We start from the raw sequence: 69589 nt of genomic DNA on the forward strand, positions 1-69589 counted from the left end.
ACGCCGATCTTGCAGTATCTGGATCAAGGACAATTGCCCGAGGATAAGAGAGAAGCTCGGAAGATCACGTGCCGAGCACTTCGGTACGAACTTCATGAAGGAGTCCTCTTTAGAAAGTCTTACCTCCAGCCGTTATTGCGGTGCGTAGGACCAGAAGAGACGGACTACATCCTCAGAGAAGTTCATGAAGGATCGTGCGGTAGCCACATCGGAGCCAGAGCTTTAGCTAAAAAAGTTCTGAGATGGGGATATTATTGGCCAACCATGGTACAAGAAGCAGTGCAGCTCGTCAAGACATGCCCGAAGTGCCAAATCCATGCAAATATCCCTAGGATGCCGCAGACCGATCTATACACTATGCAAAGCCCTTGGCCTTTCATGCAATGGGGCATAGACATAGTGGGACCACTTCCTCAAGCTCCTCGGCAAATGAAATTCCTTATCGTTGCCGTGGACTACTTCACGAAGTGGGTGGAGGCTGAACCATTATCTACGATAACGAGCTCAAAGGCATTGGACTTCGTCTGGAAGAACATAGTGTGCCGATTTGGCATACCCCACATCCTCATCTCGGATAATGGGACTCAGTTCACCGACAAGACGTTCAAGAATTGGTGCCAAGAGCTGAACATTCAACAGCGGTTCACTTCGGTCTCCCATCCCCAAGCAAACGGACAAACGGAAGTAACGAACCGGATTCTGGTGAAAGGGTTAAAGCTCGGTTAGAACAAGCCAAAGGACAATGGGTAGAAAATCTCCCTCAAGTCCTATGGTCCTACCGAACTACACCCAAAACCTCCAACGGTGAAACTCCGTATAGTCTGGTGTACGGCACTGAAGCCGTAATTCCGGTGGAGATCGGCGTACCCAGTCCCCGAACTCTAAATTTCTCCTCAGAAATGAATGACGACAGACTGAGAGCAGAACTAGATCTCGCCGAAGAAAGAAGAGAATTGGCGTGCATAAAAGCAGCCAAGTATAAGGAGCAAGTAGCCCGGTATTATAACCAAAGGGTGAAAAAGCTTCAATTTCAAGTGGGAGATCTCGTCTTGAGAAACAACGAAGTAAGCCGAGCAGAAAAGCTGGGCAAACTCGAACCCACATGGGAGGGTCCATATCGGGTGTCAGAAGTCCTCGGCAAAGGGTCTTATAAATTGACTCACATGTCAGGAGAACAAGTACCCCGAACATGGCACGTCTCCAACCTCAAGAAGTTCCACTTGTAAGAGACAAAAGTCCGGTCAGTCCGTCTCGTGTTTAGTTCGGTCATAGGGGTATATGTTTTTATTTGTTTGTTTCTTACTTGTACCTTTTACTTGTCGTTTTTAAAAAAAAAAAAAAGTTTAAAGTTTTTTTTTCTTTCATCTTTTTCATTTTTTCTCCATGTGTTTTGTCTCTATGTGCTTGTCTCTTACAAATGGTACCAAGGTATATCGTTCTTTAAAGACTGATCCCCTTTTTAGATCGATTATTAAAGACTATTGTGAGTCCAAGCTTCTAAGGAGGATATAAGACCACAATTCAGCTTAACAAGCAGTCCGTCTGAAACGAACTGCAATAAGCCAACGATTGTGAGTCCAAGCTTCCAAGGAGGATACAAGACCACAATTCAGCTTAACAAGCACTTCGTCTGAAACGAACTGCAATAAGGGAAAGTCCGATCCACGCGATAAACCTCGCCGAATTAGGACGACCAAGTTCGGTCAAAGAAGTTTACCTCATAAGACCGATGACGACCATGTCTAGTCAAAGAGGTTTACTGCATAAGACCACTTCGGTTAACTGGGAAAGTCCGATCCACGCGATAAAACTCGCCGAATTAGGACAAGGGAAAGTTCGATCCCGGCGACAAAAATCGCCAAATTAGAACACAAAGACGAGTCCGGTCAAAGATGTTTATTTCATCAGACCAAAGACGAGTCCGGTCAAAGATGTTTATTTCATCAGACCAAAGACGAGTCCGGTCAAAGATGTTTATTTCATCAGACCAAAGACGAGTCCGGTCAAAGATGTTTATTTCATCAGACCAAAGACGAGTCCGGTCAAAGATGTTTATTTCATCAGACCAAGGACCAAGTCCGGTCAAAGGAGTTTACTTCATAAGACCAAGGACCAAGTCCGGTCAAAGAAGTTTACTTCATAAGACCTAGGACAAGTACGATGAAATTTTTTCGCTAAGCTGTAAATACACAGTGTTAGAAGCGAAAACAAAATTTCATTTTTTCAAATCTTGTTCGGCATACAACTCCGCTACCCTACAAAATGGCGTTACGCTATTACAAAGGACTATTCTACTGTCCGGGGTTGCTAAAGTTGAGCCACCTATTCACAAAATCCTCTGGAAGCCGAGTTCGGTTGTTCCGAGCAGATGAATAATAAGCAGGTCGACGAGATGCTATCCTCGACCCAACACCTCTTCCGCGAGCCCCAGAAGCTCTAACCCCTCGGCGATGAAGAGTCTCTGCAATAAGCATCTGCTGATCTTGCTCGCTCATAGTCACAACTCCTCGGCGAATTTCAGTCCGTCCCTGTCTTGACGATTCCGGTTGCTCCTGAGCCCGTTCTCGTCTTGACGTTTCCGGCTGATCCGGAGTTCGTTGTTGACTTGGAGTAGGATTTTGAACAAGGGAACCAGAGGCTTGATCTGGAGTGCGAGCATCTGTTGGCGGGAAATGCCTAAGGAATCTCTCGATTGCGGGACGCCGGGAAAGAATGATGTCGTACCGAGAAGCCCAGCGCCGTAATGATTTCACAACTTGTTGGCAAGCCGAGCTCTCCAGCGCATTGTTCCTCCGGAGTACATGATATTCCTCCCACAGTTCGTCAACTCGACTCTGAACATCTGATATGGTCACTCCCCCGCGCACACGGATGTAATCCTCGTACGCAGTCCTCTCAGCAATGGTCGTATTCAGCTCGGCCTCCAGATCCTTCTTATCGGACTCTAGGTCCTTATTATCGGCATCCAGCTTCACTAAACGAGCCAGAAGCTCGTCATTCTTCGTCTGATCGGCTATAGCTCTTTTCTCAGCTTCGTCTAAAGCCGAAGAGTACAGCCGTTTCCAGTGAAGTATCTCCATCTCCTTGAGTACAAAGCAGCTATATTAGTTCGGCAGCTGTACCGAGCAGATAGTAAAATACAACAGGAATAAAGGCGAGTACGAAAAGCTATACGAAGACAAGTGTAGAGAATTTTTCATTCACAAGGAAAATTTTTTACACTAGGAGGGCTTCAAGGCCATTTTACAAGGAAGAAACTAGACTAAGAGAAGGGAGACGAAATCATACTCCGCCAGCTTCGTCTCCGGCTCCTTGGTCTGGTTCAGCTTCTTTCTCCTGAGCTACCTCAGCCTCGGCCTCGCATCCTGCCGGCCTCGCCTCCGCCTCCTGATCGGCTTCCTTCTCCGGATGCCCGGCCCGCTCGACTTCGGCCTCCAGCTCCAGCGGCTCGGCCTCACCCTCTCCGTTGTAAGTCGAAGCGGGTGATGAAACGGGTCCCACGGAGGCAAAGATAGCCTCCAGGTTCTCGTCCCGATCAGCTCGACAACTCCGGACTCGGTCTGCAGAAAGCAGGACCGAGGATGAAGCGAGCTCCTCAAGGAGCGGCAGATTCTGAAGCCGAGCCGCTATCTCTCGGCTATACAGAGGCAGCACGACGTCGGCCCCCTGCTCGCCCTTATCGGTAATTAGCCTTACCAGACTACCGACAAAGGCCGAGAACTGGCTGCTCAAAAAGAGTTTCTCCGTGTAAACACGGAGAGCCTCCCCTTGGGCAACCACGGCAGCAGCATCCCTCCGTTTCGTCTGCTCTCGCTGGATGACGAGCTGGTTTTTGGCAAACTGAGCTTCATCCTGGGCCGAAATCCTAGCAGCTCTGGCCTTCTCAAAGTTAGCCTCAGCCTGTTCGGCCCGATGACAAGCAGCCGCCAACTTCCTCTGCATCTCAGCATAGTCATTGGACGCTTTGGAGAGTTCGACGGCGACGAGCTTGGAGAGCATATCGTTCCTCTGAAAATGAATAAAGAAAAAAGTCAACAAAGGGGCCACAAAAAATACAGGAAAAAAGCAAGGCCAGAAAATCAAGAAGAGAATTCACCTCGGCGAAGTCCGTGGGCCATAAAAACGGCTCACAGATATGTTCCGAAGGAGGCGCCAAGACCACGTCTTTCTCTGGCGCTCTCGGGGGCTTCTGGGCCTTCCCCTTCCCCTTTGCCGAAGTCGACTCCGGCTTCTTCGGATCCGAAGAGGTTTTTTGCCTTTTCGGAGTCCTCTCGGCATCAGACGCCGAGCTGGTGGTTTTCGGCCTCTCCGGCTCCTTGGACTCCGAAGATTTGCGGCTAGCCTTGTTCAGCATGTACACTGCCAAAAAGCAAGAAAGCAAGGTTAGTTTTCTTCGTTAAAGCAGTAGAGCATAAAGATAAAGAGAAATCCTCACCCTCGGCCTCTTCGTCCGAAGACGAGATGTCGAACACGACGTCGCCCTTGACGAGCTCAGACTCCGTGTATTGTTTCCTAACTATGGGAATCTTGTTGAGCTCGCCATCGAGCTCGTCCAACGGTTCAGGCCGAGGATGACGGATAACGGACTTCGGCCCTCTCCAGGGAAAACTAGGAGCCGCGGTCCTATCATAGTAGAAGAAGCGGTTTTGCCACTTCGGCCACTTCGTTTTACAAAAGGCCCTAAAAGGCTGTAAGGGGATCAAGTAAAACCAAGATCCCTTCCTTTTAAATTGGAAAAAATTAAGGATTGCCCGTAGAGACAGATCCTTATCTAGCCTACGGAGTTCGGCAGCAAAAGCCGACAAGTGCCTCCAAGAATTCGGAGTCACCTGACCTAAAGGGAGTTGAAAAAAATCAAGAAGCTCTACAAAAGGTGGGGGAAGAGGGAAACGAAGCCCGCATTCTAAGCAGGCTTCGTAAACGGTGGCATAACCCTCCGGCGGGTCGTTAGCCCTATGATCATCGTCGGGAACCACCGCCTTCCCCCCGGGAAGAAGATATTCTTCGTGTAGAGATATCACGGTGTCCTTACTCAAGACACTGTGAAAGTATTCTACAGTCTTCTCTCCGGACTCTTTCCGGCTAGAAGACCCCTTGCCCCCTTTCCTACCGCTACCTAACTCGGAAGAAGAAGAAGAAGACATGGTTCTTACTCTTTGCAAAATCTGAAGAAATTCTTGAAAGCGGAAGGAAATTTTTACGCAAAGGAGATAGAGTGCAGAAGAAGCAGTCGCAAAAGTGCTTCAATGATGAAGAAAGGAGGTATTTATCAGATTCGGCGAAGACTTCAAAATCGTCGCACCGTTTCGAATCCCACCTTTTCAGGATTCAACGGCCGGATTTTACTGTCGCATTTAATGCAGTCACGTGCAAGGCACGTCCCCTGACATCAGCCTCCCCCTTGCCTTTATCCAGAATGCCGAAGTGACTCACTTCGCCGAAGTGATTCACTTCGCCCTTCGGGGGGGGTAGTGATGGGGTGCGTACTAAACAAGCCCAACAGCAATGACGGCCCATCAGCCCAAAGCCCAAGGAAGAGTATGAGTTCGGCATTACCAAAGAGTTCGGCCTCAGCCTACAGCTCGGTAAAAGCCAACCAATCAAGCTCTGCTCTCAGGTCGGCATCAAGCTCTACTCTCAGATCGGCAACCAAAGCAGTTCGGTCTCAGTAAGAGTTCGGCCTCAGCCTACAGCTCGGTAAAAGCCAACCAATCAAGCTCTGCTCTCAGGTCGGCATCAAGCTCTACTCTCAGATCGGCAACTAAAGCAGTTCGGTCTCAGTATTCGACCGAACAAGGAGTTAATGGACCCATACAGGATTTCCACAACTTCCAACACACCCACTACCACGTGGTGTCAACTCAGGCCACGATCGTAGGCCATGACCTACGCTACATGCAGGACCTCCATGACCTCCACGACATCCACAACCATCATTAGTGGTGATGCAAGCCACGATCTTAGTTCAAGGTATAAATAGAACTTAGATCTGGTAGAAAAAGGTTAAGCTCTCTAGAGATACAATATCATATAGCAAGTCTGTGTTGTAAGCTGTAATCCCAGATCAAGCAATACAATCTTGCCCTCCCTTCTTCCCGTGGACGTAGATTTACTTCAGTAAATCGAACCACGTAAATTCTGTGTGTCTTTATTCTCTACCAGCATTCTTCACCATCAGAAATTCGCGGATTCATCACTTATTAAGGGAAACACCCTTAACAGGTTAGTACAGATAACTCAACCAGAGGTGCAAAAGATAAATACAAAAAAAATGTATTGAAAAACTCATGAATTATACAAAAAACTCCATTTTAAAATAGAAAGCAACGGAGGCAACATAGTGTTTTTAAACTTCTCCAAAAAAAAAGTGTGGCATTTTGAAACAATATTGTATTTGCCATTGACAGATGACGGTAAAGACCTAAAGAATGAGGGGTCCATGCTTTTGACTTTGCATTGGAAATTTGGAACACAATAGTATTTAGTTTACTATTTAGAAATCATACTTCATCATTGTAGGTCTTATTTGAATTGAAGTCAACACGAAGATATATAGCCTATGGAGAAGTTAATAAGGATCTTTCTTTTATTATAAATAACAAATTTAAGTTATTTTCTGAAAAGGTTGAATGCAAGTACCGAGCTAGTTTGATTGTTGCAATTAACAAAGTTTCCTAGAATATCTTAATGTGGAAATATTATAAATTGTGGTCCATGATTTGCCCCTTGTAGAAATGGTGAAACATGGAACATACATAAACTGTGGGATATGACGGAAGCATGAAATATTTACTCGTCACAAAATATTTTGAGCACTCAGCCACGACTAATAGCAATTACACTTAGTTTAATATAAATATGAGACAAACAAACACAAAATTAATGGATTTAAATAAATCTTATAGAGTTCGTATCTATCTTTATTGGGTTGAACGATTAGAAATATGATAATTCACTTAACTAGAGATGATGTAGTAATTTGTTAGAAAAACCGGCATGGAGATTGTGTTCATGTCCGGTGCATTTGCCCTACTAGATGAGTACTTATTACTCCTTCCGTCCATTAAATTTTGTCACATTTTTTTATTTCCATCTATCCCATAAAATTTGTCACGTTTCACTTTTTACCATTTTTGATAGAGAACCTCATATTCCACTAACTCATTCCAATTCACATTTTATTATAAAATTAATATATAAAAATAAGACTTATTCTCCACTAACTTTTTCAATTCACTTTTCATTACATTTCTTAAAATCTATGCTCAGTTAAAATGTGATAAAATTTAAGGGACGAGAGAGTACTGTATTTATTAATTATAACGTGAAACAATTAATTCACATTTATATAGTTTTGCATGTAATTAAATGGGTGAAGTAATAAAATAGAAATGTATTCATCCACGCACCATTTGACACGTAGGCGTGTTTAAGCAAATTCAAATTACAACCACTCTTCATCATATACTCCCTCCGTCCCAGTTTAAAGTAATATTTTGTTATGACAAATGTTTTAAGAAATTGGTGGAGTGTGTAATAAATGAAGTAAGATATTGGTTGTTAGAGTGTGTAATAATTGAAGTGAAGTAGTGGAAAGTGAGACCCTTTTGACTTTTTGTATGTTTAGAATTTTATTTTATTTTATTTTTATGAAAATAATGGCATTTGAGTGTAAATTTGATAAATAATGAGGTTAAATTTTATGTCTAAATATGGTAAATTCTAAATGTGACTCTTAAATTGGGACGGACTTAAATTGCAAAATGTGACTCTTAGACTGAGACGGGGGAAATATGATTTTTTTATCATGATATATTGGATCATCAAAACTAAATGATTCACGCATGAAGAACAATAAAACGAATTAATCTTCTAGAAGAAAAAAAAGTCAATTTCATTTACTATTTATATAGTATAATTTATATTTGTATAAAGTCTATTTTTCTTAGCATTTTCTTTTCATCCCTTTGTTCGGCTCACATTCTTTGTTAAGTTTGTGTTCACTTTGGAAGCTTTCATTTCTTTGTTACGAAGTTATTCTCAAATTTTTTATTGTTATCTAATATTCTTGATCTAACTTTGATTCGGAGGATGATCTTCAAAATCTCGATTTCATGATAAATTATTTATATTGCACGAAGAAGAATAGCAAAAACAACAAAAGAAACATAAAGTGGTGGTCAAATTATCCTTTTATGCGTGTATATTTACTAATTATTAGTATTATTATTATTATTATTATTAATTATAGCACAGTCATATATGCAGGTTAACGGCCCTTTTCGTAATCAACAGAAGCAAAGCAAGTTATTCCATGAAGTTGGTTGGTGAAGTTGTTGATATTTGAAATCGTGAAAGGAATAGTTGTCGATCGTAATTCTATTTTTGGGTAATTTAAAATTTTAGTTATTCGTTCACCAAATATTTGTCATGTATGTATAATTGTATATGTGTTAGTGAGCGACTGAGCGGTATAACTCTAACATCCAATAAATCACTAATAGTTATGTTATATTATATGAATTTAGTATATTGATACAGTGTGGTAGATATCGAGCCAGACCATATATAATTTAACAATTTATGTATGTTGTATGATTTGTTGATTTTTACAACAATTGCTCACTCAATCATATAATTAAGGGTGGGGTGTGGATACTTTTTGAAAGAAATAAGTACTGCTACTACTACTACTATATTATAAGTAGTAGATAAAAAAAACAGAGAATATGTTAGATGATATGATGAAGGATGGGAGAAGGGTGAAAGGAAAGAATGAGAAAGAATAGGTTTCAAGTTTCAACAATGAATTGATGAGGTTCGCCACTTACATTATTGCAATTTGCAAACATCTTTATTACAACTAACACATAAATGGGGTTAAAATATGTATGGGACAAAGATTATTATGTGCCTGCCATATATCTACTTAGTAATTTTTTTTTTCCTATTTCATTTTTTTTCTCGTGGGTGGGGATGTTCCATTCCTAGGAATTTTACTATTAAATATATGTAATTAATCAATTCATAATAATAGTAGTAGTACTCCTACCTAGAGTAGAATTTAATTTGCCACCTCATTTCTGATTTTTCTTTATCGCAAATATTTGAAAAAAAAATCATATGTCATGTATTTACATTCAAAGATAAAGTTTTGGATAAAAATCGGAAAGTGCTGAAAGTATCATGTATTCACCGAAAAAAATCCTATACAATTTAAAATAGATAGATTTAACATAATTTTATACAAAAATTTAGGCATAAAAGGTTTTTTTAACACATATTATAATAAATGAAATCAATAAATGTATATTAAATTACTAAAATATATTTGAAATTTAAATAATTCAAGAGAATGTAATGGGTATATCAAAAGTTAGAAGAATATAACACATTTAATGTGTATTGTGCCTAGCTATTCCGAGTTCTATACACCCCACATACAAATACAACAAGCCTCATCCGTTATAAAATAACATATCATATGTTAATAATTTAACTATATTCCACCTAATATCCTAGTTAGAAAATATGAACATAACTTAAATATAAAAAAAGATAAAAATAAAAACAAAAAAAACTAAAGGATTTCAAATCGGTAAAAGAAATTTGTTGTTTGATTATTTGAAGTTTGAATATTAAGAGAGAGACTTCTCTACATTATTCTTTCTCGTACTTTACTTTCTCTTCATTTTAACTATTTATTATTATTCTCTCTCGTACTTTACTTTCTCTTCACTTTAACTATTTATTATTATTTTTTTAAAATGAGTGCAGAAAATGAAAGTGCCATATTTTTCGTAGACGGAGGGAGTATAATAGTGTATATTTTGTACTTGTAAATTTGTTTTAAAAACAATGGACGGTCATGCTCATGCATGAATTCATTTGGTCATGAACGATACCAACTTAGGAGTACTATTTTTTAAAAATTGTTGCTTTCAGATTTATGTGACGTTCTTTAATGTGATATCTCATTTGAAAATTGCAAACTTCCCTAGCTGTTCAGTCACAATTTTCAAATCATCATAAGCTGTATAATAACTGACATCCATAATAAATTTAACATTTAAATATTACACAACCAATTAGTAAGCCACGTAATTGTAACTGAAATTAATACTATAAAACATTAAATGCGATAGGCCAACGTCTCTAATTTTACCAAATCCGTTTTTCGGAGTTATCCCTTTTTATTTTTTATTTGGAATACCTCCAATTTTACTGACGAATAAATTGGAATTTAAATTGCAGCTGATGTAAAACGTCGGCTGAAACACCGTCACGCTGTATGTCCTATTTCTGCTTTATTTCGTCCAATTTTGACTACAGTTTGATAGTATTTCACATCTATACATATTATATTTGAATAATATTTTATAATTGATAGAAAGATTATTGAGATTCTGTGGTTGGATCGACAAGATTTGATATGCCACCCCAATGTGATTGTTGCGTACAAATCAACGTAGGATTATTTTAATTCATGCATCAACTACTCATGCATATAAAATATTTCTATCTTTGATTCCACTGCGAAACAAGAATATAATGATACATCTTACAAGTCTTTGAAGATGAAAATAAGACAAGAAAATGGGCTTGTGCATGTACTTGCTGCGGACATAAGAGACAAAATAAATAGATTTTCACAAAATATTAGTATAGTAGTTTGTGTCTTCTAAATGTGAGTTGAATTAGGGATAAATTGGATAATTGTCGAATAAATATCATTTTTAATCACATTCCATAATTTAATACGGCATCCGTTCTAAGGAAGATCTTTATTCATTTTAATGACATTCAATAATTTAATACTGCCCCGTCCCAAACGAAGACGACTATTTCCTTGTGCGACACGAGTAGACGTGATTCTATTATTAGTAATGGGTTAACTTTCAAAGTCATTAAATATACATTTTTAATTTTAAAAAAACCAATCATACTCATACTTTATATTTGATCTAAATTACATATGGAAAAACTTCACAACACGGCGTCGTACATAAAATTAAATAATATATAAGAATTGGTTATTAATATATTTATATATTAAATGTATCGTTTATTGGATAAAAAAATTACACTTGAGAATTAAAATATATTCATTTAAACTTAAAATAGAACATATTTAATAATATAACATTACGAACATATCAGAGTATAGACGTAAAATTGCTTAATTTTAGGATTCATTAATTTATAACTATATTGGTCCTACAAATGATTGCATTTTTAAAAATCAAAAGGTGAGCAATGAATTAAAATAAATGAGAGATGAAAATAAAAGATTATCTATGAACTTGAACTTTATAGACATCCCCAAGATCATGCATGTTTCCAGATGAAAAAAAGAAACATTTTAAAAGAATATTTTAACAGCAAGATCAACCAAATTACTATACAACTAATACATATTCTTCATATTTTCATTGTATTAGAGAATCTGGTTCTAATTTTGTGGTTTGTACTTTATTTCGATTTTATGTATTTGAAATAAGATGTTAATTTGTTCGTTGGATTTTGTGTTATGGTGACTGGCGAAGTGTAGATGCTCATGAGTTCCGGTGTTTGAATTCCAATGAGCACATTTGTTTATAATCTTAATCAATTTTGTTATGAAGCTTAGTCGTCAAAAAAGGTGTTATTAGCAGTTGTGAAATCATTATTGCCATTTTTCCAATATTGTAGAATTAGGAGTATTATTTTGTAGCAGTACAAAAGAAGTGAAATGAAATAACTATACAATACTTAAATAAAATACATTTTTTTCTTAAATTTATGGGAGTAGATATTTAACGTAAAATTTTAAAATATTTTTAATTGTTACAGAATCATTAGCTTGTAATTCATATTTATAAATTAATTTTTAATATAAAATATTTTAAAATTCAATTATATATAGTACTCCATGTACATTTATTAGAGCATCAGCAATGGCGCCCTTCCCGGCAGAATTCCGAACGGCATGCCGGAAGTCCGCGCGGGACGTCCGCCATTGTGCAAGGGAGGCACGGATACGGACATCCGCTGCGGACACCGGAGTTCCACGGCGTTCCGAGGATATCCGTCGCGACGTCCGCCATTGTGTTGACTCCCACGGACGTCCGCACGGACGTCCCGATTATTGCATTAATTTTTTTTAATGTGGGAAGGCTGTCGGGATGTCTTTGGGGATATCCGTCACTATGCAGTGGGATGTCCGTATGACGTGGCATGAGGTGTTTTTGGGATGTCCGCGGAGATGTCCGCCGGGACATCCGCGGCACCGCTCTTATAGATGTTTAGTAGGAATAGGATTTTGACTATTCATATGGATATATTTATGTAGGTCCGTGGTGCTAATTATTCATTTGAGTGAAACACCATTTCATTAATTAATTGAATAAAGAATTTAAAATTAGTACTCCCCGGCTCTCTCGTTCCATTATATGTGACACATTTATTTTGGGCACAAGTTTTTAGATGTACAAATGAGAAAAAAGTATTGAGAAAAAAAATATGAGATATGATAAAATAAGGGATAGACAGAGACATAGAGTGCTGTTTTTTTGCATTAAAAAAAATATCTCACTTACCATGGGCGGACCCACATGTAAAGAGGGGAGGACTTTAGCCCTAATGAATCCATTTTTTAAATTTTTGTCTATTATAAAATTTTAAAATTTATTCATATTTTGAGCATATTGGTATATAAAAGCCCCTAATAATATTTTAAATTACATGAAAATTTATTTTTATATAAAATTTTGAAAATTTAGCCCCTAATCATGTTTATTTCTGCGTCCGCCCCTGTCACTTACCATGGGACCTCTAAAAAAAATATCATAATTACTCTACATCTATAATTAATAGAAGATATGTATTTTAATACATAATTAATAAAATATGAAAAAAAATAGTTAAAGCAATGTTAGTAAATAGTAAGTTAGACTTATTCTTTGGACATACTTAAATGGTAATATAAAACTATTTTTTTGGACGGTAGAATAAGTTTCTCTTGCATTTGTTCATTATTACCATTTAAAACTATTTTTTTGAACGGTAGAATAAGTTTCTCTTGCATTTGTTCATTATTATTGTAATTATTTTGTTAATTGATATATATGATACGTAATTTTAAATATAGACATTATAATCTTATTTTATCCATATATACCAACTGATTTTATATACTGATGAATCCGCGAATTATTGATGTTAATAAATGCTGGTAGAGAATGAAGATTATGACACAATGAATTTACGTGGTTCGATTTACTGAGGTAAATCTACGTCCACGGGGAGAAATGAGGGCAGGTTTGTATTGCTTGATCTGCGAAAATACAGCTTACAACACAGACTTGCTATATGCTATTTTATCTCTAGAGAGCTTAACCCTTTTCTATCTGATCTAAGTTCTATTTATACATTGAACTAGGATCGTGGTTTGCAGCCCCACTAACAAGATCGTGGGTGAGCAATAACTGCTCAATAACTGCTTCATACCACTAAATAGATCGTGGGTATAGTGGAGGTCGTGGAGGCCTTTCATGAGTCCACTAACTCCTAGTTCGGTCGAATGCTGAGACCGAACTGCTGGACTTTACCGATCAACTCTTGCCGATCTGAGAGGAGAGCTTGACTGGTCGGCTTTTACCGAGCTGTAGGCTGAGTCCGAACTCTTTGGTCGTGCCGAACTCTTTGGTCGTGCCGAACAGATACTCTTTCTTGGGCTCTGGGCTGATGGGCCGTCACTGTTATTGGGCTTGCCATTAGGGTTTAGTTCGTACCCCATCACTACCCCCCCCGAAAAGCGAAGTGGATCACTTCGGCGAGGTGAGTCACTTCGGCATTCTGGATAACGGTAAGGGGGAGGCTGACGTCAGGGGACGTGCCTAGCGCATGCCTGCATTAAATGCGACAGTAAAATCCGGCCGTTGATTCCTGAAAAGGTGGGATTCGAAACGGCGCAACGATTTCGAAATCTTTCCCGTATCTGATAAATACGCTCTTTCTTCATCATTGAAGCACTTTTGCTGTTGCGTCTTCTATACTCTCTTTCTTGCGAAAATTCTCTCTCCGCTTTCAAGAATTTTTTCAGACTATCTTCACCTTCAAAAAGTAAGAAAAATGTCTTCTTCTTCTTCTTCGGAGTCGGGTAGCGTTAGGAAAGGGGGTAAGGGGTCTTCTAGCCGGAAAGAATCCGGGGAGAAGACCGTAGAGTATTTTCACAGTATCTTGAGTAAGGATACTGTGATATCCCTTTACGAAAAATACTCTTTTCCTGGGGGGAAGGCGGTGGTACCTGACGGTGATCACAGGGCTGACTCCCCGCCGGAGGGTTACGTCACCGTGTACGAGGCCTGCTTAGAATGCGGGCTTCGTTTCCCCCTCCCTTCTGCCTTTATAGATTTACTAGATTTTTTTCAGCTTCCTTTAGGCCAGGTGACTCCGAACTCTTGGAGGCACTTGTCGGCCTTCGCTGCCGAACTCCGTAGGTTAGGAAGGGATTTGTCTTTGAAGGCGATCCTTAAATTCTTTCAATTTAAGAGGAAGGGGTCTTGGTTTTACTTGATCCCTTTACAGCCCTTTAGGGCCTTTTGTAAAACGAAGTGGCCGAAGTGGCAAAATCGCTTCTTCTACTATGATAGGACCGCGGCTCCTAGTTTCCCCTGGAGAGGGCCGGAGTCCGTTATCCGTCACCCTCGGCCTGAACCGTTGGACGAGCTCGATGGCGAGCTCAACAAGATTCCCATAGTTAGGAAACAATACACGGAGTCTGAGCTCGTCAAGGGCGACGTCGTGTTCGACATCTCGTCTTCGGACGAAGAGGCCGAGGGTGAGGATTTCTCTTTATCTTTATGCTCTACTGCTTTAACGAAGAAAATCTGACTTTGCTTTCTTGCTTTTTGGCAGTGTTCATGTTGAATAAGGCTATCAGAAAGTCCTCCGAGCTTGTGGAGCCGGAGAGAGAGAAGGCTACCAGCTCGGCGCCTGATGCCGAGAAGAATCCGAAGAGGCAAAAGACCTCTTCGGGTCCAAAGAAGCCGGAGTCGACTTCGGCAAGTAGGAAGGGGAAGACCCAGAAGCCCCCGAGAGCGCCAGAGAAAGACATGGTCTTGGCGCCTCCTTCGGAGCATATCTGTGAGCCATTTCTATGGCCCACGGACTTCGCCGAGGTGAATTGTCTTCTTGATTCCTTGGCTTGGCTTCTGTCCTGTATTTTTGGAGCCCTCTGTTAACTTTTTTCCTTATCCATTTTCAGAGGAATGATATGCTCTCCAAGCTCGTCGCCGTCGAACTCTCCAAAGCGTCCAACGACTATGCCGAGATGCAGAGGAAATTGGCGGCTGCTTGTCACCGGGCCGAGCAGGCTGAGGCAAACTTTGAGAAAGCCAGGGCTGCTAGGATTTCGGCCCAGGATGAAGCTCAGTTTGCCAAAAACCAGCTCGTCATCCAGCGAGAGCAGACGAAACAGAGGGATGCTGCCGCCGTGGTTGCCCAAGGAGAGGGTCTCCGTGCCTACACGGAGAGACTCTTTTTGAGCAGCCAGTTTTCGGCCTTTGTCGGTAGTCTGGTAAGGCTAATTGCCGATAAGGGCGAGCAGGGGGCCGACGTCGTGCTGCCTCTGTACAGCCGAGAGATAGCAGCTCGGCTTCAGAATCTGCCGCTCCTTGAGGAGCTCGCTTCATCCTCGGTCCTGCTTTCTGCAGACCGAGTCCGGAGTTGTCGAGCTGATCGGGACGAGAACCTGGAGGCTATCTTTGCCTCCGTGGGACCTGTTTCACCCGCTTCGACTTACAACGGAGAGGGTGAGGCCGAGCCGCTGGAGCCGGAGGCCGAAGTCGAGCGGGCCGGGCATCCAGAGGAGGAAGCCGATCAGGAGGCGGAGGCGAGGCCGGCAGGATGCGAGGCCGAGGCCGAGGTAGCTCAGGAGAAAGAAGCTGAACCAGAGCGAGGAGCCGGAGACGAAGCTGGCGGAGTATGATTTCGTCTCCCTTCTCTTAGTCTAGTTTCTTCTTTGTAAAATGGCCTTGAAGCCCTCCTAGTGTAAAAATTTTTCCTTGTGAATGAAAAATTCTCTACACTTGTCTTCGTATAGCTTTTCGTACTCGCCTTTACTCCTGTTGTATTTTACTATCTGCTCGGTACAGCTGCCGAACTAATATAGCTGCTTTGTACTCAAGGAGATGGAGATACTTCACTGGAAACGGCTGTACTCTTCGGCTTTAGACGAAGCTGAGAAAAGAGCTATAGCCGATCAGACGAAGAATGATGAGCTTCTGGCTCGTTTAGTGAAGCTGGAGGCCGATAATAAGGACTTAGAGTCCGATAAGAAGGATCTGGAGGCCGAGCTGAATACGACCATTGCTGAGAGGACTGCGTACGAGGATTACATCCGTGTGCGCGGGGGATTGACCATATCAGATGTTCAGAGTCGAGTTGACGAACTGTGGGAGGAATATCTTGTACTCCGGAGGAACAATGCGCTGGAGAGCTCGGCTTGCCAACAAGTTGTGAAATCACTACGGCGTTGGGCTTCTCGGTACAACATTGTTCTTTCTCGGCGCCCCTCCATAGAAAGATTCCTTCGGCATATCGTGCCAACAGATGCTCGCACTCCAGATCAAACCTCTGGTTCCCTTGTTCAAAATCCTACTCCAAGTCAACAACGAACTCCGGAACAGCCGGAAACGTCTAGACGAGAACGGGCTCAGGAGCAACCGGAATCGTCAAGACAGGGACGGACTGAAATTCGCCGAGGAGTTGTGACTATGAGCGAGCAAGATCAGCAGATGCTTATTGCAGAGACTCTTCATCGCCGAGGTGTTAGGACTTCTCGGGCTCGGGGAAGAGGCGTTGGGTCGAGGATAGCATCTCGTCGACCTGCTTATTCTTCATCTGCTCGGAACGACCGAACTCGGCTTCCAGAGGATTTTGTGAATAGGTGGCTCAACTTTAGCAACCCCGGACAGTAGAATAGTCCTTTGTAATAGAAGGGTAGCGGAGTTGTATGCTGAACAAGATTTGAAAAATGAAATTTTGTTTCCGCCTCTAACACTGTATTTACAGCTTAGCGAAAAAATTTCATCGTACTTGTCCTCGGTCTTATGAAGTATACTTCTTTGACCGGACTCGTCTTTGGTCTGATGAAATAAACATCTTTGACCGGACTCGTCTTTGGTCTGATGAAATAAACATCTTTGACCGGACTTGTCTTTGGTCTGATGAAATAAACATCTTTGACCGGACTCGTCTTTGGTCTGATGAAATAAACATCTTTGACCGGACTTGGTTTGTGTTCTAATTTGGCGATTTTTGTCGCCGGGATCGAACTTTCCCTTGTCCTAATTCGGCGAGTTTTATCGCGTGGATCGGACTTTCCCAGTTAACCGAAGTGGTCTTATGCAGTAAACCTCTTTGACTAGACATGGTCGTCCTCGGTCTTATGAGGTAAACTTCTTTGACCGAACTCGGTCGTCCTAATTCGGCGAGGTTTATCGCGTGGATCGGACTTTCCCTTATTGCAGTTCGTTTCAGACGAAGTGCTTATTAAGCTGAATTGCGGTCTTGTATCCTCCTTGGAAGCTTGGACGCACAATCGTTGGCTTATTGCAGTTCGTTTCAGACGGACTGCTTGTTAAGCTGAATTGTGGTCTTATATCCTCCTTAGAAGCTTGGACTCGCAATAGTCTTTAATAATCGATCTAAAAAGGGGATCAGTCTTTAAAGAACGATATACCTTGGTACCATTTGTAAGAGACGACAAGCACATAGAGACAAAACACATAGAGAAAAAAATGAAAAAGACGAAAGAAAAAACTTTAAACTTTTTATAAAACGATAAGTAAAAAGTACAAGTAAAAAAACAAACAAATAAAAACATGTACCCCTATGACCGAACTAGACACAAGACAGACTGACCGGACTTTGTCTCTTACAAGTGGAACTTCTTGAGGTTGGAGACGTGCCATGTTCGGGGTACTTGTTCTCCTGACATGTGAGTCAATTTATAAGACCCTTTGCCGAGGACTTCTGACACCCGATACGGACCCTCCCATGTGGGCTCGAGTTTGCCCAGCTTTTCTGCTCGGCTTACTTCGTTGTTTCTCAAGACGAGATCTCCCACTTGAAATTGAAGCTTTTTCACCCTTTGGTTATAATACCGGGCTACTTGCTCCTTATACTTGGCTGCTTTTATGCACGCCAATTCTCTTCTTTCTTCGGCGAGATCTAGTTCGGCTCTCAGTCCGTCGTCATTCATTTCTGAGGAAAAGTTTAGAGTTCGGGGACTGGGTACGCCGATCTCCACCGGAATTACGGCTTCAGTGCCGTACACCAGACTATACGGAGTTTCACCGTTGGAGGTTTTGGGTGTAGTTCGGTAGGACCATAGGACTTGAGGGAGATTTTGTACCCATTGTCCTTTGGCTTGTTCTAACCGAGCTTTTAACCCTTTCACCAGAATCCGGTTCGTTACTTCCGTTTGTCCGTTTGCTTGGGGATGGGAGACCGAAGTGAACCGCTGTTGAATGTTCAGCTCTTGGCACCAATTCTTGAACGTCTTGTCGGTGAACTGAGTCCCATTATCCGAGATGAGGATGTGGGGTATGCCAAATCGGCACACTATGTTCTTCCAGACGAAGTCCAATGCCTTTGAGCTCGTTATCGTAGCTAATGGTTCAGCCTCCACCCACTTCGTGAAGTAGTCCACGGCAACGATAAGGAATTTCATTTGCCGAGGAGCTTGAGGAAGTGGTCCCACTATGTCTATGCCCCATTGCATGAAAGGCCAAGGGCTTTGCATAGTGTACAGATCGGTCTGCGGCATCCTTGGGACATTTGCATGAATTTGGCACTTCGTACACTTCTTGACGAGCTGCACTGCCTCTTGTACCATGGTTGGCCAATAATATCCCCATCTCAGAACTTTTTTAGCTAAAGCTCTGGCTCCGATGTGGCTACCGCACGATCCTTCATGAACTTCTCTGAGGATGTAGTCCGTCTCTTCTGGTCCTACGCACCGCAATAACGGCTGGAGGTAAGACTTTCTAAAGAGGACTCCTTCATGAAGTTCGTACCGAAGAGCTCGGCACGTGATCTTCCGAGCTTCTCTCTTATCCTCGGGCAATTGTCCTTGATCCAGATACCGCAAGATCGGCGTCATCCAGTTCGGCGAGCTGGATACTGAATGTACCTCGGCTTCATCAATGCTTCGATGCATTAATTCTTCCGCCTTTGAGCTCGGATCTGAGGCCAACTTACTTAAGGTATCTGCTCGGCTATTTTCCGCTCTGGGAATGCGGATTATCCGAAAATAGGAGAAACTTCGGCTGATGCTTTGCGCTTTGTCCAAATACTTCTTCATTCTCTCGTCACGAGCTTCACTTGTACCCAACATGTGATTTACTATGACTTGTGAATCACAATGGACTTTGAGAGATTTGACGAGCAGACTTTGCGCTAGCTGGAGTCCGGCCAGGAGGGCTTCGTACTCGGCTTCATTATTAGTAGTGGGGAATAGGAACCGAAGTGAGTAGGTTACCTCGTGTCCGTCGGGAGCGACAAGTAGAATACCAGCTCCACTTCCCATCTTGTTTGAAGCTCCATCTACGAATCCGCTCCAGCAGTCCGGCGGCTCTACTTCGGATTCCAAGGGCTGTGCTAGTTCGGCATTGGCAGAATTCTTCTGTTCGGCAATAACAGGAATTGCTTGATCGAACTTTGCTTCTGCAAGAAAATCTGCCAAGGCTTGTCCCTTGATGGCTTTCCGAGGTAGATATTCAATTGTGTGCTCTCCCAACTCTATAGCCCACTTGGCGATTCTGCCTGATGCTTCCGGTTTGGTCAACACTTGCCGAAGTGGCAGATCAGTTAAGACGCATACCTTGTGAGCATAGAAGTATGGCCGCAGTCTCCTTGCTGCATTTACTAATGCCAGAGCAATCTTTTCCAGTGGTTGATACCTTGTTTCTGGACCTCTTAATGCTCGGCTTGTAAAGTAGATGGGAAGCTGCTTTAGGCCTTCTTCTCGTACAAGCACCGCGCTGATGGTTTGATCCGATGCCGCTAAGTATAAGAATATTACTTCGGCTTCGGTTGGAGCAGAGAGCATAGGAAGCTCGGCTAGATAACTTTTGAGCTCGTCAAAGGCCTTTTTCTGCTCGGCTCCCCACTCGAACTTTGGTGCCTTTTTCAACACCGTGAAGAACGGCAGTTGCTTTTCGGCTGCTTGAGAAAGGAATCGATTCAGTGCGGCTAGACATCCGGTTAGCCTTTGCACGTCATGTATGGACTTCGGCATTGCCATGTTTTGAACAACTTGAACTTTTGAGGGGTTTGCCTTGAGTCCGTCCTTTGAAACCCAACAACCCAGAAACTTTCCCGAATCTACCAAAAAGGTACACTTTTGGGGATTAAGTTTGAGGTTGGCTTTCTTGAGCACGTTGAGAGTGGACTTGAGGTTGTGCTCGTACTCCGAAGTGCTTTTGCTTTTGACGACTATATCGTCAACATACACTTCGACCTCCTTTCCAATCAGGTGCCGAAAAAGCTTGTCTACCATCCTTTGATAAGTGGCTCCGGCATTCTTTAAACCGAATGGCATCTTTTTATAAGCGAAAATGCCGAAATCAGTAATGAAGGCCGTTTTTGAAGCGTCAATCTCATCCATTAAAACTTGATGGTATCCTTTGTACAGATCAAGAAAACAAAAAATTTCAAAGCCTATCAAAGCTTCTACTTTTTTATCTATGTTCGGAAGGGGATAGCAATCTTTGGGACAGTGCTTATTTAGATCGGTGAAATCTATGCACATCCGCCATCCTCCTTCCTTTTTCTTGATCATGACAGGATTGGCTACCCACGAAGGGTACTTCACTTCGAATAACACATCCGCCTTCAATAATTGACGGACTTCGTCATGGATGACTTGATTTCGTTCTGCCGCAAAGAGTCTTTGCTTCTGTTTTATCGGCCGGACTGAAGGATCAATATTTAACCGATGAGTGATTACCTCGGGGGGCACTCCGGTCATGTCCAACGGAGACCATGCAAAGACGTCTTTATACTCCTTGAGGAGCTGGATGGTTTTTTCCCGAAGTAGAGGCGTTCCCCGCGAAGCCGATCTTAACCGTTCTGGATGGATCGTCTTCGTACAGCTGAACTGTCATCGAGTTCGGCTCCGGTATGACTTCGGTCATCGCCTCTGACTCCGGCTGCTGTGATTGCTATGCTTGGTGGTGCCGATCTGACTGCTCGGCACTTCTAAGCGCAATTTGCAGACATTCCTTTGCTCTCTTTTGGTCACCTCGGATGACCGCTATCCCTCCTTTAGTGGGGATCTTGATGGTGAGGTGATAGGTGGAGCAAACGGCCCGAACTGTGTTGAGCCAGTCTCTTCCCAGGATGACGTTGTACGGGGACCGAGCTTTCACCACGAAAAACTCAATCATCGTACTGGAGCTAGTAGGCGCTTTCCCCACCGTGATCGGAAGGCTGATAATACCTTCAGGGCGGGTGTCCTCCTGGGTGAAGCTCTTCAGGGGAAGCGGAGCCGGACTGAGCCGAGCTGGGTCCACTTCTAGTTTGTCGAAGCACTCTTTAAAAAGAATGCTAACCGACGCTCCTGTATCCACAAACACCCTGTGGATCAGTTTGTTTGCCACTCCGGCTTGGATGACAATGGCGTCTTGGTGAGGAGAGATGGCCGGGACGGGATCAGCAGCCGAGAACGTAATCACTTCGTCCTGCTTCAGCCTTTTATGCGTTGGCTCCTCTCGATTGGAGCCTCTGCGTTCTGACTTTAGGGACGACTTGGTCTTCCCGGCAGGGAGCGCGTCAATAGTCTGGATTACTCCATCATATTGCGGCTCGTCATCGTCTTCGGGATCCGGCTGCCTTTTCGGATCCTGAGGAGCGCAGTTCGCACCACTCTGCTTTTTATTCTTCTTTGGCTGCTTGCTTCGGTATTTTTTCAATGTCCCTGCCTTCACAAGAACGTCGATACCTGCAGCCAAGTTTCTGCACTCCTCAGTATCGTGACCGTGGTCTTGATGGTAGGAGCAGTAGCTATCCTGTGGTCGGCGCGCGGCTGATTTCGTCATCCGCTTTGGCTTTTCGAATAGGTCAGAGTGCAATTCGAAAATTTCCGCTCTCGGCTTGTTCAGCGGGACGAACTGAGCGGGCGGCTTCTCGGGATTGAGACGAGGTCCCAATCTGTCTTGCACCGGAGCCCTTTGAATTCTTTCAAATGGAGTCCGGCGAGGATGCCCCTGATCGCTATGATCGGGCTTCCTTCTGTCTCCTCGGGACGATGAGCTGTCTAACGACCGTTTGCGACGGTCTGCCTCATCGGCCCGGGAGTACTGGTCCGCAATGTCCCACATTTCCTGAGCTGTCTGCGGACCGCACTCAACGAGCTTCCTGTAGAGAGCTCCGGGCAGGATTCCATTTTGGAATGCCGAAATGACAAGCAGATCGTTGAGATCGTCTACTTGCAGGCATTCCTTGTGGAATCTTGTCATAAAGTCGCTGATTTTTTCGTCGCGACCTTGACGAATGGAAAGCAGCTGAGCCGAAGTGATTCGGGCTTCCGCTTTCTGAAAAAACCTCCTGTGGAAGGCATCCATTAGATCTCGGTAAGATCTGATGCTGCCTTGGGGGAGGCTATCGAACCACCTTCTCGCGTTCCCGATGAGCAGCTCGGGAAACAGCTTGCACATGTGGACCTCGTTGAGACCCTGGTTCGCCATGTTATATTGATAGCGCCCCAAGAAATCGTGAGGGTCCACGAGCCCGTCATAAGTCATCGACGGAGTTCGGTAGTTCTGTGGTAGGGGAGTTCGGGTGATGTCGTCCGAGAACGGAGTCTTCAGTGCTCCGTACACGGCGAATCCGATATCTCGTCGGTATGGAGGAGATTGAGTTCTCCTGTGATTCCGGTACCGAGGAGGAACAGGAATATGTCGGGGCTGAGGACTCTTCTTCCTGGAAGCCACGGCACTACTGCGGTAGTGACTTTCTTGTGCGGAGGGAGAAGGAGAATCCGCCGTTTTCGTCTCCGACTGTTTTTGGCTTTTCCGCAGGAAGGTTAAGAATTCCTCCTGCTTCGCCTCCAAAAACTGCTTGACAGCCTCATTCAAATCGGGCTGCTGGGAAGACTCAGTGGGACGATTTTTGGAGCGGCTTGTTCCTTCGCCATGAGAACTGGTGGTGGATTTATCCCTAGGCTGTTTTCCAGACCTGTGGGATGGATTGGCTTCCTCCTGGTTCTCACGGGCAGGAATACGGGCACTCTGCGATCTGGTATGCATTTTTTGGGTGGAAAAAATGGATCAAAAATTCGCTTTATCACAAATTTTGTTCTCTGTTTCCCACAGACGGCGCCAGTGATGAATCCGCGAATTATTGATGTTAATAAATGCTGGTAGAGAATGAAGATTATGACACAATGAATTTACGTGGTTCGATTTACTGAGGTAAATCTACGTCCACGGGGAGAAATGAGGGCAGGTTTGTATTGCTTGATCTGCGAAAATACAGCTTACAACACAGACTTGCTATATGCTATTTTATCTCTAGAGAGCTTAACCCTTTTCTATCTGATCTAAGTTCTATTTATACATTGAACTAGGATCGTGGTTTGCAGCCCCACTAACAAGATCGTGGGTGAGCAATAACTGCTCAATAACTGCTTCATACCACTAAATAGATCGTGGGTATAGTGGAGGTCGTGGAGGCCTTTCATGAGTCCACTAACTCCTAGTTCGGTCGAATGCTGAGACCGAACTGCTGGACTTTACCGATCAACTCTTGCCGATCTGAGAGGAGAGCTTGACTGGTCGGCTTTTACCGAGCTGTAGGCTGAGTCCGAACTCTTTGGTCGTGCCGAACTCTTTGGTCGTGCCGAACAGATACTCTTTCTTGGGCTCTGGGCTGATGGGCCGTCACTGTTATTGGGCTTGCCATTAGGGTTTAGTTCGTACCCCATCATATACGTATAATTTAAAATTGTTGAGGACCCCTGTTATGATTGGAATATGAATTCATACGTATAATTTAAAATTGTTGAGGACCCCTGTTATGATTGGAATATGAATTCATAATGCAAGTCAAACTAAATAAAATTTTCTTTGATTTCCTAGTCACGCAATTGGTATTATAACACAAAAGACAAAATGAAATATTTTTTAATAAATTAATAAAAGTTAATACTACCTTCACATTTTTCATGGTATCGAATTTGAAGTTTATCCAAATGTTTAAAAACAAGTCTCAGTTATCCGTAATTATATGTAGAAATAGGTAATTTTTTGCTTATTATGAGTTACACGTCTCTTTATAGTTTATAGACAAAGAAAAACCAAGATAAATTCTAATTACTAAATCAAATTTTCTAATTATGATTATATATTAATCTGCTGATCTTATGTAAATTTGTAATTGAATTGCAGAATTATTTTGATTTCTTTCCAACATTATATACATCTAATAGGAGTATTCATTTAATCCTTTTTGGAGTTGCAAACTATTGCTGGCGAAAATACGCAGTGAAAAACAAAAAAGAAATATGTTGATAATCCAAAAGGAAACAAATCATACAAATTAATCAAGAAATTCCTTCGTCACCCATCCCAAAATATCATTTAAAAAACCACTTGTTTCCAAAGAAAAAAAAGAAAACAAATTCTGTTTCCTAACTTTTAATCAATAATGAATAATCAACCCCAACACATCATGCAAAAAAAAAAAAAACAACACATCATGCCACGTGGATCACAACTGTACACCCTGGACCACTGTGCCCTACATTCATTATCGTTAATTATAATTCCTCAATTCGATTTCTTTTTTTCAAATTTTCAGTTTTGATTTTCGATTTTTCCTTTTATACTCCAAAGCACCCATCGTCGTTTACTTTTTATCACCTTCTCCGCAGATCCCTCTCTCTCACTTGCTTCACTTTCTTCTTTCGTAGAGATTCAAAGCTGCAATCCCTTTATAAAAATGTGTTCAAATCTTTGAACTTTGAAACAAGGTTTTCAGCTGCTGCGGACTAATAAGAGAGAGACAGAGAAAAAAAAGTTGAGATTTTGTGTGTATAAACGGAAATGGGCGTTTGCACTTCTAGACCCAAACCCTCTCAAGAGCTCAATTGCCATTCATCAGATGAAATTCGGGATAATTATGCCCCGAATCAGAATAACGGTGAGCACCAAGTTCCTTCGAAGAACAGCCGCGAGAATGGGAGAACTTCTGGAAGCTTCGAGAAGAACAAGAGCGAGGAAAAAGGTGAAGCAGGAAAAAAGTCTCCGTTTTTCCCCTTCTATAGCCCGAGCCCGGCTCATTACCTCTTCTCCAAGAAGTCTCCGGCGAGATCTCCGGCGCCAGGGAGCGGCACGCCGAGGAGGTTTTTCAAGAGGCCGTTTCCGCCGCCGTCTCCGGCGAAGCATATCAAGGCGGTGTTGGCGCGGCGGCACGGCTCGGTGAAGCCGAATGAGGCGGCGATACCGGAGGGGAAGGAGGTGGAAGGGGCGGGTTTGGATAAAAGCTTCGGCTTTTCGAAGAATTTCTACAGCAAATATGAGGTTGGGGAAGAAGTTGGGCGAGGGCATTTTGGGTATACTTGTAAGGCCAAGTTCAAGAAGGGGGAGCTCAAGGGCCAGGAGGTTGCTGTTAAGTTCGTACCTAAAGCCAAGGTGAGGAACTCCTCTCTCTCTCTCTCTGGTTTTGTGGAGATCTGTGCTATTTAGAGAGGTGTTTGATTTTGTTAGATGTTTTTGAGTTTAGTATCTCCAAGAATATGAGGTCTGGAAATGGCTAATCTTGTTGTTACTTTTATGGAGATGAAAGATAAATATCCAGATCTTGCTTGCCGTTTTTTCAAAGTGTGTTTGTAATGTGTTTTTGTGTGATGTGTGTTGTTAGATGACCACTGCTATAGCCATTGAAGATGTGAGGAAGGAGGTGAAGATATTAAGAGCATTGACAGGTCACAACAATCTCATCCAGTTTTATGATGCTTATGAAGATCATGACAATGTTTATGTAGTCATGGAGTAAGTTCTTGCTTACCTTTGATTCTCTTTTGAATTGACTTGATCCGACTCCATTTTTGCTTATAAAGTGTAGGAATTAGCATGATCTTGAGTTTCTAACCCTTTGATTTCGACTTAATTCTTCAGGTTATGTGAAGGAGGTGAACTTTTGGATAAAATACTTTCGAGGTATCAATTTGTGTGATTTTACTTCGTTTTGGTTTGGGAGGGCGATATCCTGTAACTTGGATATGTTTCGTAATCTTTCAGGGGTGGCAAGTATACAGAAGAAGACGCAAAATTGGTGATGATACAAATACTGAATGTTGTTTCGTTCTGCCATCTCCAGGGTGTGGTGCACCGGGATCTTAAACCTGAGGTAGGAGCTTCTAGTCTTCTATTCCGTGGCTTGAGTTACAAACAGTTTATTAGAAACCTAAGTCACCTTGTGTTGTGTTGTTATAACGTGTCAGAAAATAGTTGGATCTAAATGTTGTGTTTTAGCATGTTGAATTTGCTAATGCTATTTAAGTACATAATCTAACTGTTGCTTGCCTCTTGATCAGAATTTCTTGTTTACAACCAAAGAAGAAGACTCAACATTGAAGGCCATTGATTTTGGATTATCAGATTTTGTAAAACCAGGTTTGTCCCATTTGTTTCTGTCATTAAATGTAGTAGAAATGGCGATTGACATTGATTCATTTCTTTGTAGATGAAAGGCTTAATGATATCGTTGGCAGTGCATATTACGTAGCGCCTGAAGTTTTACATAGGGCATACAGTACTGAGGCCGATGTTTGGAGCGTTGGCGTTATAGCATATATATTGTTATGTGGGAGCCGGCCATTTTGGGCTCGAACTGAATCTGGCATCTTTCGAGCTGTTGTTAAAGCTGAACCAACTTATGAGGAACCACCTTGGCCAACTTTGTCTTCTGAGGCCAAAGATTTTGTCAAGCGTTTGCTTAACAAGGATCCGAGGAAACGGATGAGTGCAGCTCAAGCCATGTGTGAGTGTCGTCCAATGCTAGTAATGCTTACCCTACCGCTGTGAGTGACAAAATAAACTTATTTACTTACAAATACAAGTTATCTGCTTCAGGTCATCCGTGGCTCAGAAATACCAGTAACGTAAAAGCACCATTGGATATATTGATATTTAAGCTCATGAAAGCGTATATGCGATCATCTCCCCTAAGAAAAGCTGCACTACGGGTGGGTAAAGTGTATATTCCTTCGATTTGTGTGTTAACTTTTTTGTTGTTGTTCCATAATTTCCGTTCGTTGATCTCTGCAGGCTTTATCGAAAACACTGACAGCTGACGAACTCTTCTACCTGAGGGAGCAGTTTGCACTGCTCGAGCCAAACAAAAACGGCACCATATGTTTAGATAATATTAAAACGGTTTGTAGTCGTCGTCTCATTCTTGCTATTATATGTTAGAATCAAAACTTGGTCTTACTATCTGTAATTTCCGCAGGCCTTGAAGAAAAACGCAACTGATGCCATGAACGAATCTCGCATCTTTGATTTTCTTGCTTCGGTAAGGCTTGGGATATAGTGTGTCATGAATCGTGAATCATCTATAACTTGCTGCAACACATGCCTAACCTTATCTGTATATGCAACAGCTGAATGCACTTCAATATAGAAGAATGGATTTCGAAGAATTCTGTGCTGCTACTTTGAGTGTGTATCAGCTGGAAGCGCTGGATAGATGGGAGCAACACGCACGTTGCGCTTACGAGCTCTTCGACAAGGATGGCAACAGGACTATCATGATCGAGGAACTCGCTTCGGTAAACACATTCTACATACAATCTTCTTAGCCCTCCTTATTTTTGTATGGAGGTTGGATGGAAACTGAAAGAAAACTGGATGAATTGTCGTTTCAGGAACTCGGGCTTAGCCCTTCGGTCCCTGTTCATGCTGTTCTTCACGACTGGATCAGACACACCGACGGGAAGCTCAGTTTCCTCGGATTTGTGAAGCTGTTGCACGGCGTGTCCAGCCGGGCTCTGGGGAAACCTCATTAGGATGATAGTGGTGATAGAGCATGAAAGATCTGGCAAACAGAATTAAAGAAAAGGAGTTCTGCAGCCAGTGTAAAGCCATAGTTAATTTTGAGAGCAGGTTGAAGTGGACATTCATATCATAGCACACCCATTTCGTCTGACATACGACGCTCGCTGCCTGACATAACCTTCCTTTGTACATCTTCTTCCACCATCTAATCTATTCATTCTCCTTTTTCTTTTTTTATTTTCAGCAATATTATTTAATGGGAAATTAATGTGAAACACGAACCTATGTACAGAATTGTTCATGTGTGGAGTTGTTGAAGTTCAACTATATATTTGATTGTTCAATCAAGCCAAAAGAGATGAGTATTTTCCATTTTTCCTATTCAATTCACCAATCCAAGACAACTGGATGAGAAGGCAAAATAATCTATTTTACACTAGTGTGAATCTAGAATAGAACAAGGGGTAAAACTGTATCCCCAAAACATCGAAATAATGACTTCGTTTCGTGAATTTTAGTTTGGATATGTTGTAGCTTAGGTCAAGGCAGTGGCTGTTTGATGTCACAGTTTCAACGATTATCGACATTGCAACAAAAAAGTTCACCTTTTAATGATCCTATTAGCTTATAGTAGAAGATTTTATTATTGTCCACGTGTAATTACTAATTACTATAGATTCAAACATTATAAACTGACATTTTTGCTTTTGAGTTTTGATAACGCTTAGCTACTTAATGAAGGCCTAATATGTTAGATTGCCGTTAAATGTTTTACTAAACCCATCATCAACAAGAGCACAAATGTAAATAAAATTATCTCTTAAGTCCATATCTCAACCACAAAATTTCATTTTTTATAACAAGGTATATTCTTACACGATTCGAAAATAAACATTAGAAAATAAGTGGCAGTCTGTAACGAAAACACTAGAGTATTGCAATGCAGGAGACATGATGAGATATATGCAGACCCACAAAAATGAGTAATCCAAATTTCCAATCACCAAAGCATCCATAAATTGCATAGTCACCAAAGAAGCCATAGTGACAGTAGCAATAGTTTGAGAAAAATCCTTTTATTCAGTCATGTGGCTTCTTTAACAATACCCGGAATTTTTTAATCTTAAAAGAAAAATTAGTTTGGCCCTCATCATCATTCCACTCTGTTTAACTCGCTTTTCTTAAAGCGGTTCCCTTGATGCTTGACATCGAAGCTCCCTTCAATCATCTGCCAAAGCTCATATATTAGAGAGAGACTGAAAGAGACTGAAAAATTTCTCAGGTTTTCTGTGGTGAGTTTCAATGTTTTTGTTGTTTTCTTATGGTTTCAGGGAAATTCTTGAAGATTGCTGTCTGAAAAATTCAATCTTTATGCTTCCACTGTGGTCTTGTGGAGCCATATAATGAAGGGTTCTTGCTGATTTCCCCTTCTCAGATTTTTTTTGTGAGCTGTTTTGACATTATAAGTAAATGCAGTTTAAGAATATTGTGGTTTGCTTCGTTCTTCACAAAGGGGGATAGATATTACAGATTTTTAGTTGTTTCAAGAGAGTTGGTTAAAATTCTGTGGGACCTTTTGCTTATTTCTTGGCTATTTTTATTGGAAATGGAGGGCAATCAAGAAGGGATTTTTGATGTAGGGTTTTTTCTTTAACTGCACATTCGATGTTGAGGAGATCTGTTAGCTTGGTGGTGAAGCATTTCGTTCATTGTAAATTTGATGTTTAATATTGACTTTGCTGGTAAAATTTGTGGTTAAATCTTGTTGATTATGGCTGAAATTAAGTTTCCTAGGCTAGAGCCAGGCCAAACCAAAATCAAGAGTGTTCCAATTGCTGTAACTCCAGAGGGATTTTGGTGTTGCCCTTCACCCACTGTGTTTCAAAAGACAGTAAGGACTCAAAATCCATTAAACAAGCCCAATCCATCTCCTCCCAACCAAACAGCTTCATCTCAGAAGAAGCAAACCTCTGTGAATGAGAAGAAGGCAAGTTGTGTGGCGCCTAGAGCCAATGTTGTTTGTGATGTGCAAACAACTCATGGTTCAGATGCACCTGCTGCGAATGCTTCGCTGGCAAGCGAGAAGGCGCCTCGCTCTAGGCCTGAGAGTGCACCAAGGAAAGTGACTATCGAGTTTGGTGAGCCCGGAACGAGTGATCTCAAGGTGATTTTGCTTGGGAGGCAGGGAGTAGCTGTGAAGTTGAGTGTTCACAGGAGCGTACTAGTGGAACATAGCAGTTTCTTTGCCAGTAGAATTTCGGGACAGCAGCTGGTTTTCCAATGTCTTGAGATTGATAACTGTGAGGATGCTGAGATATATGTGGAAACTATTGGGCTCATGTACTGCAGAGACCTCAAACAACGGTTAATCAAGCAAAGTGTTTCACGCGTTCTACGCATTCTCAAGGTAGCTAGCAGAACTATGCCCCGTGTTTTTTTGTTGATATAAGACTGGAACTCTCAAATTCTGTGAGGTTTAATTCATTTTCCCTAGTGAATATAACTTGCTTTAGGATTGAATATGTTTGACTTAGGATAGTGTACCTGAGTAATTTTGCTTGTTTCAAATAGTTGCACAAGATTTTTCCATAACATTCTTGGTTTTCCGGTGTAAGCTGAATAATTTCCTAACATTACTAGTCTTGTTGTTCCATATGCGAAAAACAAATAGCCTTTTTGCTTGATGGGTCTCAGGCTGTTATAAAATAGGATCATAGTTTAGGGTTGTGGCTCGTACATACTCTTATGGAATAGAACTTCCCTAAAGATATCGTTTTGCTTCGTACAATAGTGGCTTCACTGTAGATATCGTTCAATAAATTGAAGGTGACATATGCATCCAACTTGACCAACTCTTTTCTGAAAGAAAGCATTGCTTTTCGAGCTTCTTACTGTATACAACGATAATACATCAAAATCAATCGAAGTTGGCTCTGCAAAAGCTACTATCTTGTTCACTATCTTATTGCTGTAATACTGTGAGAGTCTTTAAAATAATGTTATGAATCTGTTGTCAACTGATTTACGGGTTTATAGGTCGGCGAACAGCTTGGCTACACCACGTGCATCCGTTTTTGTTTGGAGTACTTGGAAGCTGTCCCTTGGGTGGGACAAGACGAGGAAGACAAAGTGGTTTCTTTAGTCTCGCGTCTTGAAGGTGAGGGCATCGGTGTGAAACCAGTACTAAAACGAGTGTCTCCCGAAATCTTAACACCACCTAATGACACCCTCTCTCGCATATTGGAGCTGGTGCTAAAAAGCAGAGAAGACAAGGGTAGGCGAGAAATGAAGTCCGTTGTGCTGAAGCTCCTTAAGGAAAACAACAGTCTCGCGAGCTCCTCCTCAGGGCCATCTGACTTGTGCAACGAGACTCTTTACAGCTCGTGCAGAAGCTCCCTAGATTCCTTACTGGCTCTATTCAAACAAGCTGCAGAACCTGATTTTCTCGACTGGGGTGCGGATAAGCGGGAGCCAGTGGTGAGGTCGATCTCTCTGGAGGCAGACAACATGTTGTGGCTGCTTGATATCTTAGCTGACAGGCAAGCAGCAGACGAGTTCGCCATAACGTGGGCGAATCAGCAAGAATTGGCCTCGCTTCACACTAGACTTCCAACAGTGTGTCGCCACCACGTTAGCATGATCAGTGCAAGGCTCTTTGTTGGGATAGGGAGAGGGGAACTCCTTCCATCCAAGGAGACGCGCCATCTGCTGCTGAAAACGTGGCTGCAGCCGCTGATCAATGACTACAGCTGGTTGCATCACGGGTGCAGGTCATTCGACAGGAAAGTTGTCGAGGAAGGAGTAGGCAGGACGATCCTAACACTCCCGTTGGAGGATCAGCAGAGCATCTTGCTCTGTTGGTTGGGAAGTTTTCTCAAGGGTGGGGATAGCTGCCCGAATCTTCAACGAGCCTTTGAGGTGTGGTGGAGGAGGACGTTCATCAGACCGTATGGAGATTCAGGGATTCTCGGGCAGCCGGAGAATTTAGATAGTACAAGTTACTGTGTTGATGGTAAAGATTGATTGAGGTCTAACAACAAGGCTGTATTGCTAAGTTCCAACAAGGTAATTATTGTATGCTTCATTTGTGTTGAAGGTGAAGAAGCCCAAGATCCAGTATTTGTAACATTTGTGCAATAATATAAAGGAATATGAACTTTCTATGATGCTTTATGATTTAGTTTAAATTAATTTAGAATCACATTTTGTAGTAATTTGTAGTGTGAATGAAGTCCAAAGTAGACATTCAAGTAAACTTATATGCGTATGAATCACGACAACTAATTCGAAGTGGGATTTATTAATTTTGTATGGTTCGTAAATTATTAGTACTATGCTATTCATTCCATAGATATACTCAATGGCCGATGCCTACCAAACTAGCGATTGAATTATTGGCCTTGCCTTCACTTTTGTTTGTTACATGATTTAACCTTTTTTAGGTGCAGCCATCAAATAGTAGAGCTAGTTAATTAACCAAACAACTCCATTATTTAATTACTATTCTAGTAATAATGCAAACTTAACAGTAAGTGTTCGTTGTAAAATTGTTGCATAAGATTTAGTGTTTGGGTTAGATATTTTTTCATGAATGAGCTTCTATTGTTTGTTAGGGGTATTTATTAACTTTTAGTTTTCAAGAAAAAATTGTTATTTGTGAGTGGGCTTCATTTTTTAGCATTTTTAATTATTTGTGTTTTGAAAAAAAAAACATGAAAAATAATTTTATATTCAAACACTATTCAAATAATCTCATTACCCAATAGATTTCTACCCACTTTTTTGTTTTAAATTTTTTATTTTTTCTTCTCTTATACATTCAATTCTTATCTATAAATACTTCATTCTAATCATGCCTTTTTAACACTAAAAAAGCACTCCATATCCAATTTTCTCTCTAAATTTTTGCATTTGTTTACAGGAGCGACACCCAAGGGTGAAAATGATATGCCAACATGTCGGATGTCACCATGTTTCCGGCAACAACGGGCACCCCTGGATCTGCCGGATCTTCGATGACTCACCCATTGGGTATCTAGTTTAATTACATAATTCTAGGATTTGAATGATGTAATTTGCGGTTATAGGATTTTAATTATGTAATTATTAATGAATTGTGCATTTAATTATGTAATTTCTAATTAATTGTATAATTTAATTAGAATATATAATAAATAATTTGAAATAAGAAATATCAAATAAAAAGGTGGGACTTATGAATAATCAAGGAAGTGAATGATAACTTCTGATTGAATTTTTTTAATGTAAGGGATGAAGTAAAAAAGTGTTTTAGATCTTATGAATGGTGAAAGAAAAGAATTGTTTAAGAGAGGTGTTTGTGATTTGTAATTGTGGGAGTGGGTGACCCAACACCAATAAAAATGAATAATGATGTCTATATTGGATAATTAAGGGAGGTTATTGGCCACTGATCAACTTATTTGAGTGCACACTAGATATTAGGATCAAGAAATCATTTCACGTGTTGCACAAAAAGGGCATGTGCAATCTCCGTTTGAAAAATTTTTATATCCCATTATTACGTATTTAAAAAATAAATTGTTTGATACTGAATTGGCAAGACTTGGTGTGGACCTTCATTCTATCAATATAGATAGTGAAGTTACAAAAAAAATCAAAATAAATGCTACAAGCGCAGCACCACATTGAATCATTGCTGATATTAGCTTATTAGTGATCAATGACAATATTTGAACCATACCATCAGATATGATATTCCATCTGTCTCACTTTAAGAGTCTCGGTCACTTTTTCACATTTGTTTTATAAAAATGATAATAAATAGTTAAAATGGAGAAATAATAAAGTAAGAGACAGAATAATGTTGAGAAGAGTCTTCTTACCAATATTCTCTCTCACTTTACCATTTCTCCGCTTTAACTATTTATTATCATTTATATAAAATGAGTGCGTAAAAGTGACCGGTACTCCTAAAGTGGGACGGAAGAAGGATCATATACCAACAAAAAATATCCCCCAATATATCTTTTTTTTTTGTAGTGGAAAGATTTAATGAGCCCAACCCATTTGTTAGTAGTGAAAAGAATTAATGAGTCCAGCCCATTTCAAATAGCAAAAGGAAAAAAATATCTAATTACTCTCTCCGTTCCTTCATAGTTGATTCGAAATTTTTTGGCACGTAGTTTAAGAAATGGATGTTGAGTGTGTTAAATAAATAGATAAAAAAGTAAAAGAGGGAAAAAAGTTGAGAAGGTAAAGTAAAAAGTGAATAGAGTAGAGATAAAAAAATAAGAGAGTAAAGTAAGAAAAAGAAAAAGATTTCTATATATAAAATTGACTCCTATAAAGAAACTTTATAAAATGAAAAAATGAGTCAGCTATAAGAGAACGGAGAAAGTATCATTTAACAATATAAAAATACTAATAAAATTTGTCTATTCGCCCTTATTAATAAAAAATCTGACTTCATTCAAAAGATGCACATAGCAAAAGGAAGAAAATATCTCATCATTTAATAATATGAAAATACCTAGTAATAATCTTTTTCGCCCTTATTAGTAAAACACGAATCTGAGTCATCTGACTGCATTCAAAAGATGCAAACAAATTTTGATAAAATGAAAATTCTTACGTTATTACACAATTGAAAAGAATTTAACAAAATTGTCATTTCTTGCACAAGAAATTGCATTTTGGCAAATTTCTTATAAATCAAGTAAGAATATACAAGCCAGTTTACTACCAAAATGCTATTTTTTCTATATATTTATCCTAATAGATACTTTTTTTCTTTTTATATTTAAGTTTGGCTAAAATAGGCGTTGCCTCATATTTGAAATTGATCAATACCTTTGATTTTCAATTAAGAGAACTGATATTCGGTGAAGAAGCGTGGTAGTATTAAATTGTCCAAGTAACTTTAAAGTAGCTCCACTTTTCAATTGACTAAATTCACTTAAACAATAAGATACTTGCATAATATAAAATTTATAATTCATTCAATACAAGCAAAAAAAAAATCGATTTTTTTTATATAGTATGAGTATAAATGTTTAGAATCAGAGAATAATATTTTTAAATAAGTGAATTGACTTCTCAGCTACTTACTTAACAAGCATGGTGTGGACTTGCGGACAATCATATTCCAACTCATCGTTGCATCATTTCTACCATAAATTTTAGGCATATCCCATTTTTTGTAATTATACATACACAATATGTAAATTCTAATCGATTTTTTTCAAAGAAATGCATCAAACTTTCTTCATAAATGAAAAAAATTAAAAATTAAAGGAACACTATTATAGTGTGATTCCATAAGAAAACGATGCATTATTCTGTATCCAAGAACATAGAACATGCGAGTAGCAAAAGACAAGCAAATACTAACAAAAACAATGACGTTCTAATTTCCATAATATTTTCTTCTTATCCTGTTATCAAAATAAATAAATAAATAACCGAAAGCTACCTTAGTCAAATCATAAATGAAGGTCTTCTCTTGTAAATTATTTAATCATCGACAGAATTACTTATACATTTATAGTAGTAGTAGTAGTAGTAGTATAATTAATCAGTAATGTAAGATGGAAATGGCATTTAATTAAAATAAAAAAGAGGCAAAACCAGCCTCATATTTGGACTAATCTTGGTTTTCGTCAAATAAAAAGGCTAATAATAGTGGTGTTGACATTTAGTGGAAAAGTGGGACTAAAAGGTGTGGAAGGGTCTAGCCTAAGACAAGTACGAATCCTGCTTCGTTGGATTTTATCTTGGACTTTTTGTTACAAAATTCCCACTACATTTTTCTGCACAAATAGAATTCTGGTCTTGTTATCATTGTTTGTAACCAAAAAGATGGTATTTTTATGTTATTTCACATATTTGTTTGTGTAGATATTTGCAGCAGATAGAATTTTATGATGGTTTGTCTGATTTGGGATTCATCATATACCTAGGAGTTCTGCTGATTGGGTAAGAGTACTTTTTGACACTTGTATTTCTTTGTTCTTGATTTTCTGTGGGAAAGTTGATCGACTTTGAGAATTGAGAAAATATGTTGTTAATTTGATGGTGGAGTGGTTGGATGCTCAGATATTAATCAAAATCAGATCTTTCTTCAAAGAGTGGATGATCCAAGCCAGGCAAATCCACACTTGAATTGAACAGTGAGCCAAACAAAATCAGTGAATTCTGCATATATACTTCTATATTGATTAAAAAGGCTTCACTTTTCTAAAGCAAATCAAGATTTTGTGTGATATATATGTGGAATTGAGCTTCACTCTCCAAACAGCTGGCACTATGGGGTGGCTGACCAAGATTTTGAAAGGCTCCAGTCACAAAATCTCAGAAGAGCATTTTCATTGCGATCACAACGATGATGAGGTAACTTGGGAAGCAGCTCGTGTTTCGCGGGTAATGACCATTGTCCATGTATATTAATTTCCTTGCCATTTTGATTCCTTGTGTGTATGCATGAGATTGTTGATGCTGTCCAATAATGAATACAGGGCTCATCAGATTTTGACACAGAAGAAATTGACAGAGCAATCGCGCTTTCCATTGCTGAGGACGATGAGAAAGGAAAGAAAGTTATAGGTGAGCCATGAGATCATCAGAATATGGAAACTCTTGCAGTTGTGATATATTGATGGAATGTGTGTATATATTGATGTCTTGCTAATTTATCCCTTTTCTTGATTATTAGATACCGATTCTCAGTTAGAGGAAGACGAACAGCTTGCTAAGGCGCTTCAAGAAAGTTTCAATCTCGAGTCTCCACCTCCTCAGCACGAACATAGAAGTCTTTTCACACCCTTTCAATTCCTCGATCCTTCAAGATATAGGTCCGTGTCTTACATTCCTAAAGTTTATTATGCCAATCCAAAATGTTGCTCATCAACATTATTGAAAGATCATACACATTTAGTACAAATTAGGATCTGACTAATGCAGAAGAGAATCTCTTAACATGGTGTCTCTTTTAAGTAACTACTTATATGTGACATTTCCTCCTAACAATCGATCACAACTGCACCGGATTACTATTAGAAATCCTGACCTAAATGCATCAGATGTTTAAGGAAAAAAATTAATGATTTTTCCCTTAACAATATATATGATCTTTTGCTGTAGAATATGTGCTGGTTGTAAAAGCCAAATTGGACAAGGGAGATACTTGAGTTGCATGGGAGCTGTTTGGCATCCAGGATGTTTCCGTTGTCGTGCTTGTGATCAGCCGATATCTGAAATAGAGGTGATGTTTTGATCCCTGCATAACAGACTCACTTTGGTTGTAGATTCTGCTATTGCTTTCGTGATATCAGTTCCGATTATGGTGATGAAATTTAACATCTTTTTTGTTTCAGTTCTCGATGATGGATGACCACCCGTACCATAAATCGTGCTACATGGAGCTGCATCATCCCAAATGTGATGTCTGCAAGAATTTTGTAAGTGTGAATTCACCAATTATAAAACTTCAGATATCATTTCCAGTGAAGAAAGAACATTTTAATTAGACTTGGTAGCTTTTTGATGGCTCCTTTTGTTATTGAAGTAGATCCCAGCAAATGCTGGTGGCCTTATTGAGTACAGAGCACATCCATTCTGGCCTCAGAAGTACTGCCCTTCTCACGAGCATGATGGAACGCCGCGTTGCTGCAGCTGCGAGAAAATGGAAGTAAGTCAGAACAATCATTCAGAAATAAACCTGAACTAGAGAAAAACATGTATAATTAGCTGAGTGGTTATTGTAGCCGGTAGATTCTCGGTATTTGCATCTCGAGGATGGAAGAAAGCTCTGTTTGGAGTGTTTGGACTCGTCGATAATGGACACTCACGAGTGCCAGCCTCTTTACCTTGAGATACAAGATTTCTATGAAGGTCTAAACATGAAGGTGGAGCAGCAGATTCCTTTGCTCTTAGTTGAAAGACAAGCACTAAACGAAGCCATCGAAGAAGAGAAAAAGGTTAGCAACTTTCTCTTATATGGACAATGAAGCAGGTTTTTCGAGCTGATGTCTTTCTACTTTTGTTCCGTGGCCAGGGTCATCACCGTGTGTCCGAGACTCGAGGACTTTGCCTGTCTGAAGAGCAGATCATTACCATGGTAAGAACAGAACACCTTCCAAGAATATAATACCTTGATAATGTGATTACAATCTTGATAACAGGTGTCGAGGAGGCCAAGAATCGGAGGCTACCGGGTACTAGACTTGTTTACCGAGCAGTATAGGCTGGTCCGCCAGAGTGAAGTAACAGCAATTCTTGTTTTGTATGGCCTTCCACGGTAAATGTTGTTTCCCTCTTCCAATTCTGCACTTGCATCAACAAAATAGACAATCTCTTGTTATTTTCAGGTTGTTGACCGGATCCATCCTCGCCCACGAGATGATGCATGCTTGGTTGCGCCTCAAAGGTGATTTTTCTTTATTTTTGATGGACTAATGAATAGAAAATTTAAAGGCCGCGTCACGACTCTTTTGTTATTGACAATACCTAATATATTAACCTTTTTTAGATTCCCTTTTCGAAAAATGTAGCCTTACTATTGAATTCGGTTTCAGGTTATCCAACTTTGGATCCAAAGGTGGAAGAAGGTATTTGCCAAGTGCTAGCTCACATGTGGTTGGATTCCGAGATTGCAGGTGCTTCTGCTTCGGCTACGGCTACGGCTACATCTTCGTCATCCTCGTCTAACCAGCCATCATCGAAGAAGGGGCAACGGTCCCAGTTCGAGAGAAAACTGGGTGAATTTTTCAAGCACCAGATCGAAACAAGCTCGTCTCCGGTTTATGGAGATGGTTTCAGAGAGGGAAATGAGGCAGTGGAAAAGTATGACCTAAAGAGGACTCTTGATCACATTCGCTTAACCGGTTGTTTTCCATGATCATCCTACATTTCTTGCTGCCCTTACATATGTATACACACATTAGATCAGGAATAATTAATTGTTTTCAAAGAAATATACAATTGTTGAGGCTACATTGGAAAATAAAGCTTTCTTTACAGTGTAATGCTTTTTTTATCATATTTACATATTACTATAAGTATAATTAGGGGAATCTTTAGTTTTCAGGTCTAAAAGATCCTCTGGCAAGAGGACAAATTGATGGAAGCCTGTTTTTCCTATTTGATCTTTAGTTGTTTGCATCTATGTTTCATCAATTAATATAAAATATGTAGTTGCTGTAGCCATCAACTCCTTTTCTTTTAATCCTGAAGTTTCTTACTTTTGAAAAATTCAGAAGCAAAGACATGTTCTTGTGCCGTCTCAACTTGGTTTCTTTTTAAACCATTCTTGAATTCCTGTGATGACAGCATATGTACAACATACAATATTAAAAGGTGTGTCACCTTTTCCTTGTCGACTTGATTTGCCATTTTCCACAATAAATTTAGGAAAATTGACAAATCAAGAATGTCTATGATAATATAAGATTGGACAGTAGTAGCCCTCTTCTAATCATAGCTTTCACGAGATGGCAATCTCACTTGTTACATTTTTGATAATCACTTCACAAATTCTCACCTTTTCTGCTGCTTCTCAGTTTGTTAACAACACTGCTGTTACTGACTTCCGATCATCAGCGGACTCACCATCATCGTGTGAGGCGTACATTACATATCGCTTTAGGCCACCTTATGCCAACCTTGGAAGTATATCCGATCTGTTTGGCACGAGCAGGTTAGAGATAGCAGCAGCCACTAATCTAACGTCGGAGGATGCTCCACTGGTTCCGAATCAGCTGTTGCTGGTGCCAATCACTTGCACTTCAAACGGGACGCACTATTTCTCCAACGTTACATACAAGATAAAGAAGGACGACAACTTATACTCCGTTCAAGTGAAGGCTTTCCAGAATCTAACCGACTATCATTTGGTTGAAAACACGAACCGGGAGTTGAATCCTACCAACTTGACGATAGGGGAGGAAGTCGTGTTTCCTTTATTCTGCAAGTGCCCTGGAGAGTCTTATAAAGGAAAGGGAATTCAGTTCCTCACTACTTATGTATGGCAGCCAGGCGACGACGTAGAGACTGTGAGTGCTATGTTTCAGACAGCAGCTTCAGATATTGAGACAGCAAACAACAACAGAAATTTCACTGCTGCAGTCTGTCTTCCTGTGCTGATTCCAGAGAAGACGCCGGTCCTTGTGCAACCTTTTCCCACTTCAGCTTCGCGTGGTAAATCCAAACGCCAACGGATTCTGATAGCTAGCTCAAGTGCTCTGGCTTTGATAGTTTTAGCAGGTTTTGCAGCATTCTTTTTTATATCACTCAAGAAAAAGAAGATGTTGGATCAAAATAGTCCATCTCTTCTGGAGACGTCGGATCATTTTGCGATTTATCAAGCCTCCAAAGACGAGAAGTTAAAGGCCAAGACGGGACAGGACAAGCTGCTCCCGGGAGTATCAGGCTATCTTGGCAAGCCAATAGTGTATGATCTGAATGTGATTCTGAAGGCAACTATGAACCTGAGTGAACGGTACAGAATTGGAGGGTCGGTCTACAAGGCCACGATCAACGACCAGGTTCTTGCTGTGAAGAAAACACGAGATGCAACGGAAGAAGTCCAAATACTACAGAGAGTGAATCATGCAAACTTGGTGAAGTTAATGGGAGTCTCCTCTGATAATGCTGGTAACTTATTCATAGCCTATGAGTACGTCGAGAATGGATCGTTGGACAACTGGCTCTCCCTGAATGCTCCAGCCTCAGCCAAATCCCTTGTTTGGAGTCAAAGACTGGTTATAGCTCTAGATGTTGCCAACGGTCTACACTACATGCACGAGCATACTCAACCGAGCATCGTCCACAAGGATGTCCGTACGAGCAACATACTCCTCGACTCCAACTTCAGAGCAAAGATATCCAATCTATCTTTAGCCAGGAGAGCTACTTCTCCCATCATGCTAAACATTGATGTGTTCTCTTTTGGGGTGGTGCTCCTGGAGCTGCTCTCGGGAAAGAAAGTTGTGGAAACGAAGGATGATGGCGAAGTCGTGATGCTGTGGAAGGACGTGAAGGGAGTGTTGGATGTTGAAGATCAAAGGAAGGAGAGGCTAAGAAGATGGATGGATCCGTATTTGGAAAGCTTCTACCCTATTGACGACGCGCTAAGCTTGGCGACGTTGGCTAGAGCTTGTACGTCGGAGAATTCCATGGAGAGACCGACGATGGGGGAGGTCGTCTTCAATCTTAGTGTCCTCACTCAGTCATCTCCTCAAATGAGTGAAACATCTTGGGTTTCCAAGTTTGAAACAGAGGAGATCTCCCCTGTTATCACTCCAGTCGAAGCTCGATGAAAGCTTTGGTTTTAGCTTGTTGGTCCATTTTACAGTTTAATGCGAATCAAGTTTGATATCTCTTTTTGTTAATGTTGGTATCACAAGGAATGAATACATACCGTTGCTACCAACAGATTTTTCTTTTGAAGCAAAATTCAAGTCTGTACATTTTATTTTATATGTGAGATTATGAAAATGAAAACAATAAATTAACTTAATCATATACTTTTAGCCCAACTTTGGGTTACAGGTGTTAAGAAATAAAATTAGAATGATGAGAATTTAAGGTTTAGAAGGGAAGGCATTTTGTCAGGAAATGGTGGATCAGAGTATTTTCCAGTGAGAATCTGTGAGGCAACATACTGATTTGCAGCGTCAGTGTAATGGATTCCATCCCAGCTTATGTATTCTGTGGTGTCATTGCATCCTTTGGCCGTCACTGAACTGCCATTCAAAACCTTCGTCTCACCGCAGGAAATCCGTGCATCGTAGTTCAGTGGCGGCCCTCCATACCCGCAGCACGCCATCAACGCCTGCTCGAATCCTAGGCCACACCATACACTATGTTATTCATTAATTCCACAAGAATGAAGCTCTATTGTTAGTCATTGTAGACTTGTAGTTACCATATCTGGAGTAGTTTGCAATGAGGTTGGACTTGACTGTGTAAATGTCGACATACGTGACGTCTGCGTCTTGATACTGCCCCTGCAGCTTTTTGCAGAGAGCGTGCAATTGTAAGTTGAAGAGTTTTGAAGCTTGATTGTGAGAGGCGACACATCCAAGCTCGTCCAGCTTGGAGGGGTCACCTCCGAATTTGGCCATGTTTTGAGGCAAGCAGCCGAGGGGGCCGGTGTTGTGAATCCAGAAGTTTCTAGCCCCTTCGTCGTACAGTTTCTGCAAAACATTCATCCAAGTTATGGTGATTGATGTATGTATGATTAGAAACTATCGGTGTTGGCAACCTGAATCCCATCTTGAAATGCTGATAAAATGATTGGGATCGAAGCAAGAACTTGATCGAGCGTCTTGGAGTAGAAGGCGCCAGCGAGGTCATTTTGGCCTATGTCGAACATGTAGAGCGCCTTCGCCAAGTAATCCTGAGCCGGCAGGTATTTGTCATATTTCCTGGCTGTTCATACCAAACCAGTAAGTCCGGGATTGAATTTGTAATCATTATTCATATAGTCTTGTTTATCTATGTTTTAATATATCTAAGACAACACTTTCAACCATATTTTCTCTTTATTTATTTTATTTAGTTTGCATTAAAACTCTTGTAGTTCACAGACTATTTTTTTTTAGTATTATGTGATTGGAAGATTGAAGTACAGACATTTAGTGAGGATATCCATAGCTTTTGCCTTGAACCTCAGAAACTGAGCTACTTGAATCTTGAACGAAAACGGGCAAACCGAGTTAGCTGTGGCCGGAAGAGTGGTGGCGCCTGCAGCTGCAAAGTTGCAGCCTCTTTTGAAAATTGGCGCTGCGATTGACTCCAAATATGGATTCAACAAGGGCAACTCCATTGCATCCACTGCACACAATCCATCAAAATTAACAATTTCGATAAGAAAATTTACCAATTTGGTAAAGAATGCTTACTTAGAAAGTCGATGATCAAGCGGCCATCGCAGAACCTTCCCGAGGGCTTCTGGAAGTAAGTCTGGCCGTTGGGCAGTTGAAGGTTGTCGGCCATGCCAGCCACAAGGTTGCCGCTATCAGAATTGGAGTCACCGAAGTTGAAAACTGCCGGATAGCTGAAATCAACGGCGGTGACGGCTGCAGAGAAGATGAAGAAAATGATGATGATGATGATGATGAGCAAGGTAGAAGGCATGTTGAATACATGGAAGGCTGTTGTTGTAGCAATACAATATAAAGGGTAGGCATAAAGGGGTGGGGACAAGTCATAGTGTACAAGGTAGCCAATGGCCCTCTCAAGATATAAGGGTGCTTTACTGTTACATGAATCATTTTTTAAGCAATATTTTTGGGTAACAACTGATGTTATGTGTCATCTGCTGATGCCCAATGTACCGACACCCATCGTATAATATTTCTCATTATTAGTTAGTTTAATTCATGTTAACACATAATTAGTTAGGTTAAAAGGTAAGATAATAAAAAAATCAAGATTGACTTGAGAACCTAAGTGGGGCAAATTAGTAGCAATTGACGTGGAAAAACTGACGATGGGGAACAAAATCCTCTGTAATTGTGTGACTAGGGGTGAGCAAAAAAACCGGAAATCGAATATTCGAACTGAATCAAACCGAAATTTTGAAATTCGATTTTTTCGGTTTTCGGTTCGGTTTTGAAATTTGAAAAATTTCGGTTCAGTTCGGTTGAGAAAAAAAATCGAATAATCGAAAAACCAAATTATATTTAATTATTTATATATATATATGTATATGCTATTATTTAATTATACTCAAAATTAAAACCCTAAATGAAACGTCAGTTGTTGTTCATTGTTCAGTCCGACACTCCTCTCTCTAAGGACATCCACAGTGAGGCGGACGATAGTCCGCCCGATGCATCGGGCGTACTATTGTCCGCCACTGTAGCCATGCGGACGATGGCACATCCATCGTCCGCGGACGATAGGGCTTCGACCACGCATCATCCGCAGTATCGTCCGTCCCACTGCGGGTCACGCGGACGATACCGCGGACGATGCAAGTTTTGTTTTAACAGATGTAAGTCTTATATACTCAAATTACATACTGTACAACTACTCTTTTGGCATCAAGAATCAAGAAAAGAAATAAAGGCAGGGAAGAAAGTAGAAGGTGATGTGGACACAACAGAAAAAATAGTTATGGCTTAGTTGAAGTTTCAAGCATGGGTGTGATCTATTCATGAACTGGAATACAAAATCATCTAAGGCTGATGCTGCCTACAGATATAATCTTGTCGAATACAGACATTTGTAAACATAATACCTTTCATTCATGTCATGATTTAATTACCACTCCAGAAGGAGACTATTTGAGGTTTAGAAGGAAAGGCATTTTGTCAGGAAGTGGTGGATCAGAGTATTTTCCAGTGAGAATCTGTGAGGCAACATACTGATTTGCAGCATCAGTGTAATGTATTCTGTACTGTCATTGCATCCTTTGGCCGTCACTGAACTCCCATTCAAAGCCTTCGTCTCACCGCAGTAAATCCGTGCATCATAGTTCAGTGGCGGCCCCCCATACCCGCAGCACGCCATAAACTCCTGCTCGAATCCTACGCCACACAGACACTATGTATTACTAGTATTCATTATTTCAACAAGAATGGAGCTATTTTTTAGTGTAATTACCATATCTTGAGTAGTTCGCAATGAGATTGGACTTGATCGTGTAAATGTCGACGTACGTGACGTTTACATCTTGATACTGCCCCAGCAACTTTCTGCAGAGAGCGTGTAATTGCAAGTTGAAGAGTTTTGAAACTTGATTTTGAGAGGCGACACATCCAAGCTCATCGAGCTTGGAGGGGTCACCTCCTTACATGGCAATGTTTTGAGGCAAGCAGCTGAGGGGGCCGGTGTTGTGAATCCACAAGTTTCTAGCTCCTTCGTCGTACAGTTTGTGCAAGAAATTCATCCAAGTTATATATTGTGATTGATGTATGTATGTATGATTAGAAAGTATGTATGAGTGTTGGCAACTGAATCCCATCTTGGAATGCTGATAAAATGATTGGGATATAAGCAAGAACTTGATCGAGCGTCGTGTAGGAGTAGAAGGCGCCGGTGAGGTCATTCTGGCCTATTTTTCATGAGCCGGCAGGTATTTGTCATATTTCCTGGCTGTTCAAAATTGAAACCAAACATGTAAGTCTATGAATTGAATTTGTATGTGATTGGAAGAATGAGATATCCACAGCTTTTGCTTTGAACCTCAGAAACTGAGCAACTTGAAGCAACCCGAGGTCGGGGGCGGGAAAATGGTGGCGCCACCAGCAGCAAAGTTGCAGCCTGTTTCGAAAATTGGCGCTGCAATCGAATCCAAATACAGATTCAAGAAGGGCAAGTCCATCGCATCCACTGCACAAAACACACCATCAAAACTAGCATTTCGAATATAAGTATTAATTTGGTATAGTGAATGGTTACTTAGAAAGTCGATGATCAAGCGGCCATCAGAGAAGCGTCCGGAGGGCTTGTGCTTGTGGAAGTAAGTGTGGCCGTAGGGCGGGTCAAGGGGGTAGGGAGTTTGAGTCGCCGGATAGTTGAAATCAACGGCGGTGGCTGCTGCAGAGAAGATATAAACAAGTAGTATTCCATAATGGGGTTGGGGGTACTGGTCCTGACAAGATATTCATATAAGGGGTGCTTCACTGTTACATAAATCAATCATTAAACCATAATTTACCCTTTTTTTGTCACCTGCTGCCGTCCATCATATTTGCCATTTTTAGTTAAATGAGAGTAATTTTGTTCTCAATTACATATGGATTTTATATTGTTTGTGTTTTTTTGTCTTTCCTAATTTCACTTTTTTGGTCAAATTGAAAAGCTGATTCGGGAATCGTTGTATGACTTTAAAAAATGTATATCCATGCTCGATTACCAACTAATTTCAATTTTGTTTGAGAGTGGAATCACAATAATTGCAAACAACAAATATTAAAATTGCCAAAGCTAAAATCGAAACATTTTTTGTGTAATTTAAACCAACTAATCTGATTTTTTTACCATGAATTGCCGTGAGAAGCGACTTGTCGTCGTTGTCGACATTTTATAAAACTTGATGAGCTTATTCTTGTTATTAAACCTAAAGATAAGTTTTTTCCCCAAAAATAAAAAATGGGATTGATTTTGAAATATTATTGGAGCTAATTACCTATCCCATTTTAGGTTTTAGTGTATATTTAGGGATGGTTTTAATACTCCAAGTAAGACTCATCGTGCTAATATCATGCTTACCAAACTTCTGATAATACTGGTCTAATTTTTATTAATTTGTACTCCATGTATTTCAAACTTTGTGCGTGTAGTCCTTAATCTTGATGATGGATGGAATTGGATGGATACGGGTTTGATATGCATAATTGGAAATATTGATTTGTGTGGGAGTGGGACTATGTTTTGCATACGAGAGAAATTGTATGTATTATTTATTCGTTTTGATTTTGCAATCAATCAAATTGGTTTGTAGTATTATTCAATAAATAAAATTATTTAATTTAGTATAACACGATGTTGTTTTGCTGTTTAAAATGTGACATCATTTTGATTATCCCGAATAGTACCATATAAGTAGGTTATCCAATTATGTTACCGTCAAAATCTTGATTGGTTGTAATAGCAAAACATATCAATAATTTAGTTGCAAAATAAGAACAAATTAATAATTTATTTATTAATATAATTATAATAGTTAATTTAGTTCTAATTTATATGTTAAAATTTTAAATCTTAGAGCACTCACAACGGTGAGCAACCCACCGTCAGTCCGTCCGTGCCAGCGGCACGGAGACGGTGTCCGCCGCTGCTCGATGCATCGAGCATGTCCGTGCCAGCGAGCAGGCGACGTGGCAGCGTGTGATTGGCCAACGGCATATCCATTGGAAAATCTTTTTTTTAAAATCGAAAATAATACCAAAAAATTTTTTTAAAAAAATTTCCCAATCCCAAAAAATGCCCGTTTTTTGCCCGTTTTTCTGTATTTTTTTTATTTTCCCCCCCAAAATCATCTATAAATACACACATCCATCATCCATTTTTTCACATCAAATCATCTCTCATTCATATTTTTCATACAACTTATCTACACCTTTATCTATCACTCAAAACCTCAAAAGGATTTCACCCATCTCATTGCGGAAGCGGAGCGCGAAGAACAAAAATACTACGATCAACATCGTGCCGCTTATGAAGCATATGTCGCAGCGAATACCCCCGCCCCTCCTTCTCAACCAACTAGATCAACTCGCCGCTACATCCATCGTGACCGGGAGGAAGCCCACGAAAGGCTTGTTGCCGACTATTTTGCCGACCCGCCGCGGTTTCCGGCAGATTGTTTTAGGCGTCGTTTTCGGATGTCAAAGCGCTTGTTTATGCGTATTGTCAACACATTGTCCGCCCGTGTTGAATTCTTCCAAACAGGTCCAGATGCAGCCGGTCGGCAAAGTATCTCGGCGTTGCAGAAGTGTACGTGTGCCATCCGACAACTCGCTACTGGGCAAACGGCCGACCTCTTCGACGAGTATTTGCATGTCGGTGAGTCCACTGGAATCCTTTGCGCAGCGTCAACGGAAATACATACCACATGAGTTACTATCTCGCCGATGGTATCTACCCAAGGTGGTCGACTTTCGTGAAGACGCTCAGCAACCCGCAAGACCCGAGACGGGTTCATTTTGCGCAGCGTCAAGAGTCCGCGCGGAAAGACGTCGAAAGAGTCTTTGGGGTCCTTCAAGCCGATTCAACATTGTGAAAGCCCCGGCTCGGCTGTGGTACGTGAATAATATCGCCGACATCATGTACACGTGTATTATCTTACACAACATGATTATAGCCGACGAAGGACCGAGGGCGGCTAGCTTCTACGACGATGATGAAGCCGAAAGCTTAACCGCGAGGTCTCCCCCACGCCGAGGTGTGCATACGACGGTGGGTGAGAGGATCGAAACAAGGCACACAATGCGCGATACTCGAACCCACGTTGAGCTACAAGAACACCTAATCAAACACATGTGGGCGAAATTCGGCAACGAGTAGTGGATTTTTTTAATTTTACGAATTTAATTATGTAATTTTTAATTTTTAGGAGTTTAATTATGGAATTTTTAATTTTTAGTATTTTAATTATGTAATTTTTAATTTTTAATGTATTTTGTAATATTATTCCGGGTATTTTTAATGTATTTTAATTTTGTAGAAATGTTTTTATTTAAATTGAATAATAAAATGGTGGGACCCTTGTGCTCGTCCTTGCGAAAGAGCGTATAGATGTTGTGCTCTTGCCTAAGAGTATACAGAAAAAATGGGGCTGGACCCATAACCGTGCTCGTTGGCAAGATCACGGTTGTGGGTGCTCTTAGGAGTGTATGGAAAAACAAAATTTAATGAAAGTCAAGAAATTTACAAGTAAATTATCCTTAAATTCATGCCAGCAAAACTTGGTGCTCGCGATGAAGATGGACTGCGGGTACTGCTTTTGACAAAAATTCAGCCCCAAATTCACTGAACATGTCAATTTTATCTCAACAGCTTACATATATGGAGATTGGCTGCGCTTCAAGGCAATTGTCGCCGATTAATCTCCGATTTAATCAAACCTTTACTTTCCTGCCGGCAACAGTAAGATGCGAAGCAAAAGCATTTCCAGAACTATCAACGGGTGATCAAATGTTCATTCTTGGAATGGGTTTCGTCGGAAAATTCTTCGTTGCAGATTTGAAGAACAAAGGATGGTAAAATACTAGATTGTTCACCTGTAGTTTAAATTCAGCTAACGTTATCTGTTTATGGTGAAGGGTAGTGAGAGGGAGCTGTACCAGCACTGGGAAGAAGAAACAACTCGAAGATTTGGGATATTCAGCTTACGCATTCGACGCAAATCTCCCTCAGTATGTTTTCCTTGTTTGGGATCTGATTTTCTTGTGTATTTTTGGGACATCCATTTAATTGGAGTATAATTTGAACTGTCTGGAAATAGTAGGTTTCTTGGTTATATGCATTATTTCTACTTGATCTCTAACAGGAAGCTTTGCTGAATTATAGGAGTAGTATGAATTTGCTACACTTTTTTCAAGTTGGGACTTCCTTTTCAGTTCTATACCATTTTTTGAGTGAACTGTTTTCCTAGTACTTAATTTGTGATGCTTATGCCCTTTGCAGGGATGAGGTCCTAGAGGTTGTGAAAAACCATACTCATCTCGTTATATCTATTCCGCCTCTTAAGGGTGTTGGTGATCCGGTACTCTAGTTCTTAGAATGTGTCTTTGTAGAAGTTCATTTGAAACCCTTTTATGTGGATGGTTATGTCTTTCAGCTTCTTATTTGCACATCAAATTTTTCAGATTCTTTGTCATGAAGGACTATTAGAGAGGGCACTGAAGGGTGGTAGACTCAGGTGGCTTGTCTACTTGTCCTCAACTAGTATGTTTGTCTAACCAATTTTATATATGCAATATGCTTTTACTGAAGAAAAAACCTTGTTCTTCATGGTATGCTTGAATGCACGTGGAATTGGAGTAGAGTGGAAAGGGGGGGTTGGGGGGTTAGAATCCTAGAAAAATTGGTCTCAGAAAATAAAAGTTATGAATTTGTATTTTGAGATAAATTGAATTTGTTCTAGTCTCTCCTCATGTTTCATTCCAAATCAAACTAGAGAATCATTCCTCGTTACTTTATTCACTATATCAATATCTGATTGGATCTTCCATTTGAGAAAAGCTTATTTTTTTGGTAGAAATTGTTTACTAGCACCTTCATTCTCTTTGGATAAGTTTAGTTTGGATCATGTGGTTCCCTCATTTCATAGTAATATCATGCATATTGTTTGCGATCTCAATGCTCTTTTATCTGATGCATAGGTGTATATGGAGACTCGGGTGGTGCATGGGTAGATGAAGAGTAAGCATTTATATGAAACTTATTTAAATGGTGCCTGTGAACCTGAAATCCTCATTAGAAGCATGCATCATACCCTGGCAGTTATCCAGTAAAACCAGAAAGTGAACTTGCCCGTGCAAGATTAGCTGCTGAGACACAATGGCTATGTTTCGGTCAAAATCTTGGTATTGCAGCACATGTGTTTCGTCTAGGAGGTATATACGGCCCTGGTAGAAGGTGAGTGTGAGAAACTAAGATAATTTGGCTCAGTTTACACCAAGTGTTGATTTCTGTTCGATTTGATAAGCAGAATGTACATTGATGTGCATTTACAAGGCATGAAATTAACAAACTCAACATCTCTATGTTTACCAGTGCTGTTGATACTATACTTAAGCAGGGGCCGATGTCAAAGTGTCAGAAAGCAAGATTATTAAAAGACTACACATCTCGCGTGCATGTTGCTGACATATGCCAAGCACTGCATGCCAGTATTTTGCATCCGTCACCCGGGTAATTTATGAATATCCGGTTCTTTAGTGAGAGTTGGTTAAGAGATCATAACATGGAGTTGAATTAATAGAGACTGTATGAATGATGTCTTTTATTGTTAGCATTACGATTGTGTTTTGTGCTTTTTTTCTTTCTGTAACTTTCAACTGAAACCCGAAGCTGGATGTATTCTGGGTATGACCTCATAATGATATCTCATTATATTCAGGAAGATATATAACATTGTGGATGATGATCCTGCCCCACGAGAGGAGGTATTTGAGTTTGCTCGAAAGTTGGTTGAAGAAAAACTTCTGGGTCATGTATATGCTGAGAGAGGAGAAGCAGTACTTGTTTCGGAGAAACCTTCCAAGTCGACAAAACGAGTCTCAAATGCTCGTATGAAGAAAGAACTGGGGGTGACCTTACGTTATCCTAGTTACAGGTCTGGACTAGGAGGCATCATGGAGCACACGTCACCAGTGTCGTGAATATTCAAAACGCAGTTGCAGAATCGTTAAATATGGACCAAAACATACTGTATTGTTTATGATCATTAGCTAACACACTTAATTTGTTCGACCAAAAAGATTCTTGAGCAAATGTACTGACCAACTTTGGACTTTAGTCTTCTAAAAATTTATCCCTTAATTTTGTAATTGTTGTCGTGCCTGATGTCCCTATCTACAAATTACCACTTTAAATTAGTGTTACGTAAACTTACGAATCATTTGTGCAATTATGAATTTATTTATATTTTGAGTTTCTTTTATTATTCTGTATTTTGTTGTATGAATATTTCAAAAGCAACTATTATTATTAATTGTCTTAATTTTTTAATTATGAACTTTACTGAATATTTTATGTCTATAGATACTTAAATTTGGGTTACTTAAGGGAAAATATTAGTAGCTTTAAATGTTTTGGAAGATAATCCTACCCCCATCGTGACTTCATCTGATAAGTTTGTATTATCCAGCATTCCATCCAAGTATTATTGAAGGAACACATAGGTGTTGTTCGGTTTCCTAGATAAAATAGTACCAAAATATAATCTAGTAGCTATAACTAAGTACATGATTATTTATCAATCCCAGGATTGAGTTGTGGGATTGAATCTCATGAATCAAATACAATACTAGATCTCATTTCTGAAGTAAAAACTGAAAAGAATAAAGAGAGATTCACATTGAACGCTACCACCATCCCATTCACCGTCTCAACTACTCTACCAAAAAGGACACCATCATATCATCCCCCACAAAGCCAAATCTACAAAGCCACATTCAAACAAAATAAATAAATAAACCCACACCAATTGGACCCCCAACCACGAATAATAATTTTGTACTATCAATTTTCACATTGCATTAAACAAAGCCTTATTGTATTCTCAAATCAATATTTTGATTTACGTAGAAATCGAGACTGGTACGGTGGTACCAACCATTAATTTATCCTTCTCGAATTTATTAATTACTTCATTTTCTACTCTAAATACCATGTGAAAATAATTTATTTATTGTTGCTAACTTTTTGTGTTCAAGTATGTAGTCATGCATAAGAACGTTATAAATCTTTTACAATGTTAGATCACAACATCTTCAAACCATACCAATTTTATACTTGGAAATATGTACCCAGTACTACTATTTGATAGTATTAAAATATGTCGAGCACATGCACAAATCGAATAATAACAATCAAAATCTAAGTTTCATTTCGACACGTTTAGCGCTTACTGTGTTAGCTAGAGTAGTAATGCTATTTTATTTCATCAATCGAGATTAATTATTAGTATTACAGATGTACTCAATCCAGTTCAAAACCAGTTGATTGGCTTGCATAGACCTAAAAATAAATAAAACAGGGTTTGGGGCAAAAAAATATACTACTCCCCATATAGTACGATTTAGCTCGATTCATTTGAATCTAAAATAAATTGAGCCCCATACTAATTACTAAATGTATATGCCACAATCACTCCGCGTAATAATATAATGAACAACAAATTAATTCGAAAAGATAAATTGCACAAAGTCAACGAACCACAGCCGTGTAAGAAAATTTCAAAGGCGTCATCTGAAAAATGGTAGGCAATTTCGACACCAAACAAATTTACACAAACAATTAACTAATCAAGGATTCACCAACTAATAATTTCTTTCACAATAAGTACATTCAAGATGGTTTTAATTTAAAAGCAAGTTAATTAACGATGCATGGTCCAATTAAAAGAGACTATACGCCAACTATATACTAATAATCACATTTATAATAGATGAAAATATGAATTAGGAAGAGCGGTTGTATGAAATATGAATACAAGAAACAAAAATTGATCAAATTATTAAGAAATCAAAAACTACAAAGAGAAGAATGAAAAAGATAATCTTCTTCATATTATCACCATTATTAATACTATTCTCTTCACCACCCTCCAATTCCCCACCATACCAACCGTATCCAGAAAACTCCCGCAACCGCACCCTCACAACCCTAGGCCGAATCAATCTGCCGCTCCGCCGAATATCAGAATCAGGCGGCGGCCGCCGATGAAACGCTGTATCGCCCCTTCCGTTGAGCGGAATCAGCTCCTCCTCTCGGATCACGGCCTTGCAAACGGGGCATTCGTGGCATTGCGAGTGGAATCGCAGCCATTCGCAGAGGCACGGCCAGCAATGGAGATGCCCGCACCGTGTGATCACCGGATCTTCGGCTAATCCGAAGCAGATATTGCACTCGAAACCTGCGGTTTCGCCGCCCTCCTCCGCCACCGCCGCGTCCATTTATAAATAAGAATTTGGGGGATTGGAAAAGTGAGTTGTTGGCCAAATGTTGAATGGGCTTACTATCGAAATTTGACTTTGATTTGTGGGTTTATAATCGAAGGAATGCATGTGATGTGATGAATTCTATTAATCGTTTATTATTGTGTAAAGCAGTATTAGTTTGATTTTTGGTTCCCATAGTCAAATCTCTCACCCTTATAATTTGGCCACCCATTATTTATTTTAATACTTAGGTGCTTGCTTCACTTCTAATTTCTATGTCAATGTATATTAATGCGACCATACTTTTTTGTTATTTTTAGGAATGTGTCTGTGTATCATTTTGTTTTCTAGTTAGATTTTCTTTTCTTAGTTTACATGTATTCTTCGGAATATCTATTTATTATCTTTGAAATGAAATGTAGTCCATATAATAAAAAATTAAATTATTTTATATTAGTATAATTCAGATGCATACTAAACATGTTATTAGGCCACTCATTAGAGTATAAAAAAAATGGCCTTGGGTGCATCCCATTTTTTATTTGTATAATTTATTCAACGTTAATTAAAAACAATAATACATTCTACCAAACTTGATAAATAATTGAAAGGTAATTATGAAAGATGCACTCAAAATCACAAACTTAGGAATGGTGTTATTGGTGCATAGATACATGATTCATTATAGCTAAATTCAGCCATTTCACACGAACTTAGGAATTAGGATATGCATAACAAAATCTATAACTAATTTCCTCAGCATGTGGATTTCACCCAAATTGAATTCTATATGACAGGTCAGAATGCCTATGCCTACTCATCGCACGTTTAAACTCTGCATTTAGAAAACCTCTAAAAAAACAAATCAAGCTTAAGTGCAACTCCATTACCGCAATCATTCATTTTCTGTGAAAGAAAATCTCAAAACACAACCATCAACATCAAATCTCTCTAAATCTCACGCACAAAAATTTCTGTAAATCTCAACATCAACATCAACATCACAATTAACCTCCTGTTTAATTTGTAGGACAACTGTATTTTTGTCCACTGCAAATTTCCAAGTCGGAAGCCCAGTACACATTAATGACTTAGGCTCAAATTTTCTGTGCAGTCCAAGTTGGAAGCCCAGTACACTTTAATGACTTAGGCCCGAATTTTGTGTGCAGCCCAAGTCGGAAGCCCAGTACACTTTAAACCAAATACAGCAGAGTTTAAAATGATGATTCTAGAATGTGGTTAGCTTAAGGCTTAAGGTGTACACTTTAACCCAAAAAATTATTATTATTAGTATTAGTGTTATATTTTATAATTAAAAATCTGTAAAATTCTATAAGTGATAATCCCTCCGTCTTAACGATGGTAATCAAGAGACTTGAAAAGGCGATGCATATTAGAAGCTTTTGGGAGAAGAGAATTGTATTTCTTTTTGATATTTTTGATACAAACCGTTTTCCCTATATGTAGGGAGGAATACAAATTATTTTTGGAATGAAATCAATCTATTCTAAGACATTGTTTTACATATCAATTCCACATCTTCCTCCTTTAATGACGTTCTTTCCTTTGGTAATTGCTTTATTCTTGGTATGTTTGACACTCCCCCTCGAAGTTGCATTTTATTGTTGATAAATTCCCCCCATTGTCTGGTCTAAGGATCTGGATGGTGTGTTGAAACTGAGTTTGAATAAGATTATAGAAATCTACGAACCTATCAAACACATCATGTTTATTTTTCAAGAAATAGATCCAAGTCATGCGGGAATAGTCATCAATAAAAAGCACAAAATAACGAAAACCTTGTCCCCCTGGGATAGGGGCGGGACCCCAAACATCCGAATGTACTAAAGCAAATGGGGATTTTACTCTCGTGTTGTTCAATTTGAAGGAATGTCTATGGTTCTTAGCCAACACACAAGTATCACAATGAAAGGAGTTCAAAGATCTAGTTAATTTAGGAAAAAGAGACGAAAGTACCCCAAAGATGGGTGCCCTAACCGACGATGCCAAAGCCAAGCCTGTCTGTCTGTCGGTCCGGGAGTCAGCATCATTGCAGCACTCTGTTGGGCTATCTCATCCACATAGTACAGTCCGTCTCGCTCAGTGCCACGCCCAACTATCGTCCCCGTCTTGATATCCTGTAATATGCAGAAGCGAGGTTGCATCAGTAATTTGCAGTTCAGTTCTCTAGTCACATGACTTATTGATAACAGTTTATGTGATAAAGACGGAACAAAAAGACAATTCGAGAGGCATAGAGTCGGCGAGATATTGATTGTGCCTGCCCCCATAACTTGTGCTAGGTCCCCACTGGCAGTTTGGACATAGGATATTTTTGATTTGGCTATGGAAACAAAATCTGAGGCTTCAAACGATATCGTGTCTGTTGCCCCACAGTCAAAAATCCATTGAGGGTCTTTTGGGCCAGAAACGGATGTAGAGGAACATGCTAAAGCATCAAAGGAGTTCCTGCAGGACATGGTTGGCCCGAAAAACCATTGAGGGTCTTTTGGGCCCGAAACAGATGTAGAGGGTGCAATTTGCAAAGTTTTTGCAAGTGGGGGGTCAGTTTGGATTTTTTCGGAAGTTTGGTTGGTGTTTTTTGTGTTTTTCTTTCGGTGGGGGTGAAACTGGGATTTTCGTGAATTCAGGGGATGGCTTTGGGATTTTCGGGAATTTTGGAGTGTAATTGGATAGATAACTTCTAGGCGGGGGTTAATATGGAATATTTGGGATTTTTTGGGTATATTCTGAAGGGCTTTTTTTGGCTGGGGTCGGCAATTGTATTTAGCATTTGTGGGAGGTAGTTTTGGAATTTTGGAGAGTTCGGAATATGTATGCTTGCGATTCAGCACTCTCGCCGCCTCCCTCCATTCTGCCGTGGGAACCCTAGCTTCACCTGGTGCCCCTTCGCCGCCGCTACCGGGGATGCCGCCGCCATTGCTGCCGCCCGCCGGAGAATCGGTGTTGGTGGCGTGGTCATGAGCGGCGGCCGCTGCGGCTCTCCCGCCGTTTCGGCCCTCTCCTCCGATAGCCCGCTCCATCAGATTTCACCAGAAGTAGCAATTGTCTCCATTTATCCTGGATCGTAGATGAACTTCCCCAAACAACTTTGGTTTAGGGGAGATTCGGCTTGGTTGGTTTTGGTTTGATGGCTTCGATTGTTGGCTGTTTTGCCATTTCACAAATTCTGCAAACTGTGCAGCAAGCTCTGTATTTGAAATCACATTGGATAGTTGGAAGTTTTCTGTAGGTTTGGTTTTGGTTTTGTCAAATTCTGACATCTTGGTGGTTTTGCAGGGGTTCTAGGAAAGGTCGAGAAAGGTATGCCCGGGACGGTGACGAATCTGTTCTGAGTCCCGAACCTGCTCTGATACCATCTTAATGATGGTAATCGATAGACTTGAAAAGACGATGTATATTAGAAGCTTTTGGGAGAAGAGAATTGTATTTTTTTTTTGATATTTTTGATACAAACCGTTTTTCCCTATTTGTAGGGAGGAATACAAATTATTTTTGGAATGAAATCAATCTATTCTAAGACATTGTTTTACATATCAATTCCACATCTTCCTCCTTTAATGACGTTCTTTCCTTTGGTAATTGCTTTATTCTTGGTATGTTTGACACTCCCCCTCGAAGTTGCATTTTATTGTTGATAAATTCCCCCCATTGTCTGGTCTAAGGATCTGGATGGTGTGTTGAAACTGAGTTTGAATAAGATTATAGAAATCTACGAACCTATCAAACACATCATGTTTATTTTTCAAGAAATAGATCCAAGTCATGCGGGAATAGTCATCAATAAAAAGCACAAAATAACGAAAACCTTGTCCCCCTGGGATAGGGGCGGGACCCCAAACATCCGAATGTACTAAAGCAAATGGGGATTTTACTCTCGTGTTGTTCAATTTGAAGGAATGTCTATGGTTCTTAGCCAACACACAAGTATCACAATGAAAGGAGTTCAAAGATCTAGTTAATTTAGGAAAAAGAGACGAAAGTACCCCAAAGATGGGTGCCCTAACCGACGATGCCAAAGCCAAGCCTGTCTGTCTGTCGGTCCGGGAGTCAGCATCATTGCAGCACTCTGTTGGGCTATCTCGTCCACATAGTACAGTCCGTCTCGCTCAGTGCCACGCCCAACTATCGTCCCCGTCTTGATATCCTGTAATATGCAGAAGCGAGGTTGCATCAGTAATTTGCAGTTCAGTTCTCTAGTCACATGACTTATTGATAACAGTTTATGTGATAAAGACGGAACAAAAAGACAATTCGAGAGGCATAGAGTCGGCGAGATATTGATTGTGCCTGCCCCCATAACTTGTGCTAGGTCCCCACTGGCAGTTTGGACATAGGATATTTTTGATTTGGCTATGGAAACAAAATCTGAGGCTTCAAACGATATCGTGTCTGTTGCCCCACAGTCAAAAATCCATTGAGGGTCTTTTGGGCCAGAAACGGATGTAGAGGAACATGCTAAAGCATCAAAGGAGTTCCTGCAGGACATGGTTGGCCCGAAAAACCATTGAGGGTCTTTTGGGCCCGAAACAGATGTAGAGGGTGCAATTTGCAAAGTTTTTGCAAGTGGGGGGTCAGTTTGGATTTTTTCGGAAGTTTGGTTGGTGTTTTTTGTGTTTTTCTTTCGGTGGGGGTGAAACTGGGATTTTCGTGAATTCAGGGGATGGCTTTGGGATTTTCGGGAATTTTGGAGTGTAATTGGATAGATAACTTCTAGGCGGGGGTTAATATGGAATATTTGGGATTTTTTGGGTATATTCTGAAGGGCTTTTTTTGGCTGGGGTCGGCAATTGTATTTAGCATTTGTGGGAGGTAGTTTTGGAATTTTGGAGAGTTCGGAATATGTATGCTTGCGATTCAGCACTCTCGCCGCCTCCCTCCATTCTGCCGTGGGAACCCTAGCTTCACCTGGTGCCCCTTCGCCGCCGCTACCGGGGATGCCGCCGCCATTGCTGCCGCCCGCCGGAGAATCGGTGTTGGTGGCGTGGTCATGAGCGGCGGCCGCTGCGGCTCTCCCGCCGTTTCGGCCCTCTCCTCCGATAGCCCGCTCCATCAGATTTCACCAGAAGTAGCAATTGTCTCCATTTATCCTGGATCGTAGATGAACTTCCCCAAACAACTTTGGTTTAGGGGAGATTCGGCTTGGTTGGTTTTGGTTTGATGGCTTCGATTGTTGGCTGTTTTGCCATTTCACAAATTCTGCAAACTGTGCAGCAAGCTCTGTATTTGAAATCACATTGGATAGTTGGAAGTTTTCTGTAGGTTTGGTTTTGGTTTTGTCAAATTCTGACATCTTGGTGGTTTTGCAGGGGTTCTAGGAAAGGTCGAGAAAGGTATGCCCGGGACGGTGACGAATCTGTTCTGAGTCCCGAACCTGCTCTGATACCATCTTAATGATGGTAATCGATAGACTTGAAAAGACGATGTATATTAGAAGCTTTTGGGAGAAGAGAATTGTATTTTTTTTTTTGATATTTTTGATACAAACCGTTTTTCCCTATTTGTAGGGAGGAATACAAATTATTTTTGGAATGAAATCAATCTATTCTAAGACATTGTTTTACATATCAATTCCACATCTTCCTCCTTTAATGACGTTCTTTCCTTTGGTAATTGCTTTATTCTTGGTATGTTTGACACTCCCCCTCGAAGTTGCATTTTATTGTTGATAAATTCCCCCCATTGTCTGGTCTAAGGATCTGGATGGTGTGTTGAAACTGAGTTTGAATAAGATTATAGAAATCTACGAACCTATCAAACACATCATGTTTATTTTTCAAGAAATAGATCCAAGTCATGCGGGAATAGTCATCAATAAAAAGCACAAAATAACGAAAACCTTGTCCCCCTGGGATAGGGGCGGGACCCCAAACATCCGAATGTACTAAAGCAAATGGGGATTTTACTCTCGTGTTGTTCAATTTGAAGGAATGTCTATGGTTCTTAGCCAACACACAAGTATCACAATGAAAGGAGTTCAAAGATCTAGTTAATTTAGGAAAAAGAGACGAAAGTACCCCAAAGATGGGTGCCCTAACCGACGATGCCAAAGCCAAGCCTGTCTGTCTGTCGGTCCGGGAGTCAGCATCATTGCAGCACTCTGTTGGGCTATCTCGTCCACATAGTACAGTCCGTCTCGCTCAGTGCCACGCCCAACTATCGTCCCCGTCTTGATATCCTGTAATATGCAGAAGCGAGGTTGCATCAGTAATTTGCAGTTCAGTTCTCTAGTCACATGACTTATTGATAACAGTTTATGTGATAAAGACGGAACAAAAAGACAATTCGAGAGGCATAGAGTCGGCGAGATATTGATTGTGCCTGCCCCCATAACTTGTGCTAGGTCCCCACTGGCAGTTTGGACATAGGATATTTTTGATTTGGCTATGGAAACAAAATCTGAGGCTTCAAACGATATCGTGTCTGTTGCCCCACAGTCAAAAATCCATTGAGGGTCTTTTGGGCCAGAAACGGATGTAGAGGAACATGCTAAAGCATCAAAGGAGTTCCTGCAGGACATGGTTGGCCCGAAAAACCATTGAGGGTCTTTTGGGCCCGAAACAGATGTAGAGGGTGCAATTTGCAAAGTTTTTGCAAGTGGGGGGTCAGTTTGGATTTTTTCGGAAGTTTGGTTGGTGTTTTTTGTGTTTTTCTTTCGGTGGGGGTGAAACTGGGATTTTCGTGAATTCAGGGGATGGCTTTGGGATTTTCGGGAATTTTGGAGTGTAATTGGATAGATAACTTCTAGGCGGGGGTTAATATGGAATATTTGGGATTTTTTGGGTATATTCTGAAGGGCTTTTTTTGGCTGGGGTCGGCAATTGTATTTAGCATTTGTGGGAGGTAGTTTTGGAATTTTGGAGAGTTCGGAATATGTATGCTTGCGATTCAGCACTCTCGCCGCCTCCCTCCATTCTGCCGTGGGAACCCTAGCTTCACCTGGTGCCCCTTCGCCGCCGCTACCGGGGATGCCGCCGCCATTGCTGCCGCCCGCCGGAGAATCGGTGTTGGTGGCGTGGTCATGAGCGGCGGCCGCTGCGGCTCTCCCGCCGTTTCGGCCCTCTCCTCCGATAGCCCGCTCCATCAGATTTCACCAGAAGTAGCAATTGTCTCCATTTATCCTGGATCGTAGATGAACTTCCCCAAACAACTTTGGTTTAGGGGAGATTCGGCTTGGTTGGTTTTGGTTTGATGGCTTCGATTGTTGGCTGTTTTGCCATTTCACAAATTCTGCAAACTGTGCAGCAAGCTCTGTATTTGAAATCACATTGGATAGTTGGAAGTTTTCTGTAGGTTTGGTTTTGGTTTTGTCAAATTCTGACATCTTGGTGGTTTTGCAGGGGTTCTAGGAAAGGTCGAGAAAGGTATGCCCGGGACGGTGACGAATCTGTTCTGAGTCCCGAACCTGCTCTGATACCATCTTAATGATGGTAATCGATAGACTTGAAAAGACGATGTATATTAGAAGCTTTTGGGAGAAGAGAATTGTATTTTTTTTTTTGATATTTTTGATACAAACCGTTTTTCCCTATTTGTAGGGAGGAATACAAATTATTTTTGGAATGAAATCAATCTATTCTAAGACATTGTTTTACATATCAATTCCACATCTTCCTCCCTTAATGATGTTCCTTCCTTTGGTAATTGTTTTATTCTTGGTATGTTTGACACTCTGTTCTATAGAATAAGCTTAATTTCCTTTTTTTCTGTCTCATAGAATAATTCATATCCATTTATAAAAATATTTTCTTCTTCTTATCTTTTACTTTATCATTTATTGGCCTCATCATTCACTATATTATTTTAATTTTTTTTATTATCTTTTATATTACCAATTAAGTATTAAAATTTTTATGTAATTTTTAATGGTAGTAATGATGATGGTTTCCATATGCTATTATGGTAGTAGTAACACCAATAAAATAAAACGCATAAAATCGAAACAAATAAAAACATAAAGAGAAAAAAGAGGGCGTTAATTTTCACTTGTTTAACGTGACAAAAAAATGGGATACGTCAAAAACGTCTGTTCCAAATTAGAATCACCGGCAAGACATTTCTCCAATCAAAACCCACCACGTAAGCATAGACAACGAGCCCTATAAATAAATTAGGTATCGAAGAAATGAAATTTCCCATTACAAATTTAGGCGGTGGAGAAAAGCAAATTGAGGGGTCCTCTACTTTTAATCGCCGGCCGACGACGAGAACCACCGTTCCGCCGTCGCACAGGATGGCCCCCGCCAACAGCCTTACCTATTACCTGTCGGAGCACCCCTCCATCGTGGCCTTCCGGTGGAGCCACGCCCAAACGTGGGGCTCGACGTGGTCGTTCCTCTTCTCCTCCATCGCCGTGTACCTCGCCTCCGCCGTCGCCCTTCACGCCGCCGCCTCCGTCCTCTCCCGCCACCGCCGCCCCGTCCCCCTGGGCCCCCTCCCCGCCGTCCACTCCCTCTCCATGGCCCTCCTCTCCGCCACCATCTTCGCCGGCATCCTCGTCTCCGCCGCCGCCGAGATCCGCGACACGCGCTGGCTGTGGCGCCGCGCCCGCTCCCGCACCACCCCCTTCGAGTGGCTCCTCTGTTTCCCCCTGGGCACGCGCCCCTCTGGCCGCGTCTTCTTCTGGTCCTACATCTACTACCTCTCGCGTTTCCTCCACGCGCTCCGCACCTTCGTCTCCATCTTCCGCTACCGCCGCCTCTCCTCCTTCAAGCTCTTCAACCACTCCATCCTCATCTTCATGTCCTTTCTCTGGCTTGAATTCTCCCAATCCTTCCAGGTCCTCGCCATCCTCCTCACCACGCTCGTCTATTCCGTCGTCTACGCCTACCGATTCTGGACCGCGATCGGGCTGCCGGCGGCCTGTTTTCCGTTCGTCGTTAGCTGCCAGCTGGCGCTGCTGACGTGTAATCTGGTGTGCCACGTCGGCGTCCTGTTTCTCCACTGTCTCAAGGGCGGATGCAACGGGATTGGGGCCTGGCTTCTCAACTCCGTTCTCAACGGCGCCATTCTCTTCCTCTTTCTCAATTTCTACGTCAGAATGCATCTCCGCAAAAGGAAGCCCTCCTCCCCCTCCGCTCGCGGCGGCGGCGACGATCATCATCCGCTTCTCAAATCCAAAATTTTTTGAGGTCTCATTTCCAATTTATTTTTTTTCTACGGTAGCTATTAGGCTAGTGATACGGCGTAGTTTTGCCTTAGATTAAAATAGGAAAAAGAAACAGATATAGTACATTCATCATATGACTATAACTTATACTGTATGTAGATATCTTATAATTTATAAACAATTAATTGTATATTAGTACTCTATTACATACTAGTGGTTATGTTCTAGGGATGCCTATAAATACATGAATTTTGGATGTGTTTTTGTTTTATCTAAGTTGTGACAATCCACTTACATAAATATATGTTGTGATTTTTCAACAACTTTAATATTCCACCAAAATGAATATGTCACGGTTTTTGACATGGCAAAACCTTCTATTAAAACATCATTCCACTTATATAACTAAAAAATTAAAACCAAGTCTAATTACCCCCCCTCATCTTATGTCCCTTTTTTTTGTCTCCACTCTCATTTATCTGAATCTCCCACAAAAAAATGGCACCACTAAATTAGGATTATACGTAATATAATTGATGTAAACAAGAGGAATTCAAGCTTATGGGCCGAATATCTACAGAGCATTTGTAAATTACTTCTCTCTGGTGAATAAAATATAGAAGGTTAAGACTTAGGATTTAAGGATGCAAACAGCTTTTGAATTCTTTTGTCAACATGATTCGCATACTTGTAGTAGTATTATTCTATGCCTTTCTCTATCAAGTGTATAAGGTTGAGAGTTGAGAATGCAACAATTACACGGGAATTGTTTTGTATCGTATTGATAATTTGACATGCATATGCATATGCATATCGAGTTTAATGGATAATGGATTATTTCAGGATTTGCACAATCCGACTAAGAAAATATTGAGAATTTAAGTATAATTTTTATGACATGCATTTATTGCAAAATATTGGGAATTTAAGTATAATTTTGACAAAATTTTACATTTTGACCTAACTAAACAATGTCCAAACATAGTTACTACAGAGTATGATATATTTTCTAAACTGAAACCAACCCTATTTTTATTATTAGTACGACTGAGTATTACTTTTGGGATGGTTTTGACAACATACTCTCATAGAAAAAGTTGCATTGGTGGGCGACACAATTTTAAATGCGAAATTGATAAAATAAAATAGAAAAGGGGGCTATTTAGTATTGGTAAAAAAGAAATGGAAGCTATATAATTAGGTACTGTTTTATCATAGAATAATTTTATATTTGGTATTAGACTAATTTTAGTGGAGTGATAAAAAAGGAAAATATAAGAGTATTTTTATGACGAGAATATTATTCATCATGACTTGTAATTCTGGTACAACTTTTGAAAATGTACAATTATACCTCCCCGTTTGGTAACTAGAATACTGGGTACCAAAATAAATTAAAGATAATAAGCAATTAACCGTTTTCAAGGCGAAGCAATTGGAACCAGGTATTGTGTGCTTTAAATATTATATAGTTAGGTGTTGAATTTGACAGCTGAAGTATGTAGCCGTGCGAAATATTGGAATCAAATTTGCATATGGGATATTCCGTTTTATTTGATAACATTTTATAATGTGTATTATTACCAAGAATACAGTGATGTTCATACTACTCCTAACATGTTACATCATATGAACAGTATAATACATAACAATATTACTAGTATTAATGAATGTAGCCATAATAAGTGGTGAATGAATATATGACAAACGACCCCAAACCAAAAATTTATAAAATGATGAAAACACAAATACTTAAATAAGTACTCCAAATTTTTATATGGGATAATAGTAGTTTAATACATGAAGTTTATTCACTTATAGTAAATCCCATAACATTTGAAAAGGGGGGCTATATAGAGCATGCGCAGCGGTGGCGTCCGTCGCCACCGCCGTCCGCGCCGCTGGCACGGACGCCATCCGCCGCCGCTGTGGTCGCGCCGCTGGCACGGCACTGCTCGATGTATCAAGCACGTCCGTGCCAGCGGACGCACATGTGGCGCGCTCCCATTCGTCAACGGCATAGCCGTTGTGTTTAAACATTTTTTATTTTATTTTTTTAAAAATCGGTATTTAATTATAAATAATGCTAAAAAATAAAAAAAAAATATTTTCCAAATCCCAAAAATATGGCCGTTTTTTTTCCCGTTTTTTCAGAATTTTTTTTATTTTTTTTATTTTTTTCCCAAAATCATCTATAAATACACACATTCATCACTCATTTATCACATCAATTCATCTCTCATTCATAATTCTTATACAAACTATCAACACATTCAACCTTCACTTAAAACATTAAATGGATTTCACTCATCTCATGGCGGAAGCGGAGCGCGAAGAACAAGAATACTACGAACAACATCGTGCCGCTTACGAAGCATATGTCGCGGCGAATACCCCCTCTCATCCTCCTCAACGCACTAGATCAAATCGCCGCTACATCCATCGTGACCGGGAGGGAGCCCACGAAAGGCTCGTTGCCGACTACTTTGCTGACCATCTGCGGTTTTCGGCAGATTACTTCAGGCGCCGTTTTCGCATGTCAAAGCGCATGTTCATGCGAATTGTCAACACATTGTCCGCACGTGTTGAATACCTTCAAACAGGTGTAGATGCAGCTGGCCGGCAAAGTATCACGGCGTTGCAGAAGTGTACGTGTGCCATCCGACAACTCGCTACTGGGCAAACGGCCGACATCTTCGACGAGTATTTGCATATCGGTGAGTCCACTGGAATCCTTTGTTTAAAGAATTTTTGCGAGGGCGTTCGTTCTGCTTTTGGGGATGAATTCCTTCGGGCACCCACCACCGATGATTGCCAACGGTTGCTTCGTCTTCACGAATCAGTCCATGGCTTTCCCGGAATGCTTGGCAGCATTGACTGCATGCATTGGAGGTGGAAGAATTGCCCGACTGCTTGGAGGGGGCAACACTTAAGCGGTCACAAAGGCGGCGGCCCAACACTTATCCTTGAGGCGGTCGCCGACTATCGCCTATGGATTTGGCATGCATATTTCGGCGTTGCCGGATCCAACAACGACTTGAACGTGCTCTATTCTTCACCACTCTTCAATGATGTGATGAATGGTGTAGCACCGGGGATCGACTTCACCATCAACGGAAATACATACCGCATGGGTTACTATCTCGCCGATGGTATCTACCCAAGGTGGTCGACGTTCGTGAAGACGTTCCACAACCCGCACGACCTGAGACGGGTTCTTTTTGCGCAGCGTCAAGAGTCAGCGCGGAAGGACGTCGAAAGAGCCTTCGGGGTCCTTCAAGCTCGATTCAACATTGTGATGGCCCCGGCTCGGCTGTGGTACGTGAATAATATCGTCGACATCATGTTCACGTGTATTATATTACAAAACATGATTATAGCCGACGAAGGGCCGAGGGCGGCTAGCTTCTACGACGAGGACGAAGCCGGAAGCTCAACAGCGAGGTCTCCCCCACGCCGAGGCGAGCATACGACGGTTGGCCAGAGGATCGAGACAAGACACACAATGCGCGATACTCGAATCCACAATCAACTACAAGAAGACCTAATCAACCACATGTGGGCGAAATTCGACAACGAGTAGCGGTTTTTTTAATTTTTAGGATTTTAATTATGTAATTTTTAATTTTTAGGATTTTAATTATGTAATTTTTCATTTTTAGGATTTTAATTATGTAATGTTTAATTTTATTTGTCATTTGTAATATTTATTGTGGTTTTTAAATGAATTTTAATATTATGGAAATGTTATTGTTTAATTGAATTTTAAATTAATTATGCTCGTCCTTGCGGAAGAGCACAGGTGTGGGTGTTGTGCTCTTGCCAGAGAGCAGGCATGAATAGTACCGCCCGGGCCCACAACCGTGCCGCTGGCAAGAGCACGGTTGTGGATGCTCTTAGTATTGGTAAAAAAGAAATGGAAGCTATATAATTAGGTACTGTTTTGTCATAGAATATTTTTATATTTGGTATTAGACTAATTTTAGTGGAGTGATAAAAAAGGAAAATATAAGACTATTTTTATGACGAGAATATTATTCATCATGACTTGTAATTCTGGTACAACTTTTGAAAATGTACAATTATATCTCCTCGTTTGGTAACTAGAATAAATTAAAGATAATAAGCAATTAACCGTTTTCAAGGCGAAGCAATTGGAACCAGGTATTGTGTGCTTTAAATATTATATAGTTAGGTGTTGAATTTGACAGCTGAAGTATGTAGCCGTGCGAAATATTGGAATCAAATTTGCATATGGGATATTCCGTTTTATTTGATAACATTTTATAATGTGTATTATTACCAAGAATACAGTGATGTTCGTACTACTCCTAACATGTTACATCATATGAACAGTATAATACATAACAATATTACTAGTATTAATGAATGTAGCCATAATAAGTGGTGAATGAATATATGACAAACGACCCCAAACCAAAAATTTATAAAATGATGAAAACACAAATACTTAAAATAAGTACTCCAAATTTTTATATGGGATAATAGTAGTTTAATACATGAAGTTTATTCACTTATAGTAAATCCCATAACATTTGAAATCAAAATATTAACAACATCGTTTTCAACATTACTGAAAGACGACATTACCCCAATATTCCCGGGCTGTGGAGTCAAAGATGTGGTTGTCGTCTTCCCCTTTCCCTTGCGACTTATGGCTCATTGGCCTGCTTCTCTATTGCCTATTGTTTTCCTTTTCAGCTATCATTTTATATTTGAGTGATCTAAGATAGTGATTTATTCGTCTTATATTCTCCATTATATGTGGACCAAAAATGGTATGAAGACCGCGTCAAAAATGATGTGATGCAATGAAGATAAACGGTGAATGGAGAACCTGCCCTAAAAGTTTTTCACAGAATGGAGACAAGTCATAACATACTCAATTATATACCAAATGTTTCATCTTAATCCATTGACCTGCAAACTTGCAAGTCTTTGCTTCAACGCTGTTTTCTTTTATTTTCTTCGATTTAGACGGGTCTCGATGCACCAATTTTTTGAAAAAAAAAAAAAAAATCATTGCTCAGAATGAAGCAATACAAAATAAGAGTATAACCTACCCTACTGTGGTTGTTGTAACTGAATCTGTTTTAGCCTGGTAGACCATATTGAATGCAGAATCATGTGGAAGAGATCGTAGGGAACAGGTTTCGCGTTCCAGAGGAAATGCTTCTGCAACATTTTCACATTGGTTTGCAAGGTGCTAAGAGGATCTCTTTTAGCTTGGGAATGTCCTTCTCAGAAACAGTGACAGAGAAGGCATCCCAATTGAGATCGTCGTTGAGCGGAGGGACAAAATTGTCGCCAATAATCACCGGGACACACATTGCTTCAACAATCTCATAGCCCATGGGACAAAGGCAGTATTTGCTGGATTTCATGTGCGTAGGATATGTCATATTTTTTGCTACCTTTGATCCTCATGTCCTCATCTTTGTCAAGCCAGTGCTTTAGAAGTATTGGACGAACCCTACCATGATCCAATCCGGCAAAGAAGGCAAGAATTGGCAGCTGTGACACTCTTCTTCCACCAATGCTTCTGCGAGGCCTTCTCGGATTCCTTATGGTCGTTTCTGGGAGGGTTACATCCTATCCAGCTTTAAATATCCCTTCAGATACATCTGCATCGCACAGAACTTTAATGGTGTTTTGTATAAGCTCATCATGCTCCTTTAGAGTATACGGTCCCTGAACTGTAAGTGAAGGAAGATCCTGAGGGTGAGAGAAAATAAGTATGAGATCAACGAAACTCAGGAAGATAAATATACAAACAGAAGATGAGACAATAAAACTAATAGTATCCTGATTTTTTGAAGCATAAAACTACCAATGAACTCCCAACATTATTAACACACAGGAACCTGTTTCTCATTCCTCAGTGGTTGCTCACTATGCTAAGTTTAGATCTCTTGCCACTGCATGAATCTAAAAGCCTTACAGGTGAGACCTAATTGATTATGAAGCTACCTTTATTGCAATCTTAAAACAGTTAAATAGAATATAAATTGTACCAGGAATATTCCATGTGATTCATTACTTTTAGCAACATTTACTAACAGCTTATTCCTTCCCAGTATCAGAATTCAACCTAGTTAAACAGAATATATGCTTGGAAGAGCATACTTTACAAACTAGTCAGCATGCATATGGCTACATTCAGGGGTGAGGGTACTCGATTTCAGTTTCCACTATCAGACAAATTGAGAAAACCTAATAAGGCATAGAAGTGGACGTATAACAATCACAAAGCAGCCCCAATCTTAATTGGACAAAAGAGACTGAGCCGTCAAGTTTAAGCCTCTTAATCTAAATGCAGGAAAAGTGTGAGCTACTGAGCTGTAACTAACTCAATTGAAATAGACCCAACCCAAGATTTGAAAAAGGTATCCAAGAGAGATCATCCGTGAGAGAAATATTAGGCCTCTTCAGAGGATTGACACATGATGTCTCTAAGTAGATTTTAGCCTCTAAAAATTTAATTAGAGACTAATCTCCAATTAGTAATTACCTAGCTAGATTATTGAGGTTGAGAATTTCATTAGCTCCTGTAATTTAGATTTTATCACAACAAAAGCCATAATCTCAAAATGGAATTACTGGGAAACTGGAACACATACAAAAGGAAGTAACTTTGATAGAAGGATTGCATATCATGCGAATACTTGAAACATCATGTACAGATATGCAGTTCCTTGTTACACAGGTCTTAGGAAAGTTACTATTAGATGTACAGAGTGTCATCATACGACTTTAAAACAAAAACCTGGCTTTCCCTTAGGTATCTAATAGGCAAGTTTACAGATCAAGAGTCAGTTACAGTTACACTCTTGATTTTAACAAATTACTAAATCGACAGAGGAGCTTCAGTTGTAAGCTTACATGTACACAACGAGATATATCATCATACAGGTTATAATAAAATGATACGTGAGAATGAGATCGGTATAACGAAAAATAAGAATCTCGCATGATCAAGGACAAAGCAACTTTATCTGACCTAGTAATATATAACTAACATGTTTGAAGTTTGCACACCAAATTCAACTGGGATTTGTTCTTTGCCTCAACTAAAATTCGACATTGAATCATGCAGCGCTAGTTCTAAATATTTTGTATGTGGATTGATTTAGAATTTCAACTATGTTCCGACATTCCTCTGTTCTCTCTCTTTTGTATGTTTGTGTTTCATTTACCTAATTATTGATAACTGAGAACCTCATATAGAAACTAATACTGTGAAAAAAGCAATAAGTATTTGTCTTAAATTAGGTGTGACTCTAGAT

General features: G+C 40.4%; 8 protein-coding genes and 2 pseudogenes across 12 annotated transcripts; 6 read left to right on the forward strand and 4 right to left on the reverse strand.

Annotated features, from left to right (window-relative positions):
* Positions 1-24862: 24862 nt before the first annotated feature.
* On the forward strand, positions 24863-28404 carry LOC121745535 (CDPK-related protein kinase-like). Its single transcript, XM_042139483.1, has 11 exons — positions 24863-25682; positions 25912-26042; positions 26169-26210; positions 26292-26400; positions 26588-26666; positions 26737-27033; positions 27126-27238; positions 27321-27428; positions 27505-27567; positions 27656-27823; positions 27920-28404. Exons 1-11 carry the CDS (start codon positions 25095-25097, stop codon positions 28058-28060), a joined length of 1839 nt encoding a protein of 612 aa, XP_041995417.1. The 5' UTR covers positions 24863-25094; the 3' UTR covers positions 28061-28404.
* A 637-nt stretch (positions 28405-29041) lies between these two features.
* Positions 29042-32215, forward strand: LOC121745626 (BTB/POZ domain-containing protein At3g50780-like). The gene is made up of 2 exons (XM_042139608.1): positions 29042-30456; positions 31086-32215. The coding sequence occupies exons 1-2, from the start codon at positions 29821-29823 to the stop codon at positions 32070-32072; spliced, it is 1623 nt and encodes a 540-aa protein (XP_041995542.1). The 5' UTR covers positions 29042-29820; the 3' UTR covers positions 32073-32215.
* Positions 32216-35756: 3541 nt separating this feature from the next.
* LOC121744526 (protein DA1-related 1-like) lies at positions 35757-39052 on the forward strand. Of its 5 annotated transcripts, none has more exons than XM_042138094.1 (13): positions 35757-35774; positions 35928-36005; positions 36328-36449; positions 36545-36632; positions 36742-36880; positions 37170-37290; positions 37403-37486; positions 37597-37716; positions 37793-38005; positions 38083-38145; positions 38210-38325; positions 38396-38454; positions 38603-39052. In XM_042138094.1, the coding sequence occupies exons 3-13, from the start codon at positions 36336-36338 to the stop codon at positions 38923-38925; spliced, it is 1440 nt and encodes a 479-aa protein (XP_041994028.1). In that variant the 5' UTR covers positions 35757-35774; positions 35928-36005; positions 36328-36335; the 3' UTR covers positions 38926-39052. The 5 variants fall into 5 exon arrangements, with proteins under 5 accessions (XP_041994028.1, XP_041994024.1, XP_041994027.1 ...); XM_042138090.1 differs by having other exon boundaries at positions 35758-35774; positions 36126-36449; XM_042138093.1 differs by lacking the exon at positions 35757-35774 and adding an exon at positions 36111-36199 and having other exon boundaries at positions 35784-36005.
* Positions 39053-39186: 134 nt separating this feature from the next.
* Positions 39187-41476, forward strand: LOC121744525 (serine/threonine receptor-like kinase NFP). Its single transcript, XM_042138089.1, has one exon. The coding sequence runs from the start codon at positions 39518-39520 to the stop codon at positions 41342-41344; it is 1827 nt and encodes a 608-aa protein (XP_041994023.1). The 5' UTR covers positions 39187-39517; the 3' UTR covers positions 41345-41476.
* A 46-nt stretch (positions 41477-41522) lies between these two features.
* On the reverse strand, positions 41523-43222 carry LOC121744527 (GDSL esterase/lipase At1g54790-like). Its single transcript, XM_042138095.1, has 5 exons — positions 42932-43222; positions 42663-42863; positions 42292-42458; positions 41953-42223; positions 41523-41870 (listed from the first exon to the last, which is right to left on the reverse strand). Exons 1-5 carry the CDS (start codon positions 43164-43166, stop codon positions 41593-41595), a joined length of 1152 nt encoding a protein of 383 aa, XP_041994029.1. The 5' UTR covers positions 43167-43222; the 3' UTR covers positions 41523-41592.
* An 857-nt stretch (positions 43223-44079) lies between these two features.
* On the reverse strand, positions 44080-46061 carry LOC121745729 (annotated as a pseudogene).
* A 2371-nt stretch (positions 46062-48432) lies between these two features.
* LOC121745632 (protein YeeZ-like) lies at positions 48433-51029 on the forward strand. The gene is made up of 8 exons (XM_042139614.1): positions 48433-48742; positions 48806-48898; positions 49170-49248; positions 49352-49430; positions 49868-49907; positions 49989-50123; positions 50262-50399; positions 50608-51029. The coding sequence occupies exons 1-8, from the start codon at positions 48519-48521 to the stop codon at positions 50867-50869; spliced, it is 1050 nt and encodes a 349-aa protein (XP_041995548.1). The 5' UTR covers positions 48433-48518; the 3' UTR covers positions 50870-51029.
* Positions 51030-52653: 1624 nt separating this feature from the next.
* On the reverse strand, positions 52654-53204 carry LOC121744323 (E3 ubiquitin-protein ligase RNF185-like). Its single transcript, XM_042137828.1, has one exon. It carries the CDS (start codon positions 53165-53167, stop codon positions 52721-52723), a length of 447 nt encoding a protein of 148 aa, XP_041993762.1. The 5' UTR covers positions 53168-53204; the 3' UTR covers positions 52654-52720.
* An 8101-nt stretch (positions 53205-61305) lies between these two features.
* Positions 61306-62551, forward strand: LOC121743037 (elongation of fatty acids protein 3-like). The gene has a single exon (XM_042136216.1). The coding sequence runs from the start codon at positions 61407-61409 to the stop codon at positions 62301-62303; it is 897 nt and encodes a 298-aa protein (XP_041992150.1). The 5' UTR covers positions 61306-61406; the 3' UTR covers positions 62304-62551.
* A 4709-nt stretch (positions 62552-67260) lies between these two features.
* LOC121745730 overlaps positions 67261-69589 on the reverse strand; it is a 3688-nt pseudogene continuing 1359 nt past the window's right edge.

This window comes from Salvia splendens, chromosome 8, assembly GCF_004379255.2.
Source record: "Salvia splendens isolate huo1 chromosome 8, SspV2, whole genome shotgun sequence".
NCBI classification, from domain to species: Eukaryota; Viridiplantae; Streptophyta; class Magnoliopsida; order Lamiales; family Lamiaceae; genus Salvia; species Salvia splendens.

What these genes read in the sequence shown, in the direction of transcription:
- LOC121745626 (XM_042139608.1), top strand. Translation starts at nt 29,821, where the DNA reads ATGGCTGAAATTAAGTTTCCTAGGCTAGAGCCAGGCCAAACCAAAATC. An exon ending in GCGTTCTACGCATTCTCAAG is followed by an intron (nt 30,457 to 31,085) that starts GTAGCTAGCAGA and finishes ACGGGTTTATAG; the next exon opens with GTCGGCGAACAGCTTGGCTA.
- LOC121744323 (XM_042137828.1), bottom strand. Translation starts at nt 53,167, where the DNA reads ATGGACGCGGCGGTGGCGGAGGAGGGCGGCGAAACCGCAGGTTTCGAG.
- LOC121744527 (XM_042138095.1), bottom strand. Translation starts at nt 43,166, where the DNA reads ATGCCTTCTACCTTGCTCATCATCATCATCATCATCATTTTCTTCATC. An exon ending in TATGGATATCCTCACTAAAT is followed by an intron (nt 42,459 to 42,662) that starts GTCTGTACTTCA and finishes TGGTATGAACAG; the next exon opens with CCAGGAAATATGACAAATAC. An exon ending in TGCAAACTACTCCAGATATG is followed by an intron (nt 41,871 to 41,952) that starts GTAACTACAAGT and finishes GGTGTGGCCTAG; the next exon opens with GATTCGAGCAGGCGTTGATG.
- LOC121745535 (XM_042139483.1), top strand. Translation starts at nt 25,095, where the DNA reads ATGGGCGTTTGCACTTCTAGACCCAAACCCTCTCAAGAGCTCAATTGC. An exon ending in AGTTCGTACCTAAAGCCAAG is followed by an intron (nt 25,683 to 25,911) that starts GTGAGGAACTCC and finishes GTGTGTTGTTAG; the next exon opens with ATGACCACTGCTATAGCCAT. An exon ending in ACCGGGATCTTAAACCTGAG is followed by an intron (nt 26,401 to 26,587) that starts GTAGGAGCTTCT and finishes CCTCTTGATCAG; the next exon opens with AATTTCTTGTTTACAACCAA.
- LOC121743037 (XM_042136216.1), top strand. Translation starts at nt 61,407, where the DNA reads ATGGCCCCCGCCAACAGCCTTACCTATTACCTGTCGGAGCACCCCTCC.
- LOC121745632 (XM_042139614.1), top strand. Translation starts at nt 48,519, where the DNA reads ATGTCAATTTTATCTCAACAGCTTACATATATGGAGATTGGCTGCGCT. An exon ending in TTCGACGCAAATCTCCCTCA is followed by an intron (nt 48,899 to 49,169) that starts GTATGTTTTCCT and finishes TGCCCTTTGCAG; the next exon opens with GGATGAGGTCCTAGAGGTTG. An exon ending in TGTCTACTTGTCCTCAACTA is followed by an intron (nt 49,431 to 49,867) that starts GTATGTTTGTCT and finishes TCTGATGCATAG; the next exon opens with GTGTATATGGAGACTCGGGT.
- LOC121744526 (XM_042138094.1), top strand. Translation starts at nt 36,336, where the DNA reads ATGGGGTGGCTGACCAAGATTTTGAAAGGCTCCAGTCACAAAATCTCA. An exon ending in AAGCAGCTCGTGTTTCGCGG is followed by an intron (nt 36,450 to 36,544) that starts GTAATGACCATT and finishes TAATGAATACAG; the next exon opens with GGCTCATCAGATTTTGACAC. An exon ending in AGCCGATATCTGAAATAGAG is followed by an intron (nt 37,291 to 37,402) that starts GTGATGTTTTGA and finishes TTTTTGTTTCAG; the next exon opens with TTCTCGATGATGGATGACCA.
- LOC121744525 (XM_042138089.1), top strand. Translation starts at nt 39,518, where the DNA reads ATGGCAATCTCACTTGTTACATTTTTGATAATCACTTCACAAATTCTC.